The sequence below is a fragment of the Benincasa hispida genome, chromosome 8 (assembly GCF_027475165.1).
Source record: "Benincasa hispida cultivar pf3 chromosome 8, pf3_genome.v1.1, whole genome shotgun sequence".
Classification (NCBI taxonomy): domain Eukaryota; kingdom Viridiplantae; phylum Streptophyta; class Magnoliopsida; order Cucurbitales; family Cucurbitaceae; genus Benincasa; species Benincasa hispida.
In genome coordinates, this window is record NC_143485.1 from 11,558,415 (window position 1) to 11,630,503 (window position 72,089).

Sequence of the window (72,089 nt, forward strand, 5' to 3'; positions counted from 1 at the left end):
TTTTGGAGAGGAACGAAACCGCACCACGACTTTGAAGATGAAGCGAAGTCGCGTCATCAGTTTGAAGATGAAACGAAGCCACGCCACGACTTGGAGATGAAGCGAAGCCGCATCATTAGTTTGGAGATGAAATGAAGCCACGCCACGACTTGGAGATGAAGCGAAGCCACGTCATTAGTTTGGAGATGAAACGAAGCTGCATCATGATTTTGTAGACCGATTCATTGAAGATGGAGTCGAGTCATGCACACCGACCTTGAACTTGAAGATAGAGCAGAGTCATGCACAACGACCTTTAACTTGAAGATGGAAGTGGGACCATGCATGCCAATCTTTGAACTTAAAGATGGAAAAGCATCAATGAAGCCTTTGAACTTAAATATGGAGAAGCATCGACGAGACCTTCGCACTTGAGTTTGATGAAGCATGAAGCTTTGTCAGTAGGCTTGACTTTGTGACTTTGAGCATGAAGATGAAGCATCGATGGAGCCTCTAAACTTGAAGATGGAGAAGCGTATAAGTTTATTTTTAAAGAGGAAGCGAAACGCATTCCACATGTGTGCCTTTTATTTACTGTGTTGGCTCCTTACGAGGGATGAACATCTTTAACCCATTGTGTTGCCCCCAATAGGGACGATCATCTTCAATCTGAAGTGTCATTCTTTGATGGGGATGATCAACATCAATCTTGTAGTATTATACTTAGGTGGTTGTGGTACCTCTTCTGATGGACTAAACTTAAATTTCTTTAAGTTTCCTTCCTACCTTTAAAGAAAGGGATCGAATCATGACGTAGTTCAAGTTTTTTTTTTTTTTTAACTGGACTGAACTTGAAGTTTCTTTCAAGCTGCCTACTACCCTTCTTAATGATAGGGATCAAGTCATAATGTAGTTCGAAGAGATTTTTTTTTTCTTTTTATGCGCGACTGAACTTAAATTTCTTTAAGTTGCCTACGTACCCTTTATAATGAAAGGGATCAAGTCATAATGTAGTTCATACAATTTCTTTTTTTTGGCGCCGTTCACATTTTAAGCTCATGCGGACTAGAAGCATCATGCAGTTTAGGCTCTTGCGATGAGGAGATTCTTCATTTAAACTTCAGAAGATCTTATTTCATCATGGTTTTGATTATCCTCTTCATTTGTAGGATTCGTCAATATGATGAGTTTTGGCTTCACTATCAAGGAACCTTCTGTACTTATGTCAACAGAAAATTTCCTCTTCATGCGTGAAAGGACACGACTGTGAATCTTTTCGTCGTTGTTTTCTTTATGGAATGACGTTGGCTTCAAGATTTTCATCCTTCCTTTACGTTGATCGTTTGTTGTCTTAAGACGATCAAAAGCAGATGCTGGGGGTTTATCTTTCTTTGATGTGGATATACTTAGCCTTTTGAAGGCTAAAGTTCGAGCAGAAGTAGTCGTTGGACATTGGTCTTTTTCTCCTACCGTGGCCATACTCAATCTTTGAAAGACTGAAGATCGAGCACTTGAAGCTTAATACAATCAAAGACAGAAGTTCTTTGCTTCATTTCTTCTGAGTCATTGACTTCTTCAGTAGTCACATGATTGTTGTCGACTTCCATTATGCCGACGGTGTGACATGCAATAACTTCTGATACTTTCTCTGGATGATTATTGAGAAAGCTTCTTGGGAGAAATTCTGCCGAAGTTGTCGGCCGCCGGAATTGAAGGAAGTCTTTGTCTTCTTTCTTAGCTGGTTTAGGCTTCCGTGTCATCTTTTTGCCTTTCTTTTTATGAGTCTTGTTTCTTCTTCTATAGCTTCGATAGGAACGCGAATTTTTTTGGGTGGAGTTTGGTTGTCTTCTCTTTCGATGAGTCACTACTATCCACCCTTCGTTGTCATCTTCAACAAGCTCATCTTTCTTTTCGGAATTTTCTGTTTGAATCTCTTGTTGGAACCGAACAACTATAGGCTCGAATTCTCCAAACTGGATCGGACTTTGTCTTTGCGCATGGGAGACAAATAGTATTGGAACATTTGAAGTCACTGCTACTGTAGCGTGATTTGTCTGAGCTACTTCATCCAAATCTAGCTCAATCTTCTTTTCACTAGACAACTTCATAATTCGTTCCTTCAGCATGAAGCACCTTTCAACTGGGTGACTAATGACCCGATGATACTTGCAGTAGTTAGGATCATCTATTTTTCCTTCTTGTTCCGGCCGCTTGCATTCCGATAGCTGAATAAGTTTCTTCTCTAGTAGTTGCTCCAACATATCTACTACATCAGAGTCAAGGAATGGATAAACCTTCTCTTGTCGTTCTTTAAGAGTTGGACGACACTTCTCACCCTCATTGTGCCTTCTTTCAAATTTTGTTTGTTTTCCTTTGGAGGAAAATTTCAGCGAGGGTCACATGAATGACCATAGATTCTTTTGTGGCACTACCCACGATATTTTCAGTACCCTTGGCATCATTTTTGTATTTTCTCCCTTCAGAGACTAAGAAATCTGTAGTTCCTCTATTGGAAATGATCAGCTCCATATCATGAGCGCGTGTTGCCAGCTCCTCAAATGTACGAGGTTTTATCCCTTGTAGGATGTAGAGAAGCTCCCAATGCATGCCTTGAGTGCACATCTCCACTGTAGATAATTCAGTAAGTCTATCTTTGCAATCCAAACTTAAAGCTCTCCATCGGTTGATATAATCGATGACTATCTCTCCCTTCCACTGTTTGGTGTTCGTCAGCTCCATCATGCTAACAGTACGCCTTGTACTGTAGAAGTGGTACAGGAACTCCCTTTCTAGTTGTTCCCAACTATCAATCACTTTTGGCTCCAAATTAGTATACCAATCGAAAGCATTTCCTTTCAAGGTATGGACGAACTGCTTGACTAGCTAGTCTCCTCTGGCTCTTGCATTTTCACAAGTTTCAATGAAGTGTGCAACATGTTGTTCTGGATTTCTCTTTCCATCGAACTGTTGAAACTTGGAGGTTAATATCCAGCTGGCATTCTCAGGTTGTCGATTCTCTTGGTGTATGCCTTGGAGTACATAAAAGAGCTTTGCAACGGTCCTTCATACTGAGCTCTTATGGAGTTTGTGATCATATCCTAGAGCTATTGAACTGACAGGGAGGCAACAGAGGTGGATTGTGGTGGTTGACTTTCCTACAAGACAGTCTTTCCTTTGTCATTGGCTTTTGTAGTTGGGGATTGACTTGATTCAGCAGTATCTTAAGCCTGTATCTGATCTTTTAAAGCAGCGATTTCATGATCTCGCTCCTCTACAGCCTTCATTAGGAGATTTATCTTTACCTCCATCTCTGCCATGGTCGACTCAGTTGTTACGTCAGTCATCATGACAGACACTACATCAAAATGTGATTCTTTCTCTGATAGATTAGTAACAAAAGCATAGTTTTCAAACAAGGGATTTTCTCTGATGACGATCCCGCCTTTAGGAAATTCCATCAGCTGGCCCCAGATTTCCTCCGTGATGACAGAGCTTATGTAAGTGTTACTTGCGATGGTAGCTTTGGATGCAACTTTCTTTGGTGCCATCTGTAGATTTCTTGACTCGGATGATGAGAGAGATGAAAGGTAGAGAGGCCCCAACGGGCGTGCCAATTTGTTCACACGAGATTTTCGGAGAAACGTGTTTCGTGGAGTTGAACTTGAGTTGGTGTTGGAGTTGATTTAATGCGATGTAGTTCGATCTCTAATATTTGATCCTCTGATTCTCTCTCAGTTGGGTGAATATGCTTGACTTGGAGAAGGAAAGCACCGAACGTTCTTGAAGTAGAAGTTTTGGAAGCTTGGAGTAGAAGTCTTGGAAGAGTATTTGTATCTTCAAAGGTCTTCTGCCTTATAGGAGTGCAGCTTCAAGAGTCTTGGAAGCTTGAAGTAGAAGTCTTGGAAGAGTATTTGTGTCTTCAAAAGTCTTCTGCCTTATAGGAGTGTAGTTTCAAGAGTCTTGGAAGCTTGAAGTAAAAGTTTTGGAAGAGTATTTGTGTCTTCAAAGGTTTTCTGCCTTATAGGAGTGCAGCTTCAGGAGTCTTGGAAGCTTGAAGTAGAAGTCTTGGAAGAGTATTTGTGTCTTCAAATGTCTTCTGCCTTATAGGAGTGCAGCTTCAGGAATCTTGGGAGTCCTCTACTTGTTGGTGAATTCTCTCTGGGTCTTCTGAGTGTAGAAAATGTTGTCTTTACAAATGAAGAGAACTTCTCTATTTATAGAGTTCTTAGGTGGGCTTCATGGGCTTGGTTGGTCCATGGGCCTGACCCTTGAGCCCAATTAGTTGGTTTTGGGCCTGATCTGGAATTTGGATCCAATTCAACTTTTTTTATAGTTTGGACTTTAAGCCCAAATAGTAATATCAAATTGGACCAATTTAATCTCATCGATTCATCCGCGTGACATCATCGAAACTTGTCTTCAATTCAATTCGGGACATGTGTCAACTTCTAATTGGACCCAAAGTCAATGATTTAGAAATTCGTCGTTAATTTAGCAAATGATGTAATGACTTGTGATTGGTCCAAAATTTCTCATTCAACAGGCATAAAACTAGAATTTTTTTTTTATTAATATTGTTACTTTAAAACTTATTATTAATATATAATAGGTTGGGGAAACTTTATTATTAAAATATTATTATTCAAATGATTCTCATTTCTTGAAAAGACAATAAACATCTTTTTTTATTAATCCTCATCTTTTGAAAAGACGAAGAAGTATAAATTATATTTTTTTTAAAAAAAAATAAAGCATCCTCATTTTTTGGAAAGACCATAAATATGTTAAAATACTAAAAAAAAAGAACTAACATCCTAGTTTATGATCCTTAATCTCTTAAAATTCTCAACTAGTTTCTTCTCTATAAAATTATTAAAACTAGTCCAATATCATATTATTGAACCATTTTCTCTTACAATATCTTCCTAAGTCGCAAAGAGCAAACATCGTGAACAATATGGTATTCGAGATAAGTATAAGAATAAGAGATCTAGTTTATAGATGTGTGAGCTCAATTTTCCAACTCCAAAGACATAAATAACATACCAGGAGAGTCAGCCAAGGTTCAAGTTCTCAAAATGCAATGTTAGCAAGCCAATTTGATGGCTCTAATTTGCTAGAAATTGGCTGAAATTCCTCAACCGTCTATGTAAATCCCTTAATGACAAATGCAACATTGCTAAACCTCAAAGTTATCACACCTATTCATACTCGAGTAATATTTTGGAGCCCCTTTGGACTTTGATTGTAATTAATGATGGATTGTTTGGGTTTTTAATTTCAAAGGGAAACAATGAAACATGCTATGATAAATAGTATTTAGTTTAGTTTAGAATCAATGTTATAAATCGATTGAAACACTACCTACACAAATTTTCTTACTTGCATATAACAAGCGTCGAGATGCTTCAAATAGCAGCTCGACTATACTCATTCAGATATTTGACTTTAATAATCTTATTTAGAATTTTTCTCAATAGTTCCTTTAGTTTCTTCGAATTCCTCATATTCTTATCAAATGAGTAGAAAAAAAAAAAAGCCTGAAAATCTCCAAGGTCAATAATATTTTAGTTACACAAAGTGTAGTATCAATTTCTATCTAAATCAATAAATTACTATTTTCATGTTACAAATGTAGCATACATTGATCCTCTTTTATATGCTTTTTATAGTGCTTTGGTTGAAAAAGTGATAGAACACAAATAAATATATGTTTTCGACATGGATAATATTTTACTAAAAGACATAAGTTAATGAAATAAAATTAAACAAATACTATTCATTACAACAACAACAAAAAAAACATACACATTGACATGAATTAGAAACACAACATAAAATGTGACATGAGTATAGCTCAACACCTAATGTTTATATATTTATGGATGTTGTTATCGATTGACATGAGTATATAAGTCACGTTATACTGTTGATTAATAAACTCATCATTTTCTTAAATAAACCAAGACTTTACTGTAACTGCAATTTTAGAGAGACGCGAGAGCGAAAGCCTATGTGGTCGCTTATGTAACTAGATAACAAGTACTGAAAACCGTCTTTAACAAATACTGAAAACCGTCTTTATATTGGATGGTTTGGTATTTTGATTATCCCTACTTTATTGCATAACTTCTATATTTATTATTGCCTTCATTACTGCTCCTCAGTAGATATTGATGATATTCCTAAACCTGTTTTTGGACCTCTACTTTACGGAAACAATATTATTTTTGGTGCTATTATCCCTTCTTCTACAGCTATTGGTTTTCACTTTTACCCAATTTGGAAAGCTACTTTCGTTGATGAATGGTTATACGATAGTGGTCCTTATGAACTAATTGTTCAACACTTCTTACTTGGTGAGCATGTTACATGGGTCAAGAGTGAGAACTTAGTTTTCGTCTGGATATGCCAACAATCGATATGCATCCTTGGATTGTTGCATATCCAGTTCCTGTTGCAGCGGCTACTGTTGTTTTCTTGATCTACCCAATTGGTCAACAAAGTTTTTCTGACAGTATACCTCCAAAAATCTCTGATACTTATGACTTCATCATTATATTTCAGACTAAGCACAACTCCTTATGCACCTATTCCACATGTTAGGTGTAGCGGGTGTATTTGATTCCCCACTCAATGCTATGCATGGTTCCTTGTTAACTTCTAGTTTGATCGGGAAACCACAAAACGTTTCTACAAATTCTTTTTTTTTCCTTTTAATGTTCAATAGGTAATGGTGAAAATTCAAACCTCATACCTCTTCGTCAAAAATTTATACTTTAATTAGTTAGAGATGTGCTCAAATTGATCTCTTAGACTTAGAGAAGTGACCGAATTTTCTTAGTTTAAATGCATAACTCAAACTCAATTGGATAATGACCACATCTACTATTCAATATAGAATGACATATCTTTGAATGGTAACCTAGTTTCTTAGCCTGCTAAACATCTGATCGTATTCTTGTTCTTAAAACTCCCCTCTAAATATAGTCAAAGTAAGTTTAGTTACAACCTAAAAGTTAGAGGTTTGAACCTCTTAAAGACTGAAACTTTGTTCAACTTAAAGTAAACTCTCAAAAAATTAAATTAAATTAAAAAGAAAAACAGAAAAATCTAGTTATTGCTGTCATTACTAGAAAATTATATTCATTTTGACTAATTGAAAAGATAATTATGTTTTTAACTCCAATCTAATGGTCAAACACCTGTCTAGTGAACGAATGATAATGATATGTAGAAATTTGAAAATAAAAGTAAAAAGGGGAAAAAAAGGTTTAATTCAAAGGAAGAATGCTAATTTTAAATAATTGTCAGGTTTATTCTATCACAATCAAAAATAGTGAAAATTCAACTAAAAGAGATTAAAATTCAAAAATACATATTCCATTAACAGATGAGAGCAAAACTGAGAGTAAAACATAGAACAAACAGGCCCACATGAAGAAGTACCTAAAGCATAATTGATATAGAAACTATAAATTGAGTATCAGCCACAAACTTTGTATAAGTCTAAACAAATAAGCAGTAAAGTATATAGGGATAGAAGAATGATCCATACACCATAGTGATCAAGGCCCTTTGTTATCTTCAAATATTGGTTGCATCCCCATGTTTCCGTACAGATAGAAGATCAAACGATAGCCTCAAGAGTCGAGTCATTCCATGTTTTTTTGGGGCTTAATATTGGGATTTCCAGGACAGTGTTAATACACCATGAGACTCCATTAAACACTAGCCATGCTTTTTGGGAGGAGATAAGAATTGAGTTTGGTTGTTGAAACTTAACTTTTTTCTGAGCTACAAAAGGAGCCAAAACAAAGAACAAAAGCTCTAACAAATTATAAAATCATAAAAAGAAGGTCCTGTTCAAAAGAATTAAGTTGAATGGTAATCTCAAACCTCCCAAGAACTCTAAACATTTCTGAAAACCTTCCAATATTTTTGAGGCAGATACTTTGTAACACCACAAAAAAAACAAAAAACCCAGCATACCAGAGAGTCCTTTCTTTTATCTCAAAAGGCTTGCACGGTTTGTTACGAGCCATCTAGAGTCTAGACGTCAAAAGCCTCCAAGAATCTGTCCAAATCACCTCCACAAACTAACTCCACAGAAAATGATCCGAACTTTCCGAATCTTTACATATGCCGGACCACTAGAGCCCAAAAGGACAGAAGATGATCTCTTAATGCTTTTATACACGCACTTTTTAAAAGCATTAGTTGAGTGTAGTCTCCGAAAAGTACCTTGACATGGTGTTTTAAAGATGTCCAAAACCATTTCTTTATAAGGTAACTAAACACACAAAATTTTGAGAAGTGGCTGAAAATACATTTAGCCAATTCAAAAGTCATCAAACTCACCATAAAACAACGTATGCTTTAAATGAACGGTTAATTAGTAGTTCTTCCAAAAGGGGTTTCAATTCAAATCTAGTTTAATAGCCATCCCGAGCTCTGCTTTAAATCTCTTAAAAGAATGAAAATCTGAAATTCACCAAACGTAAGGATTCTACTAGAAGGAAGCAAAAATCAGTTCAATGTCTCAAGGGGTGCTGAATTTCAAGAATGGATGAAACAAGTACAACTACAGACACTGACTCCAGTGATTTAGTAGACATAAAGATGAGGAAGCGCATGCATGCTTTAGTATAAAAGCTAAAGCATTGGAATTCGAATTAGAAGTTTTAAGATTTCTGGTTCTATAATTTCTTTCTTTTCTTCTTCTTTTTACGAAAAGATGGGGACAAATATCCCATGTGATTTCCATTACTTCACAACAGGTTCACATGCTAAACAGCCACTTATAGTGGACAGTTTCTCTAACTTTCACTTGCTTCTGGAATTACTGAAACCAGAACAAGAGTGGCAGGTATATATGCAATAAAGTTTCGATGCACTCATACCTGCAATCCCATTTTTAAGAAAAATAAGCACAGTGATCAGTGACGTCTATTTCTGAGTTGAGGCACATGATTGGACTCCGTTACTAACTGATACATCTTCTGTCTTTACCCGCCGATAGAAAAGGACGTAAGCAGCGGCTGATCTCACCTCTTCTTCATTTATAAGTGATATGTGACTATCATCAAAACTGTACCACCTGTTTTCGTCGATAAGCTAGACAAAGAAAAAAGAACAAAATAAGGATTGAATTTGTAAGAAACCAAGATGATGATGTACAATATATGGAAGGACGGTATCATTAACTAACTAATTGGTGTAGCCTAAGAAATAAAAATGAGAGAAATCTCTAATAATAAATTCAAGTTTTTGTTATGATTTTTTTAAAAAGTTTTTATTATGAATTAAAAGTTGTCAATATAAGGAGACATTTCCTCTATTTATAGAAAATCAGGAAACAAATTAATTCTAATCCTAATTAATCAAGAAAACTAATCATAATCCTAATTTTGACCAAGATACCCTAATTTACCCTAATCCTGTTGCATTACAAATATCTAAAATTAAGAACTAAAAATCAATCAAGCAGCACTTAAGAATGGCCTAAGTATAATAGTAATAATAATAACGTCAAAAAATAAATATACATTTGCTAATTTCTACTCACCTTTATATGTGCAGTGTAGTGACCACTACCCATGCTACCATAATGGTTGGTTAAAGCGTACAGTTCATACAGTTGACGTTGAGAGTTATTTTTATTAGCTACATAATTCGTCAAGTCAAAGTCATGTATCGGAAAGTTAACAAATGTTTCTAGTTTATGCTTCATCGACCTGCTGTATGAGAATCTTTTAAGATGGATGACTAACACTTCTGGAAGCCGCCAAAGGTCGAGCTTTTTACTGGCTTGTCGTCGTTCTTTGCATTGAGGGCAAAACCTTCATTAATACACATCAATAACAAATTTCATTAATACACATTAATAAACCAGGTGAGGTAATACTTAATCACATAGCAGTTCATGTAATATATTACTGCATAATACAAGTGACAAACTAGTATGTGTTCACTAGGTTCAGTAAGCATTCAGCTAAGATGGCTACAATTTTAACCATTGAAACAGTTACTTCATAATATCATAATTTATTTTTAATGTACTATTTTGATGAGAAGATAATATATTGCACCAAAGAGAACAATAAGCGAAGATCAGACTTGTCAAAATAAGGGGAATTGGGAAAGGGAGATTACACAGAAGCTTCAATACTGACACAACAATAATATTTACACAAAACTATCATCGGTAAATAACGCAACATCCCTTTAATAAAGGGCTAAGAGGATTGGCCACCAACCTAGGATTTAATATCCTACGAGTTTCTTTGACACCTAAATGTTGTAAGGTCAGACAGGTTGTCACGTGAGATTAGTCGAGATGTGCATAAGCTGGCCTAGATATTCACAGATATATATATAAACAATAATATTTACAGAATTCTGAAGTAACCTAGCAATTATTAAAGTGACTTGTAGCAATATTATGACATTATGAAGAGGATTATTGTCAATTCCGTTTGCATTCATGAGGTGCAGAATGATATCCCAAAAATTCAATCATATATATTCCTGGAACTGTCTAGTCAGTATAAAATGACTTTTTTCTATATAACATTTGCTTTCATTCTATGAAAGAACAGTACAAGTAACATATTGTACAAATTATTCCAATCATGCGAGTATATCAAAAGACAGCAGGAAGAAGAGGAGAGCATAGAGAAGCTAACCACATATCTTCAGGAACAAGTGGTTCTTCACGTAGAAAAGACTCCAAACACGAATACAAGGAGAGTGGCTCCGTTCTAGGTTTTTTCATCACAGGCCCAGATTTAAAAACTTCAGGCAAATTTTCTAGGTAACCAGTATCAAACTTCTTTAGTAGCTTTTGAGACCAATCAATATATACTAGAACTGATGATGATGGGGGTAGTTTCAGAGCTTCTTCTCCACTTGATAGCTCAATGCAAACATTTTCCTCATTCAACAACTGGAGAGGTAATTTAAAAGGTTCCGTAGCTTTAGATTTTGGATCATCGCTATTCATTGAACTTGTGCATGTTTCAGCATAAAAGTCATGATGATGATGATCTTCTCCTATATGTGACATGCTAGAATCAGATACATCAGTATCCATCAAAGTCCCAGCCTTCGCCATTGGAGACAATGCTCTTTTGACTATTCTCTGAAGGTAGTCCTTCTTCACTGGACCATCACATGAGACTACTGACACTAGAGGAGTTCCGAAAGGTCTCCATCCAGACATTTTGTGGGCATCACTATTTACCCTGACACAAAAGACTGCAGATTAGCATTTACAATTGTTCCCTACTTTAAGTAGTAGTAATTCATGAACTACATAAACATTCTAATTTCTAATAACCAATACCACCGCCAACTAAATCTGGGAGAAAGATACTTTCATCATTCAACAAAAAAAAACTAGTCAGAATGAACGTTACAACCTGTGATAGGAAAAAAAAATATATTATAAAAATAGCAACTGCTTAATTCGCTTCACAAGCATGAATACATTTTTTTTTTCCACGAAGCATCATTCATTAATATCAATAAAACATGGTAGAAAATTGCACATACTGTTCCTGGCTTCGATGAACCAATTGAAGATATTTAGTATTCTTAGTCAACTTTGGAATCTTGTAGGCAGCAATATGGTCATCATCTCTAATTGTGGACAATAATATCAGTGGATCTTCCAGAAACCTCTGAATCAAATGATCTCTCACCTACATAGGAGACATTTCCAAACAAAAATAAGTAAATAAATTGCAAACATGCCGGTATTCACCTGTACTAATGCACTTTTTTACATTATATAACTCATAATCTCTTGGCTTGGTATACTTATATGTTTCATACACTCAAAACTGGGAATTTAAGATGATGGGAAACAATTTTGGTCACTGTCACTCTCCAAGTACGCATCAGAAGACTTCCATTAAGAAGAACAACCAAGGAACCAAAGCAGCCAAAGCATAAATGTTGAACATAAACATGCAAGGGTTGAATGATTGGGAAAACAAAATTAAAAATCAGCAGTAATCGAAGCCTATGCAAATCATTATTGAAGCCTGACTTCACATAAACATTGGTGTCCACGTGCTTGTGAAAGAAATAGAATAAGTTCTATATTTATATGAGCACAGGTAACAAATTTATGCATAAAATGCTACAAACCTCCGCCAACAGAAGCTTCTCGCTGTGCCTCAATGAACAAGTGCCGTTAAGTGCCTGTATTAGATCCCTACAGCGGCCCTGTTTTGGTACAGTGACAGTTAAAGTTGATGGACGCTTACTTCCATCACTAGTAAAAACAGTCACTGTCATAGTACGGGTGGTGGTTGACTGGAGTGGTAATGAGAGATACATGAAGGGATCAAAAGTGACAGAAACTTTATTGCACACGGGACAGACTAAAGTTGATTTGTATTGGCCCTGTAAAGTGAGGGATAATCAGATTAATAAACGTTAAAGCAGTCTTGAAATAAAGGTACAACAAGCAGAAAATATGCAAGAGAATGAGATGAACAGAATAACCCAAGAAAATTTTTTTTGGTATCAATTATCATAAAATAAAATTGCATAGACTAAGAGGAAGCTAGACATGCTGACATGGGGATGGCTCCGACAGAATCCTGTTCTATTTACTAAAAGTCAACAATTTTTTGAATTAGAAACAACTTCTCATTGATATAATGGAAATGAATAAATGTTCAAGAAAAACAAACTTCAAAATGAAGTGAAAGAGAAATTTTTTTTAAAAAAAAAACAAGGATAGTAAATACAACCTTATAGAGATTATCCATGAAAATAAGTAAACATTACAGAACAGAGAGCTAATCAATAACTCCAGCAGAAGGATATTGAGAGGCTTTTGGATGCTGTTTTGTTGGAGGCTTTCGGATGGTCTTTGCCACTTCCTAACAATTCTTTTTTAATCTTCTTGCTGCTATTTTGGTGGGTCATCCATTTCGTGGTACTAAAAAGACAAGGTTGGCCCTCACATGAGCATTTTTCTGGCAACTTTGGGGCGAGCGAAATGATTTTCTTTCATGGACCCCTCCTCCACATTTGATCGTTTTATGGAATTAGTCCTTTCTACTTCATTTTTTTTCACAAATCTAAGCACCCTTTTGCCCATTCTAGCATATCTTTTGGAAATTTTTGTTCCAGTTCGCTTTTTGGTGGAACAAGGGCATAAAGAAACAGCTCAACAATATGAGCCACCAAAAAGCGAACTGGTTACAGAAGGGGAGGGGGGAGGAAGGGACAAAAAGGCATCAATCCATCAGAACCGTGCCAAAAGGATAGTTACAATAAATTGTTAACACAAGATTTGAAACTAGACCAACCCTCTTCCCCGAGACCTTAGGAATCGGTATTAACATTAGAAGAATTTTGGCTTTTATTACTAGATTGATTTAGATTCCAAACTAAAACTGATCAAGGCAAAGGGTGCTTGTCATAACGGCAATAATTGGAGAGTTGGTACACGATGGATAATAGAATAGAACAAGTGCTAAAAGCCCTTGGGTATTCACTCCAAAGTTGTAGTACCGTGCTTGGGCAAGAAATCTCTAGTGGACAACAGGCTGAATGGGAAGCTAAGAACCACAAATACGACTACAAGACACGGATACAACACGACACAAACGTGGCGGCACATTGTTTTTTTAATCTAGGTTAGCATGGAGAATAGACTCCTTTCTCATGCCAAAGATGTCTAAGTTTGGGCTCCCAAGTGATAAAGGACCGTTGCTCATTGATAAGCTTCAGACTGCCATACAAATGGTATTGTATCTGTTTGAAGTATTTGTTTGCAAGATAGCTTTGAAGCAGGTCGGTGGATATTTTTAAGGCCCTAATTGTCTTGCCTTCAAACATCAAGAGTGTGCTGCTGATCAGATCTTGTGGTGCTTTGGTTTAGTTTATTTTGTTGGAAAGGAATAAGAGAAATTTTGTATGATTTTTTTTTTTTTTTTTTTTTTTTGAAAAGGAAATGAACCCTTTCATTGATATAATGAAATAAGTCTAATACTCAAAATACACAAATTTTGAACAAAATAAGGAAATAAGTCTAATGCTCAAAATAAGGAACGAGACGTTTCATTGATATAGTGAAATTTTGTATGATTCAAATGTGGATTTTGTAGAAACCAAAATAGCATATGCTTTCTAGCATTAGAAAGAGCCAGAGAGGGAACATATAATAATTCTTCTTTAATTCATCCTAAATAGGAATTCTTCTTTATTTCATACTAACTAGAGAAAATTCCTTAAATCTCAAGGGCATAGTTGTAGATCCTTGAAGACATAGTTGTACAACCTACACAACAAATCCTTTACAAGTAAGGTCGTCAACTAGAGAATGTTCCTATTTGAGAAAACTTCCAAATTTAACCCCTTTTTGTTTCTCAATCAGTACTAGCCTCCAAACTAGAGAATATTCCTTAGATCCCAAGGACATAGTTGATAACCTATACACCAGTTCCTCGAGGACATAGTTGTACAGCCTACACAACAGATCTTTTACTTGTACAAGTAAGGTCATTAACTAGAGAATATTCCTATTTGAGAACTTCCAAATTTGACTCCTTTTTGTTTCTCAATTAGTACTGATCTCCAGTGGGAGGGTACTGATTCTTCCTCTCGTACATCTTTTGTAATTGGAAAAATCACGGGACCTCAAAATTTTATGAAATACATGGGCTAGTCCTCTCAATGCCAATTAATCTTGAGAAGGAATCTCATGTTATCTAATATTAGAGAAGTTTAAAAAATATATATTAAAAAAGAGCTTGCAGTGGAAATAAGTAATTTTACACACTTGGCACACATCGACAATTATGGAGTCATTACGAGCAATGTGGTTCGCCCAATATTCATCAGCAACTTCTTCATCAGGTCTTCCATCTGCATCTCTGGACTTAATATAGGGTTTGTGCTTTACACGATTCAGATCTTCATGTAAACCATCAAGCAGAAATGCTAGAAGTTCCTGCAATAAAACTTCTTGATTTCTTGATCCAATGCAATGATTTGTGAAAATAGTAAAGATTACATGAGCAATAAACCTGGGAATCATGCTGATTATATCCACTAAATTGGGGTGCAAAACGAGCAAGCTTTGCTTTAAATGGACGAGGAGCAACAGATGTTCGGCCAGGAGCCCATAGCTTTCTAAGCAAGTCACCAAATGCCATGGCAAGCTCACCCTGTGTATACAACTTCAATTTAGCGGAGTAAATAAAACAAAAAAAATTAGCACGACACCATATGAATATCAGTAAATGGCTGATTCTAAATTTCAAACATATAATTTTTAAAGCATTAATATAAGCATCAAAACACGAAAATTCTTGTACTCAAAAGAACAAAGAAATTGCTTCAGGCAGAGAGAGGGTAGGCAAGACAGAACCTAAGGACACATACTAGACACTTATTGGATACATGTCAAATACTTGAAACTTCAACACTTGTTGGATCATATAGTTTTAAAAAGTCATCCTTGGTTTTTAACCAATCTTACATTTTTTTCTTTTATAAAGTGTTAATCACTAAGAAAAATGTGTTTTTGAATTTCTTCAAATCTTTTACTATTAGGCATTTCATTATTGAAGAATATGCAATTAGCTAAACCAACTTCCTTTCATCACTTAAATCAGCCTTCCAAATGTAAATACCATAAATTAGAAGAAAAAAAAATTAATTCACTGGAATGTACAAAAATATTCAATTGCATTTTTAATAAATGCATTATAGCCAAGTCAATGTCCTAATCTTTAGAAAAATAAATTGTCACCAAATCTGCGTCATATTACACCTGTGTCCTGAACTACTTAGTATATAACCAATTCATGCACAATAACCCAGAACCAAAAAAACATTTTCTCTCTTTTTTTATTTTCTAGATGGGAGGTTCTGCATTCCCTGATGTCCTTATCCAAAATGCCTCACCTTGGTGCGGGTGAGACATTCTGTCCTACCTAGAAACAATGCAGAAACAAAGAGAAGAGTCCTCTACAAGAAACCATAGTTGCTTTTCCATTTCTCGTAAGGAACTTTTTAATATAAGATAAGACTTTACTTTTTTCTAGGAATTTCATATATAGTCTTATACTCATAGCATTTGTAAACAGGGGGAAGGGGTTGAGAACTCAAAACTATGACTCCAAGAATTAAAAAACAATAGAGAGTATGGAAAAGGGTCAAACAATTGAGTAGTGATTAGTGAAGTTAAACCTTGCAGGCTTTACTATTGTAATCAAGACAAATTCATTAACATAAGTCTAGGTTTCACAAATCTGAAATGCACACGAAACTTACAACCATGCCCAACGGATTCTGCCAGTTAATCTCCTGGTGATAATCCTCACGAAAATATCTAGCGAACTCAGGTGTGTGGACAAGGCATTGAATTGCACTATTCATGAAACAAGTATTACCAAGATTTAACAACCCTGTTAAACCACAAGAAGATCCTCTCGTACTAACACCACTTTGCCCGTATGTATTATCCAACTCTTTAATTGAAGAAGTCGGGTTCTGGCTCTGCACTACTTCTGTTTTAGACGCCCCCTTGTTAGACATGCCTCCTGCACTGATTAAGTTTGACTTAGAAGGCTCTAAATGAGTAGATGTAGCTTCCTTGTCGGTTGTTCCATTATCTTGAACGTAACTTGCACAGCCACCCAATGCATTGTGATTTCCATGGTTTATAATCTCCACAAGAATCTAACCAAATGAAGAATGAAAAGGTTTCAAGAAGGGTTCTAATAAAAAAAGAAAATAAGAAAATAAGATTTCAGTTGGCAATAAATGCTCTCAAGAAATTCAAAGTACAAGAGATTCCATCGAATCTAATAAATCTTGCAAAGTAGTGTGCAAAACGATGTGACCATCCGAATTCCAGGATGTCACAAGTCTCTAATAAAGCAATGTGGAAATATAGAAATAATAATTTTTGCCAGCTGAAAGTTGAAATGGCCAAATGGCCTAATCAACAATAATTCACAATCATGAAACTCTACATAAACAAGATACTTGGAAAAGCGAAGTTTATGAACTTCCATTAACCTATTAGATTTCAAAGGAAATGACAAGTCAAAATTTGCAACTCGGTTATCAATACCCACAGTCAACAAGCATCAGAATGATATTTTGAATTTACAACTCAGCCTATATCATCCAATGTTTGTAAAAACAGAATGATCTTACAAGGCCACTTATTTCAAATGCTTTCACGTGTTGTATGGACTAGAGAAACAGATAGTTCTAAATTAATGATAGGATAAACAGAAAAACTAATGATTAAAAAAGAGGGGGAAAAAAAAGAGAAGCACAAGATAGACCACTTATTTATTTTTTCGATTCTCACTTACTCCATTCAGGACATTTGCTTGAACTGGAATGCTTTTATCTATTTGGTTTAGTTAATGTATTACTTTCCTTGTATTTTCTTTGTTATAGTATCTTGTCTTTTTAGCATTAGACTCTTTTCATTATATCAATGGAAAATCTTATTCCTTTTTTTATTTTTTTATTTTTTTATTAATTTATTTATTTATTTATTTATTTATTAAACAAAACAAAAAAAAAAAACCCAAACTTGTATACCTTTGCTTCCAGGTATTCCAGATAGGCTGGATTTCTTTATTTCTTTCAAATTTTTTTTAAATTAGAAACCCAAAGAAGATAGAAAAGGAGGTCACATCCTCACAGCCGGGGAAAGAGATAACCCCCTCCCCAAGTGAAGTAACAAAGAAAACCCTACCAAGAGGAGGTGATTTTTACATTGTTACAGAAAATATTGAGATCGGTTGTTTTTTCCTCAAATGTCCTATGATTTCTTTCCAAACAAATTTCCCGAAAAAGTGTCTGAGCTGTACAATACACAAAATCCTAGCCCTGCCTTTTAAAAGCCAACGGTTAAGCACCTCAACAACTTTTTACTTAGTAAAAGCCCAAGTGTCTAGAGGTATAGAAAAGGGCCCTAGTAAAGTTTGGTCCTTGGTGAGGTTCCATGTTTCTCTTTTTCTTTAGGTAACTTTTTACTTAGTTGGAACCCCTTTTTTCAGCGGGATTTTTGCACACTTGGTTTGTTTGTATGCTCTTATATTCTTTCCTTTGCAATAAAAGCAATTGTTTCTCCAACAAACAAATAAATAATTAAGATAAAAGGCCACTCATCCACAAGTCTACACAGATAGATAAACAACCCAAATTTCCAAAAAAAATCACGTTTATTCCAAACTATCAACCAAAATTAATGAAAAAGAAAAAAATACGTCCAAGAAAAGTAGTTACAGTGGGAAGACTTACATCCTGATCCATCTGAATGTTAGCATCATCAAGAGTTTTATCCATGTCATTCATTAAAGCATGTTTTCTGTGGCCATAGTAATCCCAAATGCATACCTGGTTAAAGTAGTGAATACTTGGATTTAAATGAAACAAACAAACGTCTATTTGAAAAAAGAGTTAGAAATGGAAGACTCTGAATGTGGCAGGGTCATATGAACTTTACTTGTTCCAAGTTAAGATCAAAAATTTCACAAGCTCGTCTGTGAAGCTCGCCAATTGTCTCCTGCCAAATAAATATTAAATTTTTAACTAAAATCAACTGGTAAACAATTTCAACAGAATTGAGACGATGGCAACTGAACAAAGTGGTAGACCATCATAATACCTTCTTGCTTATTCTTATTGTGGAGCGGTCACCCTTTGGCACCTCTAATAATTGGAGGCGTAGAGGATATACTTCAACAGCCAATTCAGTTTGGGAAAGACCTGCACTAATTACTTTCCGTGCCAGTTTTGGACCACCACCATACCTAAAACCAACCAAAAGATTTGACTAACTCATAAGATGGTTCGTATGGATTTCAACAATAAAAGAAGACTAGATTAAAGAATCTAAACAGTTAGTTTTCTTGTAAGGAAAAAAGTTCATAAATAACAGTACGTGTAAAACTGGCTTGAGAGGATCCACCTTTCTTAATCCCTCTCAAGTATATTTAGTCTTTAAATAGATTTTCCCCCATTTAATTATTAATTAATCCATAATTAATAAGGAAAATTTATTTATACCCTAAAGTAGGGGTTGAATCACTTGAGACCTTAAACTAATTATTGTATCAATTAAAAGCCCAAGTTTTGTAAGTGAATCAAGAAACAAAACTTAAGATATAGACAAGTTGAATGATACAAACTCCACAAGGGAGTGAGAAGAAAACAAAACACCTAAGTAAAGAACAAAACTCTGAATATTACAAGTGTCTACCAAGAGACATGAAAACAAACGAGGGACCAAATCTCCATAGGATCCCTTTCCAAAACCCTAAACACTCTTCCACTCCGCTCACCCCATAAAACCCAAATAATCGCACACACCCCTGCAAGCCATAAAAATGACCCTTCTCCCGAAAAAGCGGATTGAGGAGGAACTCCTCGATTATAGTGTTAACACGACTATGACGAACATACATCAAACCAAACATCTAAAGGAAGGACTCTCAAATACTACTCGCAAAATCACGTCACCGGAGAATATGATCCAAGCCTTCCTCCCCGTTCTGACAAAGGATACAATAAAAAGGCCGAACAAGTGAAGGTAGCTTCCTCACAAGTCGGTCCATTGTGTTAGCAAGGCTATGAAGAACTTGCCAGGTAAAGAACCTCACCTTCCTAGGGATCTTAATCCTCCAAAGTAACTTAAAGACCGACACACCAACGAGAGAAGGATAAACCAAATACTGAAAGAGAGACTTGCATGAGAACCCTTTCAAATGATTGAGGCTCCAGAATCTAATGTCCCTTCTCCCTCTTTTAAAGGGGTGACCCTCAAGTGAAGAAAAAAGAGCAACCACCTACATCGCCTCTCTATTAGAAAGAGAGCAAGGGAACTCACAAGAAGAGGCATACAAGCTCCCAACCCACCCAAGAAAGTCGATAACAAAATGATTTTTGAGGGACGACAGATGATACAAATGAGGGAACCAAGCACAAAGAGGGTCTCTCCCCCACATAGTGATCTTCCCAGAAGTACATGTCCCTCCCCTCCCCCCACCACACAAAGGATCAAGGGAACAAAAGAAGGGAGCTATTTCGCAATATTTTTCCACAATTTCTGGTTAGTACCTTTGACCCCCTTGGACAACCACTCGAAAGGATGAGGGCCATGTTTACTAGCAATGATCCTGCGCCACAAAGAATTAGGCTGAGAAGGAAAACGCCACAGCCATTTGGCTAACAGAGTTTTGTTTCGCACCCTAATATTCCCAACTTCAAGACCCCCAAAGGACACCGGTCTCTCAATAACCTCCCATCTAATCAGATGTGACCCCTTACCTTTCCCCTCTTCGAACCTCTTCAAACCCTTAACTCTCAATGAATGGACTTAAATTCTTACTTTTGTACTCTTGATGAAAAGCCTTCATAAAAATGGACTATATATTATAAATTAACCAAACAAAATAAAAGACCAAAAAGCCTATAATTGTTCTCATAATCATTGAGGGCTTTAGCGAAACTAATGTTTTTATGGCTAAGATCCTTTTTCAACTGATTCACCACAAGAAATACTCTATGATCCAGCTCAGACACACATGGCAGAGCCTAGTTTCTTAGAAAGTCGCATTGGTTAAGTCAAAAAAAAATCTTCAGTAACAAGAAACAGGACACATAAGATCTATGGTTTCCCCGTTCAAACCCAATGACTACAAGTTATTTTCATTTTTACTATTATGAACAACCAACGTTTCAATGTCCAAAATCCCTTTTTTTAATGACTCACCACAAGTATAGTTGGTTCCACACTTCTTGTGGAAGCAGAACATAGTCACGACCTTCTAAAAGAGTATCATGTATTTCAATGCTCGCACTAGAGTCCTCTGACACGGCATCATAAATTAGGTCAGAGTTATCAATATTAGCAGGTCTTTTTAACATGCTTGAACCAAATGAATCGTAAATTTCTGCAAAAGAGGATCCATCATTTGCATTAATCGGTTGGTCTTGGTTGACATATTCAATCCAGTGTTGCCACCATCTGTTACAGTAACATCCAATCATTAGAATATGTTTGTCAATTGCTTGGGTGAGATAACTATATGATATCTGAAAGTTAAATGAAAATGCCGATTCTTACAGACCATAAAAAGCAAACCATGCAAAACCCACTTACTATAAGATTTTCTTAAACCAAAAGAAAATATTCCAATGAGAAGCAAGCTCTGAGTTAAACCGATTTCTTTTATTGCTCCAGCTTACTCCAACCATAACAATAAGACAAAAATATCACTTTTCACATTAAATGGTAAGTCTTTCACATTCATTCCCCCAGTGACAGAGAGAGAGAGAGAGAGAGCAAAGATTGGGCCTAGATGACTGCACAATGAAATTTGTATAAATTGTGGAACATCATTAGAGGCGAACAAAACTTTCACATTCTATTTCCCAGCAAGCAAAACATATGCATACATATTGGCCCTGATACTTGCATATAGGATCCTCAAAGCAGGAAGAACCAGATGGGTGGGGGAAGAACCAGAACAACAACAGAGTAAGGGTGGATATGAAAAACGTTTCAAACATAAATTGTCCATAAATTTAAGAATTCTCAGCCAAATACCCACTTTCTGAAATCTAGCAAAGAATCCATTGCATAGCTTTCTATGAATTATTAGACAACATGAAGTTTCCATAAGTACTCTTAAAATCCCATTAATAAAATTAGAGAGAAGTAATTCATAACTTTGAAAATTGTAACGGATTTAAGAAAAGTGGAGGAGGGAGAACCTTTGAGTGATTAAATAAAAGATGTCACCCTCTTTAGTATTAGCTTCAGCAGCCAAAGCAATGTCTCTAATCATAATCCTCTCTTCTTCTGGAGTGAGCTCCGTGCAGCCACTACTGCTACACATAGAGACTTCAGCCATCTTCCCGACTCCTTTCCTCTGAGATTCAGAGAAGAAATGCTTCGAATTCAAGGTGGAAAATTTTGGAATTCCCGAACGATTTTTACTGATATTTTCTCAGTAACCAAAAAAATTAAACGTGTGCAAATTTTCTTTCATTTACGAAGAATATGACTTTAAAATTCAATCTATCTCGTGCTAGTTACCCAAACCCTTGTTTGATGAACAGACCAGTTCTGAGCAAAGCAAGCTGAATCGCCTTGACGATGGTTGAATCGCCCAAATTGCCTTCCCAGGAAATCAAACTTAGCTCGGACCGGGTTCATACGTTTTTTATTTTCTTCGAAACCGAGTCATACGGAATTAAGGCAAAGTAATGAGAGATTTGTAGAATAGACCTTTTGGGAAGGCATTTGATTCCGAATTTATTTGAGTCGGTAATTATTGTTTGAAAAGTTAAATTAACTATATTATGGTAATGATAATAATAACAGTAAATATGTCAAAAATAACTATTATTTCTCTAAAATAGTAATAATAATGATAATCACAATGATACGATGTATTTTTCAAACGCAATAAAATTGGACATGCTCTGCTTGTCAATCAATTTACATTTGTTGATTATAGATTTGGAAGTGGGTCTCATGTGTTAATATACACAAGTAAATAATACCACCAAAATCAAATGGGGTTCACTTTTTAAATTACTATTGACTTATTACCTTTTAATTACGGTAAACATGACATTGATTACGCAACATATTTTTTCCATTCCTAAATACCAAACATATTCCAAAGAAATAAAAACTTTTCAACTTTCACAACTATTTTGTCATCAATCATGAACATCGGGTAATCTTAAAAATTGAACAACTTCTTGTTTTTCCTTCTTGAAAATGTAACATATTTTTCACCACACAATTTGAACACTTAATTATATAATAATTTTATTTTACGTATCCAAATACATGTCATATTCCAATATAATGAACATTTTATCCATTTCCTAATCCTTGATATTTCAATTAATTATAACTCAACCATAAATGTTAATTTAAAAAAAAAAATGTATCTTGTTGTTTAGACATTTGGGAAAGTATGAATTTTAATTATTATGGCTAATGATTTCTTTTCTTTTTTTGTCCTTTTTTTTTTTCCGCAGGTATTTGATTCTGTGCATTATACACTTATACAATAAAATAATTTTTTTTATGCAAACTTTTTTCGTGCAAACATTTTTTATAGTTGAATTTTATGGTTGAGTCTAATTTGTCGCTTACAAATGAAATAATAATGTCTACAAAAATGTCTATATACATGTAAAAGTAATGCATAGCAATGAATAACACTCAATACACACAAATTCTTCCCTAACGGTTAAACAAAATTCAGGTTATAAAAAGTCTACTCCGAACTTAAAACTAACGTACCTTAAACTAATTGTTGGAGGACATGTGCAATTAGTTTGGAAACAAAAAATAAAAGATTAGCACAATTTTTCTTTTAGTAATCACCCTTCGACGTATAAATATTACATTTAACGTTGACAAGATACTATTATATATATAACCAACAACCTTACAATATACTTTAATGATCTTAGAACATATTATTTGTACACGAATTAAAAATATGTAGTCAATAAAGGTTCATTAGAGGTGGTCTTCGCCAAAGTTGATCACTTGAAATGAATGTTAGTGTTGGTTGTCAAATGTGATTGTCATCGGAGTTAATTATCGAAGGTTGTCTTTGTCGAAGTTGTCCTTGAAGGTGGTTGCCATAACTTAGAGTTGGTCGATGGAGTTGCTTTGTGGGAAAGTGGTCGTGGGAGTTGGTCGTTGAGTTATTGTCAGAGCCTGTAATTGGTTGCCAGAGTTGGCCACATGAAGGTGGTCACTGAAGTTGTTGTGCAAAGGTGGTCGTCAAAAGTTAGTCGTTGGAGTTGTCATCGGATGTAGTTTCCGAAGGCGAGAGTTGGTCATCGGAGTTGGCAATACGATGGTGATCATCGAAGTATGTCACAAAGTTGCTTGTGTGAAGGTAGTTGCTTGGAAACCATTATAAAACTAGTAGGCATGAGAATTATTTTCGCAAACATGCTTTCTGTAAAACATTTGCAATCAAAACAGTTTAAAAATGTTTTAGTTCGAAAATATTTTAGCCATTCACCTCGAACTCTTAGGAACTTTTCACTTTAGTAGCTCCTCGGGTCCCTTTTTCACCCCTAGAATCCAGATTCAACTTACAATTTAGACTATTTATAGTTCCGAACCTTATTTGGAAATACTTTCTTCTACAAATTTATTCTAAAATGTCTTAGGAATATTACCCTAAACTTTCAGCTCATAATTCCTCGTGGTTTGGCCGGAATCTCAAAATCTTCAAGACTGGCTCAGACTGATCCGACAGTCTGACCCTTCTGCCTTCTTCTCAACCTCCAGCCCAGTTTCTTTGAGCATTTTCCTCCGGCAGCCTTACTTTGAAAACTAGATTTCTAGAGCTTTCAGATGGCTTTAGAATCACTCCAAACGCACGAGTATATTGAAAGATCTTCTCGTCCAAAGTTGATACATTCCTCTGAATCCTCACTGCCCTCTACTTTCTCTACGAAATTTATGATTTTTGTGTGATTTGAAAATGAAATCCCAACTCCCTATTTATAGGCGTTCATATTGTTCGTGGGATTGACAGCATCTACTTGGCTGCATGGCCAAATGTTTAATCCTCCCTTTATCAACGTTAGCTGACTTCATCTTGGTTCAATGTGTTCTTCCCAAACGCATCCAACACAATTTCTTAGGGTTTCAGAATTTCTCTTAATCGGACATCTAGATTTTAATTGACGTTTGCCCTTACGTCTTCAAGCTTTGTTTGTATTCAAATTAGGGTTTTTACATGCATAATCCACCCCAACACGTCCAAATACATCGCCCAAAAGCTTGCTCGGTCGTTCAATGCATAGGCGAGGCGTGGGCGTGACGTTTGAATCGGACAAAGCAAGGCTAACACATAGGCACTCTCGCTCTTTCCGCTCTCGGCAGTGTCGCTCTCTCCCATTTTCTCGCTGGTCTCGCTCTCTTCACTCTCGCTCTTTTCAGCAATCTCGCTGATCAGCTCTCTCTAATCTCGCTCTCTCCAGCTTTAACTTTTCTCTCCACTCCCGCTCTCTTCAGTTTTCTCGCTGGTCTCGCTCTCTCCACTTTCGCTCTCTCCAGCTTTCTCGCTGGTCTCGCCCCCTCCCATCTTCTATCCAATCTCGCTTTCTCCTATTTCCTCTCCAATCTCGTTGGTCTCAATCTCAATGATCTCGCTCTCTCCATCTTTCTCTCAAAGTTTTCTCTCCAATCTTTAGCTACTGTGACAAATGTTCCCCATATATATATATATATATATATATATATTTACCTGTTTACTCACCACTTAATGATATTTTTACACGGATCTTCCAGGATAATTCCAAAATAATATTTTCTATATTTTTCCTTAATTCCTTACTCCGTACTTCACCTAATTTTTCATACTTAGCCGTATTCTTCCCTAAATTTTCCAAACTCAATCTTCATATTATTCCACATTAATTCCACGTACTTAATTTCCATATTTATTCCCACTTAATAATTTTCCCCAACTTTTCCAATATTATTTTCTCCTTTCAAATCTCCATTCCTTCTTCCACCAATCACACTAACTTTATCATTAACCTGCTCAACTTATTTATACAAATTTAAATAGGGACACACAATTAAGTGGAAAATTAAGACAATTTAAATAAGAAAACACACTTAAGTGTAAAATTGGGATTCGGGGTTCACGGTGGTCGTCGAAGTTAGTCGCCAGAGTTATCGTCGAAGGTGGTTGTCAGAGTCTAAGGTTGGTCGTTAAAATATGTCACGGGAGTAAGGTAACGATAGTCGCTGAAGATGGTTGATTGGTGGAGTCATTGATAACATTGGAGGGGAATGAGTGTTGGAGAGAGTTTGTAAAAATAATCAACTCAACTTCACTTACATTTAAAGTTGGTGAGTCAAACATTGAGTTGGTAAATTTTACCAACTCAATCCAACTCATGTTGCCATGTCAAACACCTTTTTAATTGTTAAGATTGAGCTATGCTTGCTTTACCACTAAGGCAAAGTACTTTGAGTTTCAGAATCAGTTTAAAACACCCCAAAAAAGCTATCATTTTGGTCATGGAATTTGTATTTAATAGCAATTTTTCCACAAATTTTCAAACTCATCATTTTATGCTTCATTTCATAACCATTTCATTTTTTGTTTTTGTTTTTCAAAATTAAGCTTGTTTCTTCTTCTTCTTTTTTTTTTTTTTTTTTTTTTTTTTTTTTGTATAAAATTTGAATTCTTAGCCAAATTTAGAAAGCAAAAATAAATGTTTAAAAACTACTTTTTTTAGTTTTCAAAATTTGGCTTGAGTTTTTTAAAAGAGAAAATTGCATAAACTACCCCTAAACTATGAGGTTGGTTACAAACACACCCATAAACTTTCAATTTGATTAATTATACTCGTGTAGTTTCTTAATGATTGCAGTTAGCCCATCCCGTGTTAAATTAACTTTTATTTATAGATAACTCACACATTGACAAGAGACCAAACCTGTTCTTAAAAAAGCAAACATGCACGATTCTTACTTCAAACACTTTTTCCATCACCTCTCCTCTTATTCCTTTATTGTTTTCTTCTTCCTCATTTTCTTCTACTCCCTCCCCCACGGTCGTTGTTATTGCTTCCACATCGTGACTTTGTATCTTCATCGTTCTCTAATCCTTTCCTTCCGTTATTGCTTTTCCTTTTCTGCTAAGATACACGTTACGTGCCTATTCTATTGGTGTTTGTGCCCTAGATCTTGTAGTTCGTAATGTATAAACAAAATTCATTTATTTAATAAAATAAGAAGTTATTTTATTTGACATTTGTACTTTTGTAACTCAATCCAATATACTAATATCCAACAATATTCCATGTAATTTGAACAACATGTGGTTGACATATAAGTGGATCGTGTTCAAGTGATAATTTAACTGGTTTATGGTGTATGGATAATGTTGAGTATCTTATCCTAGTCATAGTATGGATACGATCTACTTTGTAATCGTTACAAATGATTTTATCCAATTCGTTCATGTAGAGACCTGCGAGTATGTTTTATACAAAAAGCTTGTATAAGACCGAACCGCAAGATAATTAATATCTTTTTGTAACACCATTGATTGAAGAGATTAATATTTCATAGGATGATCATACATAAGTCAATCTTGATCTTGAGTGAGGTATGGACTCTTACTTGTGAGAGCTTGTCCTTTGACTTGTATGGGTGAGAATGGCTCGTGTCACCGACTTAATAAGCTTACCATTTTGGGAACAAAAACTGAGTAGTGAGCTAAGAACATAGCTACACAAAATAGAATTCACTCCTTTCTGACTTAAGGGTAAATAGATAGGTTGTTCTCTTATATGTTGACCGTGGGTTTTGAACAACGAGGTCCCTCATTCTCATTGGCTCGAGAATATTTTTTTTTCTAATAGTAGGACCATAAGCAGGCTGTTCATTAAAGAATCAATAAAACTTAAGGAACGAGAGATAATTACAATGGTAAAATGGTAATTTCACTTAACTGTAATTATGAAAGACTTGTAAAAGATCAACTTACTGTAATGATTATATCCATGGACACATAAATATTATATAATGAGAAGAGTGAAACTATGGGTCTTTAGTGGAGTAATCCATAGTTAATGAATGTCGATTAATTTAATTAAAGAGTTTAATTAATTCATCTCGAATCATCGGAGTTTCTAATTTGTAGGTCCATTAGGTCCTGCTACTAGCTCGCTAAGGGTAAAACAATGATTGATTAGTTTTGGAAAAATTTAAATTGTTCAAATTATAAGGGAATATATGTTAATTATATGTGATCTAATTAATATAATGTATATAGGTACACTATATTAAAGTTAATTTTAAATGAGATTCAAAATTAAACTATATAGTACGAGAGAATAATATATTTGAATAATATTCAAATATTAAACAATATGAATAAGATTCATATTAAAACTATAGGTTAAATTTAATATGATTGTGATACACATTAAAACTATAGATTATGAAAGGAAAATGCATTTGAATATAATTAAAATATAATATCGATTAAATATATGATAGGAAAATTAACTCCCCTCTCTCATGCTATGCAATAACTCTCTCCATCTTTGAAAAGATAAGAAAGAATCTCTCTTTTTGAACTTTCTCACTCTTTTAATATTCTTATACAATAGAGAAATTGTTTCTACGCAAAACATTTTCTTTCCCTAATATTTCAAAAGGTGATTTCCATAAACCAAGTCCTTGACGAAGAATAACGGGGAAGATTCAATGGTGGTGCCTTCATTCGTTGGAGAAACTTTCTGGTGTATTTATCAAAGAATTAGTCTTTAAGGATAAGTTTTGTACATCTCCGTATTATTTATAGAATAAGAAAAATGCATGTTTAATTCTTTGTTTATTACTTGTCTGTATTATGTAATTCAAATCAACAATTAAAGGCAAGACGATCAATCGCTTCCGTTGGGATTTGATCCCTTCAAATCCTCCTGTCTCTTTTTTCATATTATTGATCTTCATCGTTGTCATTGTTGGCCATCAACTCACCTCATTTTTCTATCTCCTTCTCACGTCAAGGTCTATTGTCGTAATCAATTTTTTTTTTCTTTGTAGTCTACTCTATTTTGGCAGAGAGCAAATTTGGAATCAAACCTTTGAATCCACACGTACCGGCAGAGGACCAAGAAATTACCCGACCCCGTACATCTGTAACAGTCACAATTGTATTGTTGAAACTTACTTGAACATGAATAACGCCCTTTGGTATTCTACGCGTACTTTTACATGAGTTAATACGTCCATTTCTACGTGAACCGATTCTTGGTATGAATTTTGCCATATTTTATCATCTCATAAAGACCATTTTAATTTGAAATATTGTCAAATCAAACGTATTTTACTTGAAAATATTTTGGATAAAAAACATGATTTTCAAATCATTTTGATTTTTAAATCATACATTCTTATTCATTCCAAACACACAAAATGATTTCAAATTTATTCGGATTTGAAATCCTATAAAATCGATGTCGATAAATATATCACAATGCTAATTTTATGGAAATTTCGATGAAAATATGAATATTTCTAGAAAATTTATAAAAAATAATAAGTTTAAACAAATTTAAATTAATTAATAAATATTTTATTAAGTTAACGCATCTACTATTTATATTATATTAGTGATATTTTGCTGCTTACATTTTTATGTTCTTGTTACTATATAATAAAAATATTGATTAATCGTCGTGTGGATTACAAACGTATAGAAATATAAGGAAATATCGAAATGTCTACATATATTTAGTACTATGGGAGTGATTATCCAACCGCTTGGGTGACTTATGCAATTTTCCCCATTTTATAAAAGCCTCAAGTCCCGAAATTTCGTTACAATGACACCACACCAAGCCTTGGCGAAAGCCGTGTGGAAGGAGCTCTCACTTCTCTGCAGTCTTCGACTTTCTCTCTCTATAACGATATTCATATAGCGCTTACACTTGAATGTCGGCGTCGCAGAGAATTTTCTGCGCTATAACTCTTCCTCACCCTCGTTTGTATGCGCCTTCGGCCTTCAATTACAGGGCCTTCCCCTTCATTTGCCACCCTCTTTCCCACTTTATCTTACCACGCTCTCTCACTCTCGCACCTTTAACTTCCTCCCCTTTCCCCCTTTCTCGTGATTCTCGATTCATCATGCCTTACAATCAGGTACCCATTTTTTTTCTTTGATGAATTTGGTGCAGCATTGATGTTTTTGGGTTGTGAATTTATGTGCTTGTGATGAGATGTCCATTTTTGTATCTGGGTATCTCAATTTGTTTTCATTAATGCTTTTGATGTTCATAACTGTTCCGTTTTGAATGCGGTAATCTGTTTTCTGTTGATGTTGAAGATGGATGGGCTTTGAATTTGTTATTTGTTATCTCTTCTCGACGCTTGATGATGAATGTTTTTACAATGCTGGCATGTAAAAAGGATGCGGTGCTAATTGGGTTTTTGTTTTTGTTTTTAATTTTTAAATACGCTTACCATATATGAGACACTTCAATTGTACTGCTTATGTCTCAAGGTATCGATAACATGTAATTATAATTTTATCTTTGGGATTATCTATGTTGAGTTTGATCTTGATTTGCAGCGAAAGGGTGGCCGTAGAGAACAGAAGTGGAAAGAGAAGGCAAAGGTTGATAGAAATTCTACAGAGTCAGAGGCTGCTGCTGAAGTTGTTACTAATGCACTCGGTAAATTGAGGGTCACTGAAAATGATCAACCTCATGTTCTTACTTCTAGTGCGCAGTTTGGAAATGCCCAGCTGACAAATCAGGTCACCCCTGGGCTTGCCCATAGAGCAGTTTGGAAACCAAAAGCGTATGGAACAACTAGTGGGGCTGCAGAGGTTGAAGGTGAAAAAGCACCTACCAATGGAACGTCAACCGAAAACAAAGGGAGCAACGCTGAACTGGCAGCACAGAACGGCGCCGTTGGCTTGAGTCAATTATTCAAGGGCAATCAGATTGAAAAGTTTACTGTGGATAATTCTACTTACACACGGGCACAAATAAGAGCTACGTTCTACCCTAAATTTGAGAATGAGAAGTCGGATCAGGAGGTATTTCTTTATTCAATGTGTTTCTTTTTGAAGTTACACTTGGACTCTGGATTTGCTTTCTTACACAGAATTATTTACTTTTAGCTCATTTGTTAGCTTGAGATTATTCTGCCTCCAAGATATTTTACCCATTCACCATGTCATTGGCTTGTCTAGGTATGTGTTTCTAGGTGCATGCTTGTGGTTGTGTACTTCTTTTGAATCTCTTGACCATCATCTTTGGGTCATTGGTGTTCCTTCAAAATCCTGGTTCCCAAGGCTTTTTAATATCTCCCCGCTAACAAATGTGGCTGTTAGTTCTTGTTGGGATTTATCATCAGGTTTATTCTTGGAAATTTCACTATTTTCAGTCTCTCTCGAATCTTTTGGCTTCTTCTTCTTTGATGCCCAATGGTCTGTTCAAATCATTATGGAAGTCAAAAAGCTCCAAGGAAATTATATTATTGTTTGGATATTGCTTAACGGAAGTCTTAATTCAAATGAAATTTTTCAAAGGAAGAATACGTCTCTATGGCTTAGGCCCTCGGTCTGTTTTATATGTTTTAAGGATGAGGAATATCTCATTTCTTCGCCTGGAATTCATCCTATTGTCTTGAACCTCGGTCTTTTGGGGGGACTTTAACTTTTCTTGGTGGGCCTAAGTTCGCTACAGCCTTAGGAGTTCAGCACTAGGTTTGTTTAACTTAATATTATCACCGAAGTTGCAGGCCTTTTGGATATTGCTATATTGTTTCAAGCCCTGTTGATGTATTTTATAATATTCTCACAGCTGTAGTTTATATTCTGCCTTTTGGTTAAGTGTTTTAGCCAAATCTTGATGTCCTTGTAGTTAGTTAATTGGTTATTCAACTTCTTGTTTTTATAATCTTGTCTTTCTTTAGTTACCGTTGGTAACTTTTGGAAGCTTAGGTTGTAAGAGAGTTTAGTATTTAAACTCAACTCTTCAAATCAATAACACATCTTTGAAGCATTTTTCAGACTTGAGTGTTATTATCTCTGTGTGATACCACTTATAGTATTCTTTTTTGGGTAGTTTGTTTGGAAAACTTATGCTTCATTGCCCCGCTTCTAAGCTTTGGTATTTGGATTTCTCCCTCTATGCCCCTTGTGTTTGGTCCACAGTGCATACAGAAGATTTTTCAAGGCATTCCATTTCGATGGATGGATCTTTTGGGTTCTACTCGTCTTCTAGACTCTTTTTGGCATTCTTCATAAAAGCTTTATGCTAATTATCATATTCAAGACATTTGCTTGTATTTAAATATTTTTCTTTTCTCCATTTAAGTTTTATATTGTCTCTATTATCTTATTACTCTTCTATTCTTTTTGGTATCGTGTATTTTTGAGCATTAGTCTCTTTTCATTTTATCAATGAAAAGTCTTGCTTCCTTTTAAAATGAAGGATGAGGAATCTCTCAACCACATCTTCTTTGAGTGTTCATATGCTCAACATTGCTGGAGGCTTTTATTTGATCTCTTCAATATTTGTTTGCTTTTCTCAAAGACTCTGAAGGGGAACGTTCTTCGGCTTTTTTGTAGCATTAGATGGACTTCACAAGCTTATTTGCTTTGGGTTAATGCAGTAAGGGTCTTGCTTTCCAAACTATGGTTTGAAAGAAATCAATGTATCTTCAAAAGTTCTTCCCAAAGTCCTATTGTTTGGTTTGATTCAGTCCATTTAAAGCAGCCTCTTGGTGCTGTCTCTCCAAATCTTTTGACGGGCTTACAATTCAAGATATTTATCGTTGATGGATTTCTTTTAGGACACTCTGAAGTGTTGTATCTTTGTTTCTTGATAATTTTCTTTGTTTCATGTTTCTATATTGTTATTTCTCTGGTTTATTCCTTTTCGTTTCTTCTTGTATCTCTGAGCATTAAGTCTCTTTTAATTTCCTTAATGAAAAATTTCATATCCTTTTCTTAAAAAAAAAAAAAAATGAAAAAAAACAAATAAGATCTACTAATAAAATAGTTCGGTGCCTTTCCTATTTAGGTCTTTCCCCAAGTCATAGTTCTAGGAGCTTTAGAGACTTACCCTTATTCAGTTTGGCCTTAGCGGCAACCTATTTTATGTACCTATTCAGAATCCCCAGTGTGTTTAGCAAGATTTTGGAGAAGTTGATGAGGGATTTCTTGTAGGAAAGGGTTTATTTTATTTTATTTTTTTATTTTTTTAAAATAATAATAATAATTTTTTAGAAATTTATTTTTAAGGTTTGACAAGAGGAAAGTCTCACATCTCATTAATTTGGAGGTGTTATCTAGGCCGTTGGACCTAGGATTAGTCATAGGCAATGTAAGAGCGAGAAACAAGGCCTTGTTGGCTAAATGACTTATGCAAATTCATCATGATTATGACACCTTATGGCACAAGCTTATTTTTACCAAGTATGGGCTTCATCCTGTTGAGTCCATCTTCGACTTCCTTGGGTTTCCACCACCTGTTGATGATTAGGGAAACAATACTGTCATGGCTTTGTTATTGTCTCGCTAGCTCCTGTTCGTCAAGTGACTCTATCTTTTCCTCTGTGTGGAGGCTAAAAATTCCCAAGAAATCTAAGTTTTTTGTTTGGCAGATTATGCATGGAAGAGTTAATTACCTTGGATTGGATTTTGGCATGAGGGTCCTCTTTGTCAGACTATTTTGATGTGTTTCTTGCACTAGGGCAGCAGAAAGCCGACCTCTCCAAGTCCTACCTAAGAACTTCACTTGAAGGCCTAGCTTCTTCAAGCCCATCTAAGAATTTCATTCTTCCCAGGAGATCTTGTTTCTTAATCTGATATCCCCAAAGACCTAATCCAAGTTTTTAGGGAGTCCCTTGGGACCACAACTTACCAAGAACCAAGAACCAAGAACCTTCCCACTGACAACCAGGAAGGTAAGGAGGCCTTAAAGATATAATCTCAAACATAAATGAGCAGGTCCCCACTTAGGAGCACCTGAGACCAAGCAAACTGACAATTGGTTAGAGGTGAACCTTGGCTTGAAGTCTACCTCCAAAAAAGGAATCCGTCCACCTTCTATAAAGCAGAAACCTATCTAACCATTACTTACCTTGCAATTAGACCAAGTAGACCTCCCATCATTAGCCAGGAGCTTCTTTTGCATGCGCCTATTTGTGTTAGGTTGGTTTCTTCACAGCTTTTGGGGCTTTGGACTGAGAGAAATAATAGAGTTTTAGAGATATGGAGAGATCTTGGGAGGAGGTTTGGCCAATCGCTACGTTTAATGCTTCTATTTTGGGTGTCAGTTTCTAAGGAATCTTGTAATTACATGCAAAGTCTTATTATTTTGAGTTGGAAACCTTTTTTGTATAGTTAGTTTCATGGCTCCTTTTAATAAACCATCTTGTCTACCCTTTGTTTTCCCTTTTGTAGTCGTTTAGAAAAATGGGAGCATGGTTTCTCATTTTTTTTGTGGATAAATGGATGGGGAAAATTCTCTTGTGAACCTTTTACTTTTCTTTTGGCTTCTATTGGACCTTTATCTTTGTGAAGCGTGCATCATGCCACCATATTTAATAAACCTTTCCTTTATGGAAAACAAAGAAGGTTATATGGTCATTCTGGGGCAATTTTAAACTTATAAGTTTTGATAAGGTGATTAGATTTAACTGTTTATTTATTTTATTAGATTGATATTTATTTCATTGTCAATGATTTGAGAATTTTGTTTCCTGGTAATATGTTTAATGTGTATATGATTTTATGTCAGATTAGAACAAGGATGATAGAGATGGTATCGAAAGGTTTGGCTACATTGGAGGTATAGAGATTTACCTGCATTTTTTTGTCAAGAATGCTTGAATGTTTATGGTGTTTAATGTTCCATTTATGATGGAGTTACTATGTAGTATTTAATGTCATTCACTCCCACATTGTGGATTTTAAACCTTCAACGATGGCGTATTAGTTTCGAAGTAGAAGTATATTGAACAATATGGACGTTGATTCAATTTGGGTGTTCTTTTGGTGACTACCCATTTTTTGAATTTTTATGCTTTGATACTGCAAAAGTGGGCCCATACTACCTTTCTTCTACAAGGTTTTTTGAATTTTTATGCTTTGATACTACTCATTTCATGATAAATTGATATATTTCTGTGAAAAATTTCATACCCCCCTGCCTTAGTTCTTCATTGCTTATACTCTCTGGTTATTGTGTCTAAGGGTAAAAGTATGTTGATTGTGTTCTGAATTCTATAAGCTGTTATTAGGTTATTCAACTTGGAAATTTCTACAGGTTTCACTAAAACACTCAGGGTCTTTGTTTATGTACGCTGGCCATGAAGGTGGAGCATATGCAAAAAACAGCTTCGGGAATATGTATGACAATATATGCCTTTTCTTTTTAATTCTTTTTTTGAAGGTGTATTGTATGCTGATTTTCCTAAATCCATTTTGATAAAGCCAGTAAGGAATTGAATTTGAAGTGGTACTCATGGTATTTTTTCTTGAATACGGATATTTACAAATGGTCATTGCATATAACTGTTCTGCCCCCACTACCTTCAATATCATTTCCATCATTATTATTTCATTTGTATTTTTTAGTATTAGAATAGGAGGATGTCATATATTCAGACTTCTTTTTGGAACTTGTTACTGTTTCCATTCTATTTCACCTTCAATATCATTTCCGTCATTATTATTTCATTTGTATTTTTTAGTATTAGAAGAGTAGGATGTCATTTATTCAGACTTCTTTTTGGAACTTGTTACTGTTTCCATACTATTTCACCACGTTTTCGAAGCTTTTCTGAATAAAATTCCACTTTCAGCTACACTGCTGTTGGTGTCTTTGTTCTGGGAAGGATGTTTCAAGAGGCTTGGGGAGCTGCAGCAGCAAAAAAGCAGGCAGAATTCAATGATTTCCTTGAGGTATTGTTAACATTAGAAAAATAATGATTTTGTATGTCTAAAGTTTTTAGCCTTGTTCCTTGCATCTTTTTTATGCCTTCTTGTTGATTGGTGCCCCATTTTTGTTTATATTGTACAAGTTTTATGTTTGGTTCTTTTTGATGTGGCTTTTTTCCCTTTACATCCTTTTGTTTCTTCCATTTTTCTCTATTAAAGCCTAAAGGATGGCTTTCCATGAAAAATAAAATGCTATGAGAATCTTGAATATGTTTATATTTGTTTTGTCATTTCACATCTCCTGGCAGCACTCAAATATCTTGCTACCTTTCTTCTTTTAGAGTAACCGCATGTCCATATCAATGGAGTTAGTAACTGCTGTTTTGGGAGATCATGGCCAGCGACCACGGGAGGATTATGGTAATATCAATTTAGAATGTTTAATTGTTTTGTTTCCTTTAAAAAATTTGAACTTTTAATTTATTACTCTTTCGTTTTAAATTCAGAAGGAGCTCCAAAATCTTAATATATTCAACTTGTACTGATTGTTTTTGGATTTAATTAAGAGGGAGTGCCAGAAGGAATTGTATGAACAATCTTTCCTTTGATAGGGATGGAATCTCACTCAAGATTTTTTCCCTTGATTCCTTTTAGTTATCTTTTGTATGACTGATGATTTGAAACTGGAGTAAGTCTTTACTTGAGCGTCCTTTTTTTATAGATTTTCAATAATTAAGCTGTTCTATTTGATGTTTGAGTTTTTATATATAATATTTCTCTTGACATTCTTCCTGCCCTCCAATCAAACTTATGGTTACTTTTTTCAACATTAGTCAGTTGTGTTTCCATTGAAGTTAATATTATTTTTATATTGCGCTTCTTTCTCAGTATATTGCATTAGGTTTTAAGTAGTGCGCTCTTTCATTTTGTGCAGTGGTAGTTACAGCAGTTACAGAACTGGGCAAGGGAAAGCCAAAGTTCTATTCAACTGCAGAAATAATAGCTTTTTGTAGAAAATGGCGCTTACCAACTAATCATGTTTGGTTATTCTCAAGCAGGTGATGGTCCATAACTTCATTTAATTTTCTTGGTATGAACAAATTTTTTCCGAGTCTCTACAACTCATTCACATTCTTTCTTTCATTTGAAGACTTGTTTTTAATATATATATATATATATATATATAGATGTCATGTAATTTCTAATTTTTGCACGACATGGAAAATTAGATTAAGGATTCTGTTTTAAAAAAAGTGACGATATCTTCACAGTTGCCGAACTCGTAAAACCTTCCATGCTTCTCAGATTTTTGACATTGAAATGCTACATTAACCTGTGCTTCATCCTTTTTTTTTTGTCCCAAAAAAGTGACTGAAGGTCTTTTAAGACTTATTTGGCAGCAATGAATTGTCTGAGAGTTATTTTATTCGTCATTAGCATTTAGTGCTTTATTAAATGTGTGTATCATCCAGAGCTCCAAGTGTTTCTTGCATGTAGCTACTTCTCTACTTTTGTTTACTTTCATGCAGGTTTTATTTTGATTTTGATTTGATTATATGACTTGAGTGCTCAAGTGATTTCTCTTTTAAACTCGGACGGTCTACTTTGAAAATAATGTGAATTTTACATTTTCTTAAATCTTGTAGTGTCTACTACTTCCTGTATGTTAATGTTAAACAACTATCTTCTGGCTCATGATCCTTTTCTTTTCTAACTTCTGAAGGAAGTCGGCAACATCTTTTTTTGCTGCATTTGATGCCCTATGTGAAGAAGGAACTGCTACTTCAGTATGTAAGGCTCTTGATGAAGTTGCAGAAATATCTGTACCAGGTATAGCTTTTGTCGGTTTAAATTTTTAGTAGTCAGGGTGGCATGTTATCCTCTTTCCAATTTGTATTCCTATTCATCCTGTTTTCTTTTGAGTCCTTTTGTCAAAGTTAATACGCTATCCCATTGAACAAATTCATTCAATGGATAGGTCTCTTTGCCTTACGCCTGTTCTATTATTCCATGACTTGCAGCTACGAACGTTAACAAGTTGTTCCTACTTTCTTGCGTGTTGCTTATAAATTATAATCTTCTCATTTTGATGGACCCTGCAGTGTTCTCTCACTTTTGTTAAATCAGTTGAGAAGTTGATGATGATTGTCAACTGGAATTGGTGCAGGCACAAAAGATCATATAAAAGTGCAGGGTGAAATTCTTGAGGGTCTTGTGGCCCGTATAGTGAGCCATGAGAGTTCAAAACACATGGAGAAAGTATTGGAAGACTTTCCTGCTCTGCCAGACAACGAAGTAGGTATGGTTTTGCTACCGTTATTTTCTTTTAATCCTTTTCCATTGGCAACCTTCATTTTTTTTTTTTGTATACCCTGTTTTGTCTTAGGTGGACTTGATTTAGGACCGAGCCTAAGGGAAATTTGTGCTGCAAATAGGTCAGATGAAAAACAGGTAACAAAAATTCCTTGGCATGAAATATGATGGTTTTGTATGTTGATTTTTCACTTTGCATCTCACTGGAACAGAAATGGAATGATTCACCTGTTAGGCATCGTTTTTTTACTCTTATCTCTGCTTCTGTAAAATACAATTGCAGCAAATAAAAGCACTTCTTCAAAACGTTGGTAGTGCATTTTGCCCTGACCATTCTGACTGGTACGGTGATTCCCACTCAAGAAATGCAGACAGATCTGTTTTATCAAAATTCTTACAAGCCAACCCAGCTGATTTTTCAACCTCCAAATTGCAGGTTAGTCGTCACTTCATGTTAGGAAAATGAATTTTTATCTGTATTTGTGTTTTCTTTTAATACAAATGTTGCTTCATCTGCTCCAAGATCATTCGAGAACTGTTTTCCCTACCACTGTTTCACGTGTTGGTTATTTTGAAATTCCTTTTGAAGATTTTTTTTTGGTGGAAATGAAACATCATTCCCTCTTCCTCTGTTTTCATAAATTATTGATTTCGTTGGACATGCTACCTTCTTTATTAGCATCGAAATGAATTGATCATGAAGTACTTCAAATCTGTCCAGGAAATGATTCGTCTAATGAGAGAAAAACGACTTCCAGCTGCCTTCAAATGCTATCATAATTTCCACAAAGTTGGTTCCATATCAAATGACAACCTTTTCTATAAAATGGTCATTCATGTTCACAGCGACTCTGCTTTTCGGCGATATCAAAAAGAAATGAGGTACTGCTTGAGACATGCACTTTATTTTCATTTCCAGCGTGCAAAATAATTGTTCTGTTGGTATTGTTGAGCTACTGTCATGTTTTTATTAATTGTGCCAAATGTGTTGAACGTGTTTCAGGCACAAGCCAGGTTTGTGGCCATTATATCGAGGTAATAGCCAACCTTTCATAATGTTACTTCCTTTATCTTTAGATTTCAACTACCTTTATTCAAAGTATTTTAGGCATTCTCTTCAGTCTTCACACTTTTCTAGATGATGATCATGATTCCTAGATCTAATGTTTTACTCTGGTTTGTTTTGTTTATTATTAGTTGCTATTGTGAGCAGGGAAAAAATTGAACCCAAACAAAATTTTCATAAAAGATAGAAACGTTTCTTAAAAGATCAAGAAGAAAAAGCCTACCGGTGTGGTAGACAAAAGAAAAGTAAGAAACGTAGAGCAATTGAAATAGGCCTAAGTTATAAGTGTAGTCTTTTTGAACTTTTAGGGCTATGCTTTATAGTTATAACTTCTTGAACTTTAAAGAATTCTACTAAGATTCTAAACTCTCAATTTTGTATCTAATAGTAATAGGTCTCTATCAAATTTGGAATTGTATATGTCACAAACCTATTAAAAACAAAATTGAAAGGTTAGTGTTGGTGAATTTTGTGTCTAATAATTCCCTGAATTTTTAAAAATTTCAAATATGACAGTGACAAGTTTGACAAAATTACAAAATTGAAAATCCATAGATCTAATAGTACTTTTATAGTTCTAAAACTTTAGAGACTTATTCAGTCTGAATTCAAAAGCTTAGAGACCTATTTGACACAACCTTGAAAGCTTAGAGTGTGTTTGATTTGTGATTTGGTAACATAAATTTGAAAACAAGGACTCAATGAAAAACAAAGTTGTATTTTCATGTTTCCAATGTTTTTGGATGTGTTCAGTAGCAAATTTGAAGATTGGATTCTAATTTGGACAATTATTCAAAATGTGTTTCATAATATATTTATAGACAACAAAAATAGCTTTACTTACCCACTAAATATTAAATTAAATCTCAAATATTATTTATTAATTTAATGAACACATTTTTTGGTTATAAATTATGTAGGATTAATATTTTACAAAATCATATAATTTATATTATAGTGTACATATTTTATTTTAACAAAAGTAAAACGAGTTTATAATATGAAATACTCTATCTTGCGTAAGCTGGCCCGGACACTCATGGATATTAAAAAAAATTAAACACTATATTTATTTTTTTTAATGTAATTTTGCACTTCAATGTAAAATTCAAAATTTTTATGCACTAGAAACTTAAAAGAATTGGTTTTTGAATTTCTACTATATGGATCACGAAATTCAACCATTGTAAAAAAACAAATCTACTAAATAGATATTCGTTGAATCCATCTGATGCATTGAATCTGAAAAAGTTAAACAAAATCTTGATTGCATATCAAATAGGCCCTTGATAGATTTATTAGACATAATGTTGAAAGTTAAAGATATATGAATATAACCTTGAAAGTTTGTAAAGTAGCCTGTAAAGAACTAAAAACTTTAAATTTACGAAAATACTCTCCAATTATCACAATTAAAGCAATGATAAAAAATTAAATTTGTTGTAACCCCTCCACTTAGACTTTTGTTAGTGGTGATTTAACATAATATCATAGAGCAAGAGGTGGTTTCTTAGAACCGTTGTAATTCCATATTCTTATCAATTGATGTTGATAACCTTGGACATATATATATATTTGAAATGAAAACTAGACTTTTCATTGAAATAATGAATTTTAGGTCCTTAGCTCAATGGTAGAGTAGAGCATTTGACTGCATAAAGAATGAGTCTAATGCTCAAAGTACCTGACTGGAAATAAAAAGGAAAAACTTCAAACTTGCCAATACAAGGATAGAACCAAATTACTCTAAAGCTCTGAGGAAGAATTAAAAACATTCCAATTGAATGCACATCTGAAGATGAATATTCAGCAAAGTGCTTAGATAGAGAACAATGTGATAAGACTATAACTTGAACAAACCCGAAACACTTAGAAAACAAGCTTCTACTACAAAGCTCACAAAGATTGAGCCTGAATTTAAAGAAGGGCCAGCTAAAAAAATGATTGATGAAGTTCCAGAATCAAAGAAGAGACCAGCTTCCTCCAACAAACCGACTAATAGCACCTTCCAGAGAAAATAAGAAGAAATTTTCAATCATCAACTAACAAAGATTAACCTATCAACTTAATCTTTTGGATTCTGTGGTGATTCAGTAATCATAAATATCATTGCAAGACTACTCAACATAAACAGCGGATAGAGAACACTATTGTCGAGGATTTAAATTTAATCAAATCAGCACATTCTCATTTGGGAATTTGTCTTCAAATTTTCAATGATTTACTCACACCATATTAATGGAAGAGGATTTTAACTTTGTTTATCTTAATCATCTTGGCATTAAGAGGAAGAATAGGAAAGCAAGGGATGTGGCCTCTCTTTTGGTCGTGCTTGAGGGGGTTGTCTTTAGACAAGGGAGAAAGGATGTCAGGGTGTGGATTCCCAATCCTTAGGAGGAATTTTCGTGTAACTCGTTTTTTTTTGGTAGCCTTCTTGATCCTTCTCCCTCATGTGAGTTGGTCTTTTTGCTCTCTGGAGGATTAAGATTCCAAGGAAAGTTAAGTTCTTTACCTTGCAAGTTTTACATGGAATATATAACACTTTAGTTTGGCTTGTAAGTTGGTCCGCTTTTCTGCATTCTCTGTCGGAATGCGGGGGAAAATTGGAGCACATTCTTTAGAGCTGGGAATTCGCGAGAACTGTTTGGAGTGACTTCTTTCAGACTTTCTGGGCATGTCCAACATTGGGCTTTTTGGTTTATTTGCATTATCTTGCTTTTTATGTATCATTGTATTTTAAGCCTTAGCCTCTTTTCATTTCATCAACGAAAAGTTTTGTTTCCGTTTAAAGAAAACATGACTTCTTTCAAACGTTTGGTTGCTCGTCATAGGGAACCATGGATGAAGAGATAAGACTTTTGGGACAAATTTCATATCAATATAGATGGGTTTATGAGGCTGTTTGATAATGTATATGTGGGTGGAGTTTATAGTTGAATTTATTTTTGGGAAACTTTGGAGGAAATAATAGAATAAATATTTATGATGTATGTAGGGATCAATTTATATTTTTTTACTTAGTCTGTCGTAAGTGTTTCCCAATTTCCTCTTTCCTCATCTGCACTCTGTAAACTCTCCAAGCTAGCTTCTATTGTAACATCTTCATCCTCTTTAGTAAAAATTTGTTTCATTAAGAAGAAAAAAGAAAAGAAGAGAAATAAGATATGCTGTATCGAGCTTTTCGACTGTTCTGAACTGTATAGCAGACTTCTTGCTCACAATTTCATGTGTTCCCAGGCTTTTTTGTTGACATCAATTTATTCAAAGAAAACAAGGACAAGGCTGAATTAGTGAAAAGTAAAAACAATTTGATGGAGATTGAAGGCAATGGAACCTTAGGAAGAGATGGATTTGCTGATGAAGATGCAAATCTGATGATAAAACTGAAATTTCTTACATATAAGGTATTTTTGATTTAATTTGCCTAGTTTAAGTTATCTTAAAAGCATAAGAAGTAAATAGTTTACCTCATACAAGAGCAGGACTTTCTTGTAGGTTCTTTTTCTTTTGTTCCTTCCAGGTGCATTTCATATTGGGCCAGTTTTGTTGTCCATGATGTGGTTCCAACCCCCCCAACCCCCACCTTTTTGGAAAATAATATACGGTTCAATAGATATTGGCCATTGGTGGGCCATCCTTTTGGGTCATGATGTAAACTGTAAACATCACAAGCCTTCCATTTTTAATTCTTAAATCCTAATCGATTGATGTAGTAATGCTAATTTTAGTTGAGTGTAGTGGTTACAAGGCTCTTTGATTTAATCAAGAACCATGAGGTCTGAAATCTGAGATATTGAATCAACAAGTCTCAGAGCACTGCATGTTCTAGGGTTTAGGTTGGAATTGGATGAATATGGAGACTGAATTAAAAAATGAATTGTTTAGGTGTACTTTTTGTTGGGATTGCTATTAACAAATTGCTTAATTGAGTAGTCTGAACTATTTATATTTCTCTCTTAGCTGCGGACTTTTTTGATTCGTAATGGCTTGTCAATTCTCTTCAAAGAAGGTCCAGCTGCATACAAGGCCTATTACTTGAGGTATGATTAATTGATTTGATGAGGATGGGCATGCCATACACGTAAATTTAGAAATGAATCTATAGTTGAGGGAGGGAAATTGTAGACTAATAACTTTATGCATGGTGCAAGTGGATGGATGGGGCTACTGTCCTTCACTCCTCCACTCAGTTCAAATACACAACCAAGTTGCAAACATGGAAATCTTTTTTTCTTTTCCAGATCATTGCTTCTAGAATTGTGTTATTCATCATTAAGTATGAGGTCTCTTGTGCAAACATTTTTTTTCCATGAGAAACGTACTTTCATTATCAAGAGGAAACATACAAAAAGAGGGGAGATGGGGTATCACTACACACCAACATGTTATAAAAAGAAGCCCAACTGGTGCAAATATGAGTTAGCTATAAGTATAAAAGAATTTAGAAGACCAGGAAAAAGAAAAGAAGTAACCAAATCCCAAAAGATGTCACCGTTAGTTTCTTGACCATAAAAAGTTCTAGTATTTCTTTCAGACCAGATCCTCCAAAGGAGGGCAAAGACTGCATTTGACCAAAGGATTTTGGTATGGGCAAAAAACTGAGTGAAGAACCATCTAAAGCTTTGTTGGGCCTAACACCACGGTAAAATGAGCAAATTGAACAACCACCCCAGCAAATAACAAAGTGCAAAAGAAGGAAGGTACGTAAACTAAAAGATTCCTCAATGTTTATACAAAGAACACATTAATTGGGAGAAAGGGCAGAATTTCGGATAATTCTTTGGATTCTACAGTATTCAGCCTCTCAAAAGAGAATATCAACAATTTAACCTTCACCTTCTTAGGACATGAAGCTTTCCATATAAGATTAGAATTTTGCCAATTCAAAGCTGCATGTTTCACAATTAGCTTAGGAGAAAAGGACTTAATGGAAAAGGAGCCATCATTTTCCAGCATCAACAAATTCACATCATCCCTGTTATTTGGCCTAAAAAGATTGAAGCTTCATCAAGAGAGCAGCCCATTCATCAAACTCTGCATCCAAGATGCTATATACTACAGAGAAGGGGGAATAAGTTTACCATTGTTCAAAATGGAGACAGATTGTAGTTTTAAGGCAAATCCACATCCAAGATCTTCATTTCTACCCAAGGCCTTTTCTTTCCCAACAATACATCCCAAAAGAAAAAATCCATTAGATCATAGGCTTTCACAAAATTGATCTTAAATATAAGACCCTCCAACTTCACGTTCTTATAATCTATAATAGTCTTGTTCACAATGAGGATTTTATCCATAATTTTTCTACATACCACAGACGCTCATTGATATTCCAAGGGTCTATGGAGAGTTTCCCTAAGTCATTCGGGCCAGAAGCTTAACAATGATGTTATAAAGGATAATGATAAGGCTAATAGGTCTAAAATCTTTGACCTAATCTTGGGGATGAGGCAAATAAAACTTCCATTCATGGACTAATCGATGATGCTCCTCTTGTAAAACTTTTCCCAATTCTTTCTTTAAGTTCTTGTGCTGATATTTGAGAAATTTGAATTGAAATTAATAGTAAGAGTTTAAAAATGTTGAAGAGGACTTGGAATTTCCTTAGTGCATTACTGTATTTTGTCTAACCACTCATTATTACATTAGTATTACTTGTGAACGTGTGTTGTTTTCTCTTCTGTATACTTTATTTTAATAATGTAGGCAAATGAAGTTGTGGGGTACATCAGCCGGAAAACAAAGGGAGCTCAGCAAGATGCTTGATGAATGGTAAGTATACAATTATTGGTTCTTGGGCTGCTTTCTTGTTCCACTAGAATTGTAGGTACTTCACAGGGAAAAATAACGAAGTTGATGATATACTTTTAACATGATAGGGCTGTATACTTGAGGAGGAAGTATGGAAATAAACAGTTGTCATCGGCTACCTATCTTAGTGAAGCGGAACCTTTTCTTGAACAGTATGCTAAACGCAGTCCTCAGAATCAGGCTCTTATTGGATCTGCTGGAAATTTAGTTAAAGCAGAAGATTTCTTGGCCATTGTCGAGGAAGGAATGGACGAAGAGGGTGATCTTCAGAAGGAGCAGGAGGCAGCACCATCAAGTCCAATGCTCTCTGGGAAGGATGCTGTGCCAAAAGCGGAGGGTTTAATCGTGTTTTTTCCAGGTTATTATTTGGCTAATTGGCTAGGCTTTGTTTATTTCCAATGTTGTGAAGATTTTTGTGGTCGAGTTTTTCATGTCCAAATTTAGTTAGCTAGGTAAGGATTATGGATTATCTTGGTGGAGGAACTTCATACTTCCATAATTATATGTAGTGTGTTAGATGATATAATATTAAATTTACCTTCACTCATCAATTTAAGCTTTTGAGTCAATTGGTGATTTAAGATTGTATTAGAGCAGGTGATCTAGAAGGTCTTGTGTTCAAACCCCTACAATACTATTTCTTCTCCAATTAATATTGATTTCCACTTGTTGGGTCTTCTACATATTTCAAGCCCACAAGTGAGGGAGAGTGGTAGATATAATATTAAATTTAACTTTACCTATTAGCTTAAGCTTTTCGATCAATTGGAGATTTAAGAGTGTGTATTTTTGTCATGTTTTAGATAAGGCTGCCTGAACCTAGTTCTTCTTGTAGCCATGTCCATTTGCATTTGGACTTTTCTTAAGCATATAACAGTTGTATGGGTATGCTGTCTAGTACTTTTAATTTGTGGTAAAAGAATTAAGAGAACTATTCTACCCATTGACGTTTCAACAATATTTAATCACTTCAAGTGAAGACATTAAAGTATGGGTTGAATGCAGTTTGAGCTAAATGAGTACATTTATTGTTGGTTGTCATTTTCCCACATCCTCCAATTATAAAGCTACAAAAGTTCAGTTGTTACACTGTATCATATTGAGGTTTACAAATAAATTTATTGTTTCGATGTGGAAATTCTTTGGTAGCTATTTTTATTGCATTTTGACTCTTACAAGATGCTGTTGTTTTGGATCTTGAGGTGACCCTCAGATGCATTACACATTTTTTTTGCATTCAGTTAATTTTAGCTTGGTACGATTTATGAAATACATAGATATTGTCTAGTGTATCATGTATCATTTTTTTATGGTTTAACCAATTTCTCTGGTTATAAATTTTTTATAGTTCACTTTTATATGTTGCTTTGAACCTCAATTTACAGGAATTCCAGGCTGTGCAAAGTCTGCTCTTTGCAGAGAGATACTGAATGCTCCAGGAGCACTTGGAGATGATCGACCAGTCAATACTCTAATGGGTGACCTGATTAAAGGTATTATTTGAATTCCTTGACTCTTCACAGATTCTACGCTAGCAATTTCAGATGTTCCCCCAATGTGCACACACACACAACCAAAAAAGAAAGAAATAAAGGAAGGAAGAACAACTCTCACTAAGAGTAAGCCTTTACTTTAATCCCATGGCAAATAGGTTGTTACTCTTTTGGCATTAATTGTCTTCACAGAGCCTTTCTTTCTATTTGAAAAATGCTCTGCTGAGTTGTAAGTATAATTCTTTCTAGTGGTCAACTCCAGAAAGCATGCAAGCTTAATTAGTAAGAAGCATTGAAGATTATTGAAAAGCTAAATGAAGAGTTCGAAGAGTTTGGATAGATTTTTACAGTAGGGTTTGTATTTTATCTTTCTCGAGTTTGATAGATTTTTTTTTTTTTTTTTGAATGAAATGATCCAATGAGATACAAAAGGGGGACCCAATTAAAGGGTATAGAAACGTTTCTCCAATTTGTAACAAGGGAAGTTAAGTTGTTAGAAGGTTGTAAATGTTTCTACCAGTTCAAAATAAAGTTCATTTTTTTTTTTAAAAAAATATTATTATTTTTTTAATGACGCTTCTTAGCCTTTGGAAGTTTGAGTTTTTTCTTGTTGAGAGAAAAATGTATAGCCCACAGGTTCCAGGATTGGGTTTTTGGGCCTTCTCAAGGTGTTTAATTTGTAGTTCATTCTAACTTCCTAATTGCTTTGGTCAATCTAAGCTTGCTTTTCGTTCTTGAAGCTAGTGAGAATATATATTGCTTTGAAAATATGGACATGCGCTTTTTGGATTTGGAAGAATGTAATTGCTGTTGGGAGATTGCATTTTTCTAATGCTGAAAATGCTTGATTAAGAGTATTAGACATAATTTTGAATAATTTAACTTGTTTCTTATATATTTAATATGTACAGGAAGATATTGGCAGAAGGTTGCTGACGAGCGTAGGAGAAAACCATACTCCATAATGCTTGCAGACAAAAATGCACCAAATGAAGAAGTGTGGAGACAAGTAATGTTCTTGTTCTTGACCCTAAATAGTAAACATTGATTCAGTGAACAGAGCAGGAGGAATATAAAATGAAGTGTCCAATGTTAGCCTCTTCTATCAGATAATTTGGTTACTAATTCAATTCCCTTGCTTCAGATATTGCACAGTATTTTAGCATTTTGTCTCTATCTCTACTATTAACTTTTTATTTGGAAATAATACTTCAGATTATTAAAAAATATACCAGAAGAAAGTAGGACGAGTCTTAGAATGTTCTAGTTGCTGCTTGTAATACTCAAGTTCCTTGTTTCTCTGTGGCCTACAGTACAAATATTCCAGTGATATGTAACTTGTGGGGATAGCATTTGATTTTAATGTTGAAGGATATTCGTTGGTTCTTTTCTTGTCATCTTAATCCTTCAGAAGAAACTTATTAAGGCTGTTATCAAACTTGGTATTTGATATATGGCTAGGAATGGTCCAATTAATTCACAGAACTTCTTCGGTGCATGTAACTGGACCATTTCTTCATTAGCATATTGCATTTCATAATTATTTATTGTCCATTTTGGTGCTATGTTCAAACATTTAGTCACTATTGATGTTATACCTATTTCATATTTACAGCTTGTGGATGAACCTGATAAGACCACTTTTATCACATCTTCAACCTGATGGACCTTAGTCCTTGCAATCAAATCTGCACCTTGGAATAGGATAATTGAATCTATTTCAGAATTTTCTTGATAGTCCACTTTTATTACAACTTAAATATCACATTTTGTTAAAGGAATTTTAAAAAGCTCTCCACTCGATTGAAGTTAGCATATGTTACAACGTAGTTAACTTTTTTCATTTTGACATTTGAATATATTTGTTGCTTTACTTTCTTATAGAATTGATTGTTTAAACACAGGATATGTCAATCATGATCGAATGTCTTATTTTCTGCTATATTTTGTATTCCTTTTAAAATAGATGAGCATTTTCTAGTAGTACGTTGCTATTGCGCCTATTTTCGGAAAGAGCCCCATCTATTTTTTGATGGGAGAGGCCAAAAGATCGTGTTAGTTTCTGAGGATGTTCTGTTTTTGAACTCTATGTTTCTATTAAACTCCTTACAAGGAACTGCTAAATTTGTGCAGATTGAAGATATGTGTCGTAGCACTAGAGCCTCTGCAGTTCCAGTTGTACCTGATTCTGAAGGTTATTATCATTTGGATGCTTATAACATTCAATTCCTTGTCTCATGATATGTGGGGACAAGTTTTCTTTTAAATTTTTAGTCGTTTGAAACTTGCTTTATCAACAGCAAGTTCATGGACTATATTAATATTGTGATACTGATGGCTTTTCTCATTCACCAATGAAATCAACAATTTCCTTCTAGAAAATTTGATGGGGATGGTTTTTGAAAAAAGTTGATTTTAAACCTGGATGCAATTCAGGCAATTGAACTTGAACTTGTGAGGAGAACTGAGAAATGATTCATATGAATCATAAATAATTTGGTGGTTCTGGTTCTGGTTTAATAAGTTTCCAGCCTCTTAGACAGTTCTGCATGCTTTTTGAGGACTTCCTACTAAATTTTGTTAACGTCTAAATTATAAATATGAATTAAAATAAAAATATGCTGTGGTATAATCAGAGATGATGCTGTTTGAAAATGCTTTGTTGTGGAATAGAAAACAGGGGGGAGTAAATGTTGGAGAGAAATTAATGATAATAAAGGAAAAAAGTTGAAAGAAAATTAGTGATGCGTTAAAGGTTGGCTTTTCTTGCAACTGTACGCATCTACATGCTTGCAGACACATATAAACCGTGAAGAAAAAGAAAAGAGAAGATACCTGAGGCTGCCATACCTAATTATGCTCAAGAAATAAAAGGAAATTATGGAGAGCATGACTGATCTGAATATATAGGAAAGTTGAGAAAATAAGGAATGAATCTGGAAGAAAACACAATAATTGTCTCTAGCAAAGCCACAGCTTCCAACTCATCGTCTCTTACAATAGTGTTTTCTTCATGGCATTGGGGAGGTTATGCTCAAAATTCTGTTGTATGTAGATTATGTTGCGAATCTTGTGTTGTTTAAAGGGGATTGTGCCTATTGACATCATAACATGCCTTTGCCGGAAACTGTTGTTTTGGTTACTTACCATCAACATTTCACAGAATAGTTATCATTTATTGTTCCTGAATGTGCAGGAACTGATTCTAACCCCTTCTCTCTTGACGCACTGGCTGTCTTCATGTTCCGTGTGCTGCAAAGAGTTAACCATCCAGTATGCGCTCTATGTTGATATTTCAAACTGTAGAAGTGCCTCATTCATCATTGATTAGGTTGTTCTCTTTCTAATGATTTTACTAATGATCCGTAATTCTGAAGGGAAATCTCGACAAGGCATCCCCTAATGCAGGCTATGTCCTACTAATGTTTTATCACCTTTATGAGGGCAAGGTGTGAACATTTCTCATTGCTCCATTTCATGCGGGGTTTCACTTTTAGTATCTTGATTATTTTTCTCTAATGCTTTTCAGAGTCGCAGAGAGTTTGAAGGTGAGCTTATTGATCGTTTTGGGTCTTTGGTTAAGATTCCATTGCTGAAATCTGATAGGTATAAGAACTCATCCTCAGCACTGGCCTTATTTTTCATTATTTCTACGTCCCTATATGTTAGAATTTTTTTGAAGTTTCACCCTTTACTTGTCTTAATGATGAATAGTTATTATGATTATTTTTCTTTTCCATTATTTAAATCCTTTTGCAGTTTTTTTTTCCCTTTGGTTTCGTCTTCTCATTTCCAATTATTGTTTTTAAACAAAATAACAAATTAAAATTAAAGAGGGAATCAAAATCTATACCATGAAAAGGCAACCTATTTTCTAGAAATTTCATAAGAGAGTAAAATTTACTCATATTTTTTACATGTGGTCTTTGCTCGAAAAAGGTTTCCACCCTGAGCCATTTTTCTTTAATGATCTATCTTAAATCAGTGTAACTAGCATCTTTATTTTATAGATTAAAGTTTATATGACAAATTGCAGTGCTCTTTTTTTTTTTTTTTTTTTTTTTTTCAATGCAAAATACTGAGAATGTCTTTGCAGTTTGTAGATCTAATATTTTTCTGTACTTGGACTGCAGGAATCCTTTACCAAATAATTTGAAGACTATCTTAGAGGAAGGATTAAGCCTGTATAAGCTCCATACTAGTAGACATGGAAGGTTGGTGGCTTGTTCAAGTATTTATAGATGTTATTGTTATTGTTTAACTGTTAGGCCACCAATAATGTACACCAATATCAGAGGAAGAAGAGTAAGGGTAAGATAGTAAGTGAGGGGGAGACGAGTCTGTTGCGTCAGGAGGAGGGATGAGGGGGGTCCATTCTTTCAGGAGGAGGGATGAGGGGACCATTTAGTTGTTAACTCAGGGCGAGAGGAGTATGGAAAAGTTTGGCTGTTTTCATTTTCATGCTTTTGGTTTTCAAGAAGTTTCTTGCAGAGAGTCGTTCATAGGCTGTTAGTCTTGTAAAGCCTTAGGGCTGTTTCCATTTTTGATGTATCAATACATTGTAAGGAGATACCTTACATTAGCTTTGTTGACTGGAAGTTTCTAGCATAGGAATATCAATAGATAATGTGCAATATGTTTTCTTGTCAGCCACCTCTTATGCATTTGTCTGGAATCTTTTGCAGGGTGGATTCCACCAAAGGTTCCTATGCGAAAGAATGGACCAAATGGGAAAAGCAATTGCGAGAAACTTTGTTTGGTAACACTGAGTATCTCAATGCTATTCAGGTGCATTTTACTTCTCTTTAAAAGATCAAAATTTTTGTCCATGCTTCAAACTCAATTTAGTTTGTATCAAAATCAAACGAAAGCTTTAAAAAACTTTTATTTTATTCTCTTTTTGAGTTAAACGATTGTTTGATGACCTTATTCACGTATAAAGTGTTTTGGAAATTTCGGCTAAATTTCAAACACCTCAAAATTTGAACTTTGGAAGTTAATTCTGTTTTGCCTTGGCTATAGGTTTTTTTCTCTTACTAATATTTCATCAACCATTAAATAAAATAAAAATAAAAATAAAAATAAAAACAATGCTCATCTTTTAAAAAATTGAAAAACTGAAGTAGAATGGGTATCATGGACCTAAAGGTGCAAGTTTTGGCAACGCTAGTTTCTAAGTTAACCATTTTTTGATCAAGACCTTAATAAAATAATCAATGTTAATTACTCAGGTTCCATTTGAGTTTGCTGTTCAAGATGTCTTGGAGCAATTAAAGAAGATTTCAAAAGGCGACTTTAAAAGCCCTATTACAGAGAGGAGGAAGTCTGGGGCCATAGTGTTTGCTGCTGTCAATCTCCCTGTTCAGGAGATCCAAAATCTTCTTGGCACTGTAAGTGAATATGTGTATGAGCCACTCCGGCTCCCACCACCAGTTGGTTCATGGATATTTTTTTGACATGAACTTACTAGTTTATTTTCTTAAAAAACCATCAGAGCCCTCAAAGCTTAAACTAGCTCATAGGTTATGGTATAGTTAAGTCTTTTATATATACACATTCTTAACACTCCCTTTCACTCATTTGGAAATTGTTCAAGACCCAACGATTGATTATGAACAGAAGACTTCTCTTCTATAATATCTTGTCCAACTTCAACTAAATCCAAAAACTCAAGCTGATAGGTTATAGTATATTTAATTTTCTGTACTTCCCTTTCAGTAAAGTTTGCTAAATTAGCTTCTAAAGCATCCTCCCGTTTTCTAACAGACCATTGCATGTTATTTGAAGTACCTTGCACAGTTGCATAGTCTATTACTGAAACAGAGTGGATAAAGATAATGTGGGAGGAAAAAGAATAGTCTGTCATAGAAAAATATATTGAAAATTTTCTGGTTAAAACTTGACATATGCTTAGACTTTTACTGCTTAAATTTTGTTTACTGCTTTGGACAGACATCAGGGGATTAAGTCATGGTGCAATTTGCAATTTATTTATTGATCTGCTCCATTATCATGAAATTAAGCACATAGAACAATATCATTTAAATTTGTATCCATTATTTATATGTATTCTCATCATATGCACGAGACAAATCTCACTATGTGAATCCTTATATTTTCCACCATTATTGTACAGTTGGGCAAGAAAAATCCCCGTGTTGAAGCATTCCTTAAAGAACACTACAAGGACTATACACTTAAAGGGGCTCACGTCACACTCGCACACAAGAGAAGCCATGGTGTTAAGGGTGTAGCTGACTATGGCATCTTCGAAAACAAAGAAGTTCCAGTCGAGCTGACAGCCCTACTTTTCTCAGATAAAATGGCAGCCTTTGAAGCCCGCCTTGGCAGCATTGAGAATGAAAGAGTGATTTCCAAAAATGAGTGGCCCCATGTAACATTATGGACTAGAGAAGGGGTTGCAGCCAAAGAAGCTAACGCCTTACCACAGTTAGTATCGGAAGGCAAAGCAACTCTTGTTGAAATCAACCCTCCCATTAACATTTCAGGCACGGTGAAATTCTTTTAGCCTTTCCCTCTATTCATTTCTCTGCATTCTCAAGTTTGATAGGATAGAAATAAAATGGACAGGAAATGTCCAAGGCATTAAATTTTGCTTGCTGAGGTTTTTAGTTACAGTTGATAAGAAGTTTTGTAGAATTTCTCTATGACAAAATTTTGTATGTACAGGCCACTTTGATCTACCTCAAAACAGGTTGAACTTTGTTTATATGATTAAGTTGGAAATTTTGTCATTTCAATATATATATTTTTTTCCATTTGAGTCTAACAATTATGGGGTGATGATAGGTATTTGGAATGGTAAGTGGTGTCTTATTGACTAAGCTATATCCGAAATTTGCTATAATATAGATTTTGTTTTATAGCTTTTAAGAGCATTTTTTAAGTTTGAGAGGATGGAAAACATGTAAATAAGAATCTACTTTCCATCAGGCCTGTGGCTGCTGCCTTAAATCCTGTAGCTCATACTAACAATACTATAAATTTGCAGACAATCCAAATTTGAAGGGGAAGGTCCTTCGTTTTCTTTCTTTGTTGCTTTGTAAGAAGAAATTATTCAATGTGGTTATAGTTTTTTTACTGTTGGATATAGAGAGTATTATTTTAAATTAAAGATTTCTTGAAAGTACAATATTATAATTGGACAAACATTTGAAAGTACAGAGACTAAAATAAAATATAGAGACGAAATTGTTATTTAAACTTAAATTTTTAGTCCATATCTAATGAGTCATTTTTGGAAGAAATGTACACCAGCATTGACAGCCATTTTCGAATGTTTATCCATTTTTTTTTTGAACGATTGATTTTGAGAGATTGAACAGATTCCTGATAAGTTCTTCATGTGATACAATTAACCAATGACTTCACATAGATGCTAAGATTGAGAATCTTATAGTATGGTTTCCATCTTGGTTTTTAGACTTCCATTTTTATCTCACTATCTTTAAGAAAGATTCAATCCTACTTTCTTTTTGTAACAGCAATCTTTGAAAGGGTCTATCCACTGATTAATAAACCAATGGTACATTCATGGAAAGATACAAAGATTAATTATCAACTTAACTTGTTTGGCGTTTGTGTCTATTTAGTCTATGAATTTCAAAAAGCGTTTAAAAGGTTATTGAACTAAAAAAATGTTTGATATCTTTAAACTTTCAACTTTTTGTCCAACATATTCCTCAAATTTTAATTATGTGACATATAGGACCTTAACCTATTCAATGTTGTTTGTTTACTGATCTATTAAACACTAAATTGAAAGTGTAGAGCCTTGTTAAACATAAAATTCAAATTTATATATGATATATTAGTTAAGTTATAAAACTTTTTAATATGATAACGATTTATTTGACACAAAATTGAAAGTTTAAGAATTTATTATACTCTACACTTTAAAATTCAAGAACTGTTCAGACACAAGCTAAAAGTTGAAAGGAAATTTTGTACATATGATTCAAAATTTTGAGTCGAAATGGAATCTGATCCATATTTTGAAAATACAGTTGTAAAATATTTTGTTATCGTCAATATAACATGTTAAAATATATTAGAGGTCCACATTAATTTAGACTTCCTCATTCTTGTTGTCGCTTGAACTCTCGCTCTTAATTGCAAATATGCTCTCAATCTTGCTCTCTTGCTCTCTTGATCTTGATCGGCTTCTTGCTTCTAATTGTGGAGAGAAGTAGAGAGGGGGGAGAAAAGAAAAGAGGGAAGGAGGAAGGAGATGAAGGGGGACAGAGAAAAGATGAGTGTGGGATGAAGGAGATGAGAGGGGGAAAAACCGAAAAGGGAGGGAGAAAAGACGAGAGCAAGAAAAGAAAGGAGAGGAGTGGAATGTAATTTGTTCGGTCTAAACTTGGGGAAAAACCGAGTCCTATTTTATTTGGACCCAAAATTTCGGGTAGCCAATTAAATCAGTCAACTTCAAAGACTAAAGTCGTAATTTTACCTTATTTATTTGGTAAGGAAAAGCTCTTTAGAGATAGTTGACTTGTAATATTAAACCTCCAAACTTCATTGAATCACAAAAGCCAAGATTTGGAATTGATTCCCAAATCCACCATCATTTTAGAAAGAACAAGAGATTTTATTGCTTCATAGTTATTTGTACATAAATGGACCTTCTCATTTCAATGTTTGACCCCCTTTTTTCCCTTCAAATAATTGATATGGATAGTAAAAGGTGTCTTACCCACATGCTATACCCAAATTAGCAAACTTTGTCTTCAACTTTTCATGTTACCAAATACAAATTCTTATGGTTAATATTATTTGCTATTGCCTCATTGCTACACATAAAAATCCTCTTCATGTATCCTTTTAATTCCCTCAATACAAAGTTTAACTTCATAACTTGAATTTACACAATTAGGTTGATTTCTCAGATCATAAATATACATTTGTTTTACTTACAATGTTTCATATAATGTAATTCTTCATCTACCATTAAAAACTTGAAACAATGAAATGCCACCTTAGGTTTTAAGAATGGCAGAATCGTAAATTGTTAGATCTTTCAAAATTGTTTGTAAAGATCAATAATCTACTCTAATATTTTATCCCAGCCAAATGACCCTCAAGATTCTGTGATTTTTTTTTAATCAAAGGTATTGGATAGATATAATTTAGAGTGTGTTTCGAATACATTCTCAAATGTTTAATTTAAAAAACAAGTCATTTTGAAAAAAAATTAGAATGTTCGACAACTAAGTTGTTATCAAAAGTATTTAAATAAAAATGAGTTTTTTGAAAATCACTTTTTTCTCAAGTCAATCAAAACGGGCTCTTAATGTCTTCGAATAAAATTCCACCTATGATATTATATAGTTCTAATAAATGCTTTCTTATTTCTATACTTTTCCTATGTTTATTACATCTTTGCCCGTTTTGGGATTGGCAGATGAAAATACATCATGCTTCACAACTGTTCAGTAGCACGATCAAGATTAGTAAATACTAGGTTAAATTGTAAATTTGGTCCTTGTGATATGAAAAAGATTATAATTTAGTCCCTAAAATTTTAATAATTAGAATTTAGTCCTTATGATTTGATAAAAACTCATGATGATTCATATCGTTTGATAAAATCCTCATAAATAATTCCTATGGTAGGGACTTTGAAAATTTTATCAAACCATAGAGATTCAATTCTAGTTATAAATCATAGAGAGTAAATTCTAACTTTCTCCAAACTATCGAGACCAAATTTATAATTTAACCTAGCGTTAGGATTGAACCAATTAAGTTGTCATGGAAAATGCTACAAATCGAGCACTATCCTGCTGGACTGGTATGTGGGATAATCCATGTGTCAGTGTGCAGAGAGTAATCTTTCACACAACCTATACTTGGATGACTTTCTTTATTGGTTCCTCAAGCAAAAAAATCAATGTTAAATGAACTCGGCTTGCAAAGGTACCTTGAACTTGATGAGACAAGAGGCATAAAGGGATCACAAGCTTCTTTTGGAGAAGATATCTTGCAATTCAACTCCCACAAAGACGTCTCTATCACATAAGAATACACCTATTATAATGTGAAAGAACTAAGTCATAGTGCGTCAAGTACTGTTCAAAATTTTAAAGTCCTTGAAAAGAAAAACATATATAAGCACTATTAAAAAAGTCTCAAGAAGCTAACCTCACTAATTGAGTAATATTTGTAGCATTTATAAGCCGTGTAAGTTTGTAACCACAAAAGATATGCACCAGCTATAAGCCGAGTAGCCATAATTGAATGATGATTCTCCTTCTCCAGTAGTCTTCTTAATGTAGAACTATATGAAGCAAAGCATCTGGATAAATCATAGGTTTTCAACTTTTTAGTAAATGGCACCTGTAAGTCTTAAACCTTCAATTGATACACAACTACAATTGGGAAGATAGAAATCGAAATAGATTGGTTTTCTATCTGCTTGGTCTGACTAAAGACGCTTTGTGGTCCTGATATCAAATTTCGCATGTAAGTCCTGCCTTCTAAGACCACATGGTCCATGATTCCAGCTCAATCATGGTCAGCCATCAATTTAGATTTCCATAATCATCTTCAAGCACATAGAGAAGTTTCCTATAAGTATGACCATCCACAAGATCCTTCTCTTGCAATTCCCTCAACAAACTCGTGGCTTCTCCAACCCTCCCTTGTCTACACTGTTCATCCAATACCGTCCTATATGTAATAAAATCAGGAGATCTTCTATTATCAATCATCTCCCACAAATAATTCACTGCTTCTTCAACCTCTCCATTGAGAGCCATAGCATTCACAATTGAATTATATGATATACCACTAGGCACAAACCCCTTCTCCTTCATTTCATTGCACAACTCCCTTGCATTATCCGTTCGCCCTTGAGCGCATAACCCGTGAATCAAATAGTCATACGAAAATGAATTTGGTAAGCAGCTATACACAACACCCATTTGATGAAAGATCCTAAGAGCATCATTAATATGCAGGGAAAGCACATACCCCTTTATCATACTATTCAAAGTAAATATGTCAGGTTCAATCCCATCATCATTCACCATCTGTCTGAAGAGACATCTAATAGTCTCCATATACATGTGATTTATATAAGCATTACGACCTCGACTCAAGAATGCGGTAAAAAGTAGATTATATGTTCTAATTGAAGGTCTACAGTTCAAGTTTCTATTGTTCTGCATATGCTTAAATATATTAATAGCTCTAGTCAACTTCCTTGCCTCAGTGAAAAAATAGATCATAGTATTGTAAAGAGTCTCAGAACCAATAGAAGGAACCGAAAGCACCTGATTCACAACATGATCCATTTCTTCATACATTTTCGCCTCACCCAGCTTCTTAATTGTAATTAGATAAGTGGAAACATCATGTCTGAAACGAGGCTGCTGTGAAGCCCAATTGAAGAGCTCAAAACACACCAAAGGATCTCCCTGAAGAGAAATGACATTACAGAGTTCTTCGGAGGTAAACCTTGGAGGGATTTGAGAAACTGCCGATTGAAATTGGGTATCGTCCAGTGTAGGTTTGATGCTGGATTTCAACCTCTTACTAGCTCTCCTCCTGAAGGATCTTGAAGGTGCCCTATTTGAGTAGAAATTCAAACAAAATTTCGTAAAAAAGAGGTTGGGAGCTGGATGGCTTCGGATTTGAGATGGAGGGAGAAAATGGGTGATGTTACCATGATTCAATTCATTCAACCACCATGAATGAATTGAAAATCTTCTGAGACAAAGGAAATGTGGATTTGATGGGTTGGATTTACAGAGCTGGTTAATGGAATTCCTTGAGAACCGAATGCGAAGGAGGAGGTTCATATTATACAAATCACTGAAAACAAACACAAGAACAAGCTCAATACAGAGTCCAATGGAACTCAACTTTGAGAAATGAAGAGAGATTATAACACATGAATACAGATTTTCAGACAATTTGATGCAAATTTTTGGTAGAGAAGAAGACAAGTGAAACAAGGCGCTCGGAGAGGGAAGAGAATGACCAAATTCGATAGGTTTAAAACAGGAAAATCAAAATCACCAAATACTCCCCACTCCCAATTTTATAAAATTATGGATGCGATGATAAATTTGGAAAATTGTATGGAAATCCATGAAAACTTGTTCTAATTAGTTTTTCAAACTATCACTTTCATTATTATAATTGACCATTATTAATCATAGACAATATTTTGTAAAGGTTCATATTATCGATCTCAAGGTTCGAGGTTCGATTCCCCCACCCCACACTCTAATTACAATACCTTAAAAAAAAATATTTTGTAAAGGTTAGGGTAAATGTTAATGCAATAACAAAAATTTTAAAAAGAAATGTAAAATTAATTATAAAATAATATAACGTATATGAGTATTTTGAGGTAAAATAATGTAAACTTTAATGGAAAAAGTAGCACATTGACAAAGATTCATCCTTCGTCTGAAATGACATTGATATGTGAAACTATATATTAACGTGTGAAACTATACAAATACATGTAATTAGAACCATAAAACTGAAAAAAATTAAATTGAGCTAACGTAGTTAATTTCTAAATAAAATCAAAATATTCTGGAAACATTCTCGAAATTTTGTCGAAATGGGAGAAAAATGAAATTCCCCTATCGAATTTTCGTGGCTATTGACATCTAGAAATTTCGAGAGATTTCGATGGAAAATTTTCACTGTGATTCAAATGAACTCTTTTTTAAAAGCAGTTTTTTACATTTTTGAGACATGAAATTATTAGTTTAAAAGAGGAAAATCAAAATGACCAAATACTCAAAATTTTGGGATTTTCGTACGGATGGCCCCTTTTCGTCGATGGTCATGCCTTCTGTTTGACCTCAAAACGCGCATGAAGGCCTGACTCTTTGATGACGGGAAATTAGAAGTCAATTTTACTCGACAACTAAAATCCCTTGGACACGATATGCGATGCATGTTCTTATGATATGCGTTGATAGTTATGCGTCGATGGTCATGCGTTAGAATGATAATGCGTTAACGAATGTATACGATGACCATGCGTCTTGTCACAAGTTTTCTTGCGCTCACGCCAAGTATAATGCACACACAAGTTTATTGGATAATCCAAGGTCGAACACAAGGACTTGTAGCTATGTGTATGCGGTGATGTGCATGCGGCGGTTTAAATAAAAGAATGGAAGGGAGGTTGCTAAGTTAACCCTACTCCTACTCCTATCTAACAGACAACACAATGAGAGTATGCATGAGAGGTAGAGATACGACAACTCTTGGTATGAAATACATGAATGGGAAAATAGATAAAATGTGGAGATGATTTCATTGCAACCCTTAAGAGTGACCGCAAGGGCAACCTTAGTCAACGCAAGCCATGCAATCATGCTACACACACGTGAACCTAACTCTAGAACATATGCGGTGTATCTGCGACATTGCCGATAAGCCTATGCTTGCCTAGACCTCCATAACCAGCTCACTAGCTCTCGCCACATGAGCATGGTTGCCGAATAACGCCTTATCTTACTTCCTGGACGCATGCAATATCCAATCTGTAGGGTGCATATGCTGTGTGAAGCAAACAGAGCTTATCTCTAAGATCCCCATTCTTGCTATGCGTTCCAATCTGCTCTCCCGAGTCTTAGATTTGTGTTTTAGACTACTCTCCCAAGTATGCCTAAATGATGAATGAAGTGCTCATAGGACAAGGTAACCGCATGAACTTTGCTGACCTAAGATTGTTCCCATCCCTAGTGAACAATGCATACATTGCTTAATGCGATCAACTACTTACCCTCTCGGGCAGTTGATTGTTGCCGACTTTACTCATAGACAAGCAATGCGTTAGCCTATAGACAGGCGTTGCCGCAGCTTCACACTAAGCAAATAAGGTTACTCACAAACTCACACAACGTACACCTCTCGGTAGGTTGCTACATGCTTCATATCCCTAATAGGACTAAGTATGCAATACCCAAGCAATCTCACTGAGTGTTGCAATGAAAGTAAAGATGCTAAGCAAAGAAGATAGAGATGAAGTCAAAGGAAACAGAGAAATGCATTGAAAACAAATTGTATTAATTCCTTAATCACAAAATGTCATACAATACAATATAAGAAAAGAAAGAAAGTGAAATGACTGGCTGGAAGCAAAGACTTGGTTCTAGCGGATGAGTGTGGCTGCCGGTGGTGCCATGGATGGGCGGTGGAGCTGACTCTTCTGAGATCTAGCTCTGGTCGAACGCTCCGGTCGTCACTCGGAATGGATGAAGGAGGTGAAGAACTCTCAAGCGTTTTCTCATGCATTTTGTCTGGATCACGGGGAAAATCTTCGGATAACTTGAATTTCTGCTCATCGGCTTCTATTTATAGAGCTTGGATCGCCGACAACATTAATGGACTGCTCTGAGTCTGACATTCGGTGCGTCAGTCATTTTCTGAACTTCTGTCGCTAACGGCGTGGTAGGTGAAATGTCAACATCATCTTTTGGTTTTTCTCGAGGTAGATACGTTGATGCATTCATTCCACCAACCTTACGTTGCTCCCATTAGTATGCATTGTCGCGTAGCTGCAATCATTCAATGACCGTATTCGCTTAATACTGCAACTCTACATGATGACCGCAATCGCTTGACGAGCGCAATTCCCATGCGATGGACGCATACGGCTGATTACCACAACATCCATGCATTGATCGATGCATTTGCTTTTGCGATGGAGAGTTTCTCCACATGCGATCGTCTATGCGGTAGTCCGGTTTTCGCATTTGCGTCCATTTCCTATTTTAGCTACAAAAATAAAACATTGAACGTATAATAATGCAAAATAACGGGTTAGCTGAGATTCAACATGTTGATCGACGCAAGCTCATTTTCTCGTGAATTCCTATCATGATTGACGCATATTCTGCCTAACAACCTTCATAATTCTAAGTAAAAGGCCTAAGATGACATACATTTCTGCATGTCATCACACCCCCAAACTTAAAATCATGCTTGTCCTCAAGCATGCGTTATACTCAAGAAATTCTAACTCACCTCCATGTTTTACTTTGCGATGACTAGTTTCTCAGAATATAATTTACACACACCTCTGACCATCACCGCAATGCTCTCCTCTACTTAGGCTGCTTCTCCAAAAAGATATTTTCTAAGTTTAGATCCGGTAAGCCTTTGCTCAAAAATGTTTTCTTCATTCACCGTAACTTTGTGTTTAGCTTTTGAGAATGCGTTCGTCAAAATAATTCAAAACTTTGCGTTAAATTATTCAAATGCGGCGTTGAACCTAGTTACGCCCTTCGTTTTGGTTTACCCCCATGTATGTCATGCGGGCATCCAACTTCGGTTGCGTTCCATATTCAACTCAACTCTTGTCCCGCTTGATTTGGCTTGCGTCGGACAGAGGAGTTGCGCTAATGCGTTGATTCTGCCGACTTGCCTTCGTTTTGGCTTGCCCCCACGTGTGTCATGCGGACATCCAACTACGAGCAAGTGCCTTTCACAACTTAACTCTTATCAACAAGGGTTTCCTCATTGCATTGACAGTGGAGTTATTATTCTCAAAAGCTCGCTTCACTTTTTTTTTTCTTTTTTTTTTTTAAATGATCGCAATGTAATGAACGCAATTCTCCGAGATCGCTGCCACCCCCAAACTTAGAGGTTGGCAGCGTTCTCACCGCAAAGTTAAAAACAAAATTACAAGAATGCGGTAATAAATGCTTGAACAAAGGTTTGCATAAAATAAAACTCCAAAAAACTTTCAAAATTTGAAGAAGCTAATAAAAGTAAAGAACGCCTTGCGTTGATTAGTTAGAAGATGTGGTGAACTATACGTACCATCATAGAAACATCGCAAAACAACGCAATCGGGAAAGAAAGAATTTCAAAAGGATAAGGCATACAAGATAACAGGAAAAGACCTTAGGCAGAACAATGCATGCGATTATGCGTTGGAATTCACGCGATCGAAGCCATGCGTTGAAGGATGACAAGAATTCTTCTGTTGAACTGCAAACCGAGGAGACTTATTGTTGTACCTACAAGAGCAAACGTACCACACCCAAGGAAGCAGCCATACATCCAAAATAATAATAAAGATAAAAATAACCTAAACTAAGAAAGCAAGGTAAAGATAAAGTAGAAGACGTCCTTGGAGAAATAAAACTGTCACCGCAAGGAGTCTTCCATGCAGGAGATGACTCTCAACTGCTCGGGTCAAGTTGCCTTGACCATTGGAACTTCCGACAATTGTTGGGCGCATGCAGCCATCATGTGCTTAGAACTGCCTTCAGCTCTTTTGCGACTGATTGCCCTTTTACCTTGGGGTCAACATTGGCTTTCAGCACATCGCCTACACTTCAATATTGTTTGCAACCTGGTCGCACAAGCTGCAATACTCCCAAGATAAAAAATTTGCTCGCAAAGACACAAAACTTAACAAACATTTAGCTGCCAAGTCCTCGGCAACGACGCCAAAAACTTGATGACGGGAAATTAGAAGTCAATTTTACTCGACAACTAAAATCCTTTGGACGCGATATGCGATGCATGTTCTTATGATATGCGTTGATAGTCATGCGTCGATGGTCATGTGTTAGAATGATAATGCGTTAACGAATGTATACGATGACCATGTGTCTTGTCACAAGTTTTCTTGCGCTCACGCCAAGTATAATGCACACACAAGTTTATTGGATAATCCAAGGTCGAACACAAGGACTTGTAGCTATGTGTATGCGGTGATGTGCATGCGGCGGTTTAAATAAAAGAATGGAAGGGAGGTTGCTAAGTTAACCCTACTCCTACTCCTATCTAACAGACAACGCAATGAGAGTATGTATGAGAGGTAGAGATACTACAACTCTTGGCATGAAATAAATGAATGGGAAAATAGATAAAATGTGGAGATGATTTCATTGCAACCCTTAAGAATGACCGTGAGGGCAACCTTAGTCAACGTAAGCCATGCAACCATGCTACACATACGTAAACCTAACTCTAGGACGTATGCGGTGTATCTGCGATATTGTGGAGAAGCCTATGCCTGCCTAGACCTCCATAACCAGCTCACTAGCTCCCGCCGCATGAGCATGGCTGCCGCATAATGCCTTATCCCACTTCTTGGACGCATGCAATATCCAATCTGTAGGATGCATACGCTGTGTGAAGCAAAACAGAGCTTATCTCTAAGATCAACATTCTTGCTTATGCATTCCAATCCGCTCTCCCGAGTCTTAGATTTGTGTTTTAGACTACTCTCCCAAGTATGCCTAAATGATGAATGAAGGGCTCATAGGACAAGGTAACCGCATGAACTTTGTTGTGCCTAAATGATGAATGGAGGGCTCATAGGACAAGGTAACCGCATGAACTTTGCTGACCTAAGATTGTTCCTTCCCTAGTGAATAATGCATACATTGCTTAATGCGATCAACCACTTACCCTCCCAGACAGTTGGTTGTTGCTGACTTTACTTATAGACAAACAATGCGTTAGCCTATAGACAGACGTTGCCGCAACTTCACACTAAGCAAATAAGGTTACTCACACACTCACACAACGCACACCTCTCGGTGGGTTTCTACATGCTTCATATCCCTAATCCACATGACTAAGTATGCAATACCCAAACAATCCTACTAAGTGTTGCAATGAAAGTAAAGATGCTAAGCAAAGAAGATGGAGATGGAGTTGAAGGAAACAGAGAAATGCATTGAAAACAAATTGTATTAATTCCTTAATCATAAAATGTCATACAATACAATATAAGAAAAAAAAGGAAATGAAATGTCCGGCTGGAAGTAAAGACTTGTTTCCAGTGGAGCGGATGTGCATCAAGACTGCCGGTGGTGCCATGGATGGGCGGTGGAGCTGACTTTCCCGAGATCTAGCTCCGATCGAAGGCTCCGGTCGTCACTCGGAATGGATGAAGAAGGTGAAGAACTCTCAAGTGTCTTCTCACGCATTTTGTCTGGGTCATGGGGAAAATTCCCGGATAACTTGAATTTCTGATCATCGGCTTCTATTTATAGAGCTTGGATCGCTGACAGCATTAATGGACTGCTCTGAGTCTGACATTCGGCGCGTTAGTCTTTTTCTGAACCTCTACCGCTAACGGCGTGGTAGGTGAAATGTCAACATCATCTTTTGGTTTTTCTCGAGGTAGATGCGTTGATGTGTTCATTCCAACAACCTTGCGTTGCTCCCATAGTATGCGTTGTCGCGTAGCCGCAATCATTCAATGACTGTATTCACTTAATACCACAACTCTACATGATGACTGCAATCACTTGATGAACACAACTCCCATGCGATGGATGCATACGGCTGATTACCGCAATATTCATGCATTGATCGATGCGTTTGCCTTTGTGATGGAGAGTTTCTCCGCATGCGATCGTCTATGCGGTGGTCCGATTTTCGCGTTTGCGTCCATTTCTTGTTTTAGCTACAAAAATAAAACATTGAACGCATAATAATGCAAAATAATGGGTTAGCTGATATTCAACATGCTGATTGACGCAAGCTCATTTTCTCGTGAATTCCTATCATGATTGATGCATATTCTGCCTAACAAGCTTCATAATTCTAAGTAAAAGGCCTAAGATGACATGCATTTCTGCATGTCATCACTCTCGCTCTAGGTTCTCGCTCTAGTTTCTCACTCTAGTTTCTCGCTTATTCCTTTTGTGTCTCACTAGAAACAATTGCAATTTTTTCGTTGATTTTTTCCTTTGTTCGGATTTTCGCTCTAGCTTCTCAATTCTTGCTCTAGCTTCTCGTTTCTCACTCCCCGCTTTAGTTCCTCATCAGACACACCTGCAATCTTTTCTTGGATTTTTTTTCTTTTGTTCTTATTCTCCTCACTCTAGTTCCTCTTTCAAACACAACTGCAATTTTTATTCGATTTTTTCCTTTATTCGAGTTCTTGATCTAACTTCTCGATTTTTGCTCTTCCTCTAGTTCCTCATCGAACATAACTGCAATTTTTTTCTTCGTGAAAAAAAAACTACAAAAAGAAGAAGGGAGAAAGAAAAAAAAACTATTGAAAAAAAAGAAAAATGCAAAAGAAAAAAAGGAAAAAGAGGAAGAAAAACACAAAAAAATGGAAGAAGAAGATGAAGAAGATGACAACATAGAACCGACAAGAAGTAGAACAAGAAAAAAAGCAGAAGAAGAAGCATGCAAAAGAAAATAAGAAGACGAACGCAAAAAAAGAACACAGATTTTTTTTCTAGATCAAGCAGTTGTAAAATGAAGAAGGAGGAGGAAGACATGCATTAAAGTGGTAATTTTTCATGGTGCCGACATAAACAAATGGCCAAAATTCATTTGTTTTCAAATTTGGGGTTAATTTCCATTTAGGCCCCAATAAAAGGCCCTCTGTACAATTTTCCCAAAATTTTCTATACAGAGTTAAGAATATCCCTGAAAATATGGAGGTCACAATTTTATAGAATTATAGATGGAAATGTCGATTTTTTTTTGTATGGATGACCTTTTCACAAGCACCTTTATGATTAATGACCTGTCCCCGCAAATGTATGAAATCTAACATTCTAAAGAGCACACTATCACATTTTATAACATATTGCATTAGGGATGACTATGTCCATCGTAGCCCTAACATGATGATCATCTTCATCGCGATAAAAACTTTCTAAAAAGCGAGATGGGCATCGTTTGTGTATGATAGGCATGGTCATTCCCAGCGTGATACATTATGAAATGAGGTAGTGTGCTTTGAAGTAAGCAGAAGACTAGATTTCAAACATTTATGGGGGGCAGGTCGTTAATCATAAAGGTGTTTCTGAAAAGGTCATCTATACAAAAAGTTATGGAAATGTCGATATGTAAATTTTGGAAAACTTTATTGAAATTTATAAAAATTGATTAAAAATGTTATAATTAGTTAAGGACTTTGATTGTGGCTTAATTAAACAAGAATTGACCATTTTTAATCATCATTTCTATAAAATATGTATATTGGGAATGTCGGTCAATGCGAGAATATAAACTAAAAAAATAAAAACAATTACAAAATAATATAAAGTATAGGAGTATTTTGAGCTGAAATAATGTGAAAATTTAATGAAAAAATTTGAATAAGGTTAAAATAAATATAGGTTTTTCTTTGTGGTTTTTATCAAATTCAATTTCTTTGGAAATAAAAATTTTGTACTGAAAATTAGAAAAGTAGCACACTGGCAAAGCTTTATCCTCCGTCAGAAATGACATTGTTGTATGAAACTATATATCGACATATAAAACTATACAATGGCATACAATTAGGACCATAAAACTGAAAAAAATTTAAAGTGAGCTAACATAGTTAATTCTTAAAAAAATCAAGCTCAAAATATTCTTGAAATTTCATCAAAATAGGAAAAAAAAAATGAAATTTCATGGCGTCCAACGTACGATCTGGAATTTCCACCATTATACAAATGGGCTCTTTTCTAAAACTTTTTTTTAATTACATTTTTGAGAGGTAAAATTATCATTTTATCCTTATATTATTATACCAAAAATGATCTAAGTTTAAATTATAAGGTCATTTAAAAATCAAAATACTTTAACATTTTGCTCAATTTATAAGCATGGTTGAAAAAAACACGAAAACACAAATGAAAATGAGCTGTCATTTAGCTAAAATTGAGTTGTATCGACGAAAATTTGACTAAAACAAAATTGCACATTAATCACGTATTTTGGGGTGCGCGATCACCAATCGTGCAACAAAAGTCATGCAATTGCTAAGCATAGAGTATGCGATCATAAGCTTGGGGTGTGCTATTGGGTACCTCTTGGTTTGGGATCACACTTTCCCTTTGTGATTTTGTTTTTCTGTTTTAGCTAAATAAGCACTCGTTTTTATACATCTTTTATTGTTCTTTCAACCTGTGCTTAAATGAACAAAATCTTTTTTACAAAATGTTGAATTTAATATCCCAAAACCCAAATTAATCCAAATTTAAATTTTGTAAAGTCATTTAAATTCAATATTCTTTAACATTTTGATCGTTATATGAACATGGTTGAAAAGAATATGAAAAGACATAAAAATGAGTGATCATTTAGCTAAAACGAAATTATATTGATAAATATATAATTAAAATAAAATCACAAAGCGAGAGGTACCAAATCCTACACCCCAAAAACTTAGCGATCATGAACCTTTTGTTGTGCGATCGTTCAATCGGATAATTCTTGCTATGCGTTTTTGTTTAATTCGATAATATCTTCGTCGGTACAATTCTTTAGTTAAATAACCACTTGTTTTAATACATATTTTCGTGTTCTTTCCAATCATATTTATAAGTTGAGCAAAATATTAAAGTATCTTACTTTTAAATATCCTAAAAAAAAGTAGTTTCAGCTTTCGGAGTATTAAAGTAAAAAGATCATTTAAATATTTCTTTCAAGCATGTTTGGAAAGAATAGGAAACGTGTGATTATATAGTAAAAATGAAGCATGGTTGGAAAGTCCATTTAAATTTATGTTAACAGGTGCGCAAATTTTCTTTTTAAAAATGTATATATTTTTCATCCAAGTTGTTTATTGGAAAGTGGTTTGGACTATCGTCTTCCCAATAAACCACTTCCCAATATGATATAAAATTGTTTTTTCTAGTGGTGCTGCAAACCCATTTTTAAAGTTTGATCACTCTTGTATGAAATATCAAATGATTATATATCATAATTTGTTTTCATGACACTGACATAATGTTAATAGTTTAAGAAGTTTGATTAATTTAAGGCTAAGGGCTTAGAGTCTATTAGACATAAAATTAAAAGTTTATGAACTTAATGAATCTAAAATTAAAAGTTTAGAAATCTTTTGAAAGTTTACTTGTAACTTAACTAATGTAGAAGAAATTAAGAAAAATATATATGATTTTTTCTTTAAAAAAAATTGAGTTCAATAACACATTGCTTGAATTCAAATATCCAACTTTTAGATTGAAGGACGAATTGTTATTTTACCCAACTAATAAATGTTGTAATATTTGACAACTTGATCTTAGCTCTACCATCCAAGACATAAATATTTAATTAAAATATTAGGAGTTGTATGGTTTGAGGGTTTTCTATGTGGAAATTGACATAAACATAAAAAATCAATATTTGTTTCATATTTTTTAACACTTTATTTGAAAATAAGCAATTTTCAAGCATCATCTTTTTTTATAGACAAAGATTTTCTTTTCCATTCGAAAACTGTGTGTTTTCTCTTTTCGTTGTTTTTCATTTTATATATAATTTCATTTTAAATATAATTAGTTAATATTAATTTAACAAAATTAATATAAATATTCATTTTAATAAATAAATAATAATCTATTAAAATATTTACTTAATTTATTTGTACTATAAAAATTTATTAAAAGAATGCAATTACTATTTACATAAAATATTAATTAGTTAGTCAATAATATTTTAAATCACTATAAAAAATTTAGATTTGATGTCGGTTGGAAAAAGACTAAAAATGGATGTAGAATGTATTCCATTAGTACATGAGGATTATTTAAATTTAGTTAGTACACAATTCCATTTTTCAATTAATAATTGATTACTTATTTTATTTTATTTTTTTATAATCAAACAATTATCTATTCATATTAATTTTAGTTTGATTTTAATGATTATTTATAATTGGTTAATTATTTATTGTGATTAATTTTCATTACTTCATCCATTTTAACTTATAAAAAAAATAGGGATTCTTTATTACCATATCATATTCTTTTTTATCTCATTTTTCACATTTATATATATTATTATTGTTTATTAAAAGGGTTGTTTTGAAATATATAAAAATGAGCCAAACCATTTATAAATATTCAAAAATTTCACTGTCTATCAACGTTAGACTGCGATAGACTTCTGTCGCTTAGTGATAGAAGTCTATCGCTGATATACAGTGAAATTTTTCTACATTTGTAAATAGTTTGATATTTTTTTTCATTTATAATAATTTCCCTTATTAAAATATATTTTCTTTTATTATTTAATTAAAATTAAAATTACTAATGTTGAACTTAATTAATTAAAAATGATTAAGTATTAGATTATAATTAATATGACATTCATTAAACATATTAATTGGTTAATTTTAAGGGGCAATTGCAACTTTAATAAAAAAAAAAAAATTGAAAATTGGGCACGTGTCCTTAGGTTTTACTTTTTTTTTTTTTTTTTTTTTTTTTTTTTTTTTTGCAAACATGATGAACAACTTCCACCTAAAAATTTGTTTGCTATCTGATTTTTATGTGATTGTTATGTGATTGCTATCTGATTTATATTTGAATGTTATGTGATTGTCACACCTGCAATTACAAAAGAGTTGAAGTCATGAATTTGATTTCTTAAAATGTATTTGCGATACAATACAATTTCCCTAATTTTAATGATAAACTACTCAATTTTAAAATTTTATAATTAAAATTATTATTGATTCCTAATTAATTCATTCTTATCAATATAGTAAATGATATTTATTGTGTAATTAATTAATCTATTAAATTTATATAAGATTGACATACTTAATTTCATAAATTAAATACAAACATGATTTTTGTTCATAAAATTATAATAACATTTTTCATGTACAACTAAACAATTATCTTTATTGTCAGACATCTATAAAACCTTAAATCAAACCATTCCTTAGAGATTTGAAATCTTCACCAATATATTGTTTAATTAATAAAAAAAGCGTTGTAATATTTAGCGATACTTTCACTATAAAGCATAGCTTGATCATTTGTTGATATTAGTAATTTCGAGAGATTTTATTTTACTAGAATTTGTAATTAAAATTAGAGTAAATTGAATATACATAAGATAAAAATGGTAAAAATTTCTTGCTTCAAAATGGTAAACACATGTTAATGTTGAGGTTTGTTTTAAAGTTAATACAACTTGTAGGTTTTTTTTAGGGGCACAATTAGGTCCGAATAATTAGTAGATATAACACAATTTAGATTTAACTTTTAAAATCTATCAGGGATGGACTATGACTATGTCGCTGATAGAAAGTCTATCAACGATAAAGTCTATCGCTGATTCAATAATAGATTTTGTTATATTTGAAATTCTTTTGAAATATTGACTTACGCTTCATTATTAACCTAAAAGCTACTCGTTGGAGTGACTTTTTAAAGGACCGGCTCAATTAGTTGGGCCTAAAAGAAATGATACATTTTCTGAAAATAAGTTTCATTAATCTTATTTAATAAATCAATGACTAACATTTTTAAATGCAAATCTTATCTTCTTTAAATAGAAAGTCATCAAACATCATGAAGGCCAAAATCTTGGTATTAATAAAACAGTCTAAGAGATCGAGCATCGTCCTTTGGAGATCAAATGTTTGCATTATGCTTAGCTATTCTAAAACTGTGTTGATTTTGTCTAATGATTGAATTTTGATGACCTGATTTTTAATTTTGAAAGCAAAAGAAAACAAAGACAAGTGTCGGAATTTAAGAGTTAAAGGTGTTCGGATGTTGATTTCTTTAATTACTTCAATAAGTCATGCAATAGTTCCTACGGATATTGGGTTAATGATATGTTTTATTCTAGAAATTATTTTCTAGATTATTATTTTTCAATAACAATCTTTTCTCATGCAAATATAATTGATTACTAATTTCTTGAAACCAAATTAAGGAGCATGACATTAAAAATAGTCGTGATCAATTTTCATTAACAACCTAACTATTTTCATGATAGCTTGATAGTGATCCAATATCATAGATCTGATTAAACATATAATATTTCTAATTGATTATCTAATCTAGCATGTATCAATAATCAATCAATGTGATAAGCATAATAATAATGGAAAACATTCAAGAATACAACATCCATAGAAAATACTGAATATTAACTTAAATCCATAAAAAGTTCATCAACACCTTATAACCAAAATGTTTAACCATTCATAATTGCTAAAAATATACTCTCATACATTGCAACAACCACGAATCTGCAAAGAGAATAAAGAAAAGAGAAAACACTATTCTTGTGGTGAAATCCGTCAATGAAAAACATCGGAAACACCTTGATTTGTACTCTGGAATCTCGAACGACCTTCCTGTTGGGGATGATATCCTAAACTCTTGTGTCCTGTAGTTTGTAAACACAATTTTGTATGAATGCTTGTGATGTATAATATATGATATTTTCTTCACTATTTGTCTTTGAATATTGGATGTTTTATTTGCTTTACCACAAACCAATAAACTAAAATCCCTGGTTGTCATTATGTAACTTAAGCCTGTATGTGGTGACATACAAGTAGATTATGTCTTAAGTGATAATAAAAAATGGTCTGTAGTACACGGATATAGAAGGAAAACCTTATCCTGGTAACGCTACGGATGCGGCCCGCTTTGTAGAATAGTTACAAGTGTTGTGACTTGCTATAGATGATCTGATCCTGATCATTCATGTGGGGACATGCGAGCGGGGGCGTCCTATATAAAGAGTTTGTATAAGACCTGACCACGAAGTGTTAACGTCTCGTTATATAACGCCGTTCGTGACAGAGACTTCACTTCACTAGGATGACCATAGGTAACATGACCTCAATCCTGAGTGAGTTGGGAACTCTTGCTTTTGAGGGCGGTCCTTTGATTTGCATGGGTGCGAGTGGCCAGGTAGCCGACTCAAACCTACCACTTTGGTTATTCGTTTGATTTGGGAGCTTAGAACTCAACTACACAAGATGGAATTCACTCCTTCCCCGAAACAGGAGTAAGTAGATAGATTGCTCCCTTAAGGGCTGATCTCAGGGCTTGAATGATGTGGCGACACACACCTTCTCATGGCTCGAGAGGTGTCCACACATAGTAGGTCTATGTTGTATTGTTCATTAGAGGGATCAGTGGTATTTAAGGAGTTAGATGTAACTACAGGGGCAAAATGGTAAATTGGCCT

The 72,089-nt window shown here is 34.5% G+C and overlaps 3 protein-coding genes across 6 annotated transcripts; 1 reads left to right on the forward strand and 2 right to left on the reverse strand.

Moving 5' to 3' along the window:
- Positions 1-7,425: 7,425 nt before the first annotated feature.
- UBP5 (ubiquitin-specific protease 5) lies at positions 7,426-22,238 on the reverse strand. 2 transcript variants are annotated; one of them, XM_039038416.2, is made up of 14 exons: positions 22,107-22,238; positions 21,757-21,914; positions 20,753-21,007; positions 18,647-18,791; positions 18,485-18,544; positions 18,280-18,375; positions 16,285-16,692; positions 15,033-15,173; positions 14,786-14,956; positions 12,136-12,393; positions 11,536-11,684; positions 10,668-11,225; positions 9,548-9,821; positions 7,426-9,096 (listed from the first exon to the last, which is right to left on the reverse strand). In XM_039038416.2, exons 2-14 carry the CDS (start codon positions 21,894-21,896, stop codon positions 8,929-8,931), a joined length of 2,823 nt encoding a protein of 940 aa, XP_038894344.1. In that variant the 5' UTR covers positions 21,897-21,914; positions 22,107-22,238; the 3' UTR covers positions 7,426-8,928. The 2 variants fall into 2 exon arrangements, with proteins under 2 accessions (XP_038894344.1, XP_038894343.1); XM_039038415.2 differs by having other exon boundaries at positions 22,082-22,224.
- A 7,097-nt stretch (positions 22,239-29,335) lies between these two features.
- On the forward strand, positions 29,336-52,930 carry RNL (RNAligase). 2 transcript variants are annotated; one of them, XM_039038295.2, is made up of 27 exons: positions 29,336-29,710; positions 30,141-30,611; positions 34,327-34,377; positions 34,855-34,937; positions 35,393-35,492; positions 35,810-35,888; positions 36,403-36,526; positions 37,192-37,298; positions 37,636-37,767; positions 37,855-37,919; positions 38,065-38,217; positions 38,503-38,663; positions 38,785-38,816; positions 42,085-42,251; positions 42,808-42,887; positions 44,554-44,619; positions 44,727-45,016; positions 46,044-46,151; positions 47,063-47,160; positions 48,285-48,345; positions 49,348-49,424; positions 49,529-49,600; positions 49,681-49,757; positions 50,285-50,365; positions 50,837-50,939; positions 51,383-51,541; positions 52,288-52,930. In XM_039038295.2, exons 1-27 carry the CDS (start codon positions 29,504-29,506, stop codon positions 52,678-52,680), a joined length of 3,597 nt encoding a protein of 1,198 aa, XP_038894223.1. In that variant the 5' UTR covers positions 29,336-29,503; the 3' UTR covers positions 52,681-52,930. The 2 variants fall into 2 exon arrangements, with proteins under 2 accessions (XP_038894223.1, XP_038894224.1); XM_039038296.2 differs by having other exon boundaries at positions 29,340-29,710; positions 34,332-34,377.
- Positions 52,931-55,472: 2,542 nt separating this feature from the next.
- LOC120082417 (pentatricopeptide repeat-containing protein At2g27800, mitochondrial-like) lies at positions 55,473-58,247 on the reverse strand. Of its 2 annotated transcripts, none has more exons than XM_039037577.2 (2): positions 56,319-58,247; positions 55,473-56,204 (listed from the first exon to the last, which is right to left on the reverse strand). In XM_039037577.2, the coding sequence occupies exon 1, from the start codon at positions 57,977-57,979 to the stop codon at positions 56,699-56,701; it is 1,281 nt and encodes a 426-aa protein (XP_038893505.1). In that variant the 5' UTR covers positions 57,980-58,247; the 3' UTR covers positions 55,473-56,204; positions 56,319-56,698. The 2 variants fall into 2 exon arrangements, with proteins under 2 accessions (XP_038893505.1, XP_090172299.1); XM_090316173.1 differs by having other exon boundaries at positions 55,473-56,185; positions 56,319-58,233.
- Between the last annotated feature and the right edge of the window lie 13,842 nt (positions 58,248-72,089).

Bases quoted from the DNA above. Each gene is read 5' to 3' on its own strand.
- LOC120082417 (XM_039037577.2), bottom strand. From the start codon at position 57,979: ATGAACCTCCTCCTTCGCATTCGGTTCTCAAGGAATTCCATTAACCAG.
- UBP5 (XM_039038415.2), bottom strand. From the start codon at position 22,201: ATGAACCCGGTCCGAGCTAAGTTTGATTTCCTGGGAAGGCAATTTGGG. The intron at 18,792-20,752 runs GTGAGTCATTAA...GGTTGGTTTTAG, and splicing joins TGGAACCAACTATACTTGTG to GTATGGTGGTGGTCCAAAAC. The intron at 9,097-9,547 runs GTGAGTAGAAAT...TTCTTTGTCTAG, and splicing joins ACTACACTGCACATATAAAG to CTTATCGACGAAAACAGGTG.
- RNL (XM_039038295.2), top strand. From the start codon at position 29,504: ATGTCGGCGTCGCAGAGAATTTTCTGCGCTATAACTCTTCCTCACCCT. The intron at 36,527-37,191 runs GTGATGGTCCAT...TAACTTCTGAAG, and splicing joins GTTTGGTTATTCTCAAGCAG to GAAGTCGGCAACATCTTTTT. The intron at 44,620-44,726 runs GTAAGTATACAA...TTAACATGATAG, and splicing joins AGCAAGATGCTTGATGAATG to GGCTGTATACTTGAGGAGGA.